Raw genomic sequence first — 63273 nt, forward strand, 5'->3', positions numbered from 1 at the left:
TTTGACCTTGAGATGGCCGGTACCCCACCTCGGGACAGTCTGAAGCAGGATTTGAGTCCCGAATACACAATCTCCTTGGAATCTTTGGAAGCATTATGGTCTAGTGGATAGAGCACGGGCTTGGGAGTCAAAAAGGCCGGGGTTCTAACCACGGTTCCGCCACTTGTCTGCTGTGTGACCTCAGGCGAGTCACTTCTCTGTGCCTCGGTTACCTCATCTGCAAAATGGGGATTAACCATGTAGAACGTGGACTGTGTCCAATTTGATTAGTTTCTATCCACCCCAGCACTCAGTGCACTCCTTGGCACATAGTAAGCACTTAAATAGCATAAAAAAAATTCCAAAGCTGGCCACTTCTCCGGACTTCGGTTGCCCCCTCAGCAGAAAAAGAGGGACTCCCTGCTGTCACTATTTTCAAGGATCTGAGCTAGAGCCTGTAACTTTTCAGAAGGTGTTCTACAAATACCAAGTGATAGTCTTCCCCTCAAGTCACGGCTTCAAGGCTGTCCATCACCTCACCCCCTCCTACCTCACCTCCCTTCTCTCCTTCTCCAGCCCTGCCCGCACCCTCCGCTCCTCTGCCGCTAATCTCCTCCCCGTTAGGCCTCGTTCTCACCTGTCCCGCCGTCAACCCCCGGCCCACGTCCTACCCCTGGCCTGGAATGCCCTCCCTCCCCATATCCGCCAAGCTCGCTCTCTTCCTCTCTTTAAGGCCCTGCTGAGAGCTCACCTCCTCCACGAGGCCTTCCCACACTGAGCCCCCTCCTTCCTCTCCCTCTCCTTCCCCTCTCCGTCCCCTCCGCCTTACCTCCTTCCCTTCCCCACAGCTCCTGTATATATGTATATATTTGTATGTATTTATTACTCTATTTATTTTACTCGTACATATCCTATTTATTTTATTTTGTTAATATGCTTTGTTTTGTTCTCTGTCTCCCCCTTCTAGACTGTAAGCCCACTGTTGGGTAGGGACCGTCTCTATATGTTGCCAACTTGGACTTCCCAAGCGCTTAGTACAGTGCTCTGCACACAGTAAGCGCTCAGTAAATACGATTGATTGATTGATTGATAGAGAACCAGGATGCTCCAAAAGACAGCATTCTGCAGATCCCAGAGGAAATCACTTGGCCTTTGCCAGAACAAGGGCTGCTTCTGTTAGGGAGCTTTCATCAGCATGCAAGATATGTTTGTACATATTTATTACTCTATTTATTTATTTATCTTACTTGTACATATCCTCTCCCCCTCGTCCCCGTCTCCATCCCCCCATCTTACCTCCCTCCCTTCCCCACAGCACCTGTATATATGTATATATGTTTGTACATATTTTTTGACTCTAGTTATTTATTTATTTAATTTATTTGTACATATCTATTCTATTTATTTTATTTTGTTAGTATGTTTGGTCTCTGTCTCCCCCTTTTAGACTGTGAGCCCACTGTTGGGTAGGGACTGTCTCTATATGTTGCCAATTTGTACTTCCCAAGCGCTTAGTACAGTGCTCTGCACATAGTAAGCGCTCAATAAATACGATTGATGATGATGATGATATCTATTCTATTTATTTTATTTTGTTAGTATGTTTGGTTTTGTTCTCTGTCTCCCCCTTCTAGACTGTGAGCCCGCTGTTGGGTAGGGACTGTCTCTATATGTTGCCAACTTGTACTTCCCAAGCACTTAGTACAGTGCTCTGCACACAGTAAGCGCTCAATAACTATGATTGATTGATAACTTGGGATCCTACCCCGCCTCCACTCTCCTCGCTAGGCTTTCAGGGAACCTCCAAATGAGGCTTCCACTGAATGAGGGGGTGGCTTTCCTCTCATGAGCAGAATAGGGGGGGCGTTCCTAAATCAACCCATTCTCCCTTGCCACCAATCCATATCTCTTAGTTTTTCAGAGCCCTCAGTGCAGGTGGACCCCGCTAAAAGGAGAAGCTCAGACAGGTGCAGGGAAGCAAGCTCCCACAGGCCAGACAACTGCAAATGGCCCCTGAACAAAGCTAAAGTCGGCGGTGGCCAGGCCAGGTTTACAGGTCCCAAGACGTGGCCAGATTGGGCAGGGTTCTACCCTCAAGTTCCTCCTTGACTTTGAGTGTCCCAACTCCAAGAGAGAGGTTAGTGCAAGTGTCCGATACCGATCCATCTAGTGGCCTAAATTTCTCCCTGTCTTCTTTAGGCTCCTCTACTGCCCGTGGAGTTCACGCTCTAAGTAGGCGGGAGTAAGATTTAATCCCCATTTTGCAGAAGAGGAAACTGAGGCCCAGAGAAATTAAGTAATTTGCCCAAAGTCACGCAGCGGACACGTGGCAGAGCCGGGATTAGCTCATTTTGGGCAGGGAACGTTGTCTGCTAATCCTGTTTGATTGTGCTCTCCCAAGTGTTTAGTACAGTGCTCTGCACACAGAGCACTCAATAAATACCATTGATTGATTGAATAGGACCCAGATCTTCTACCAGGCCCATGCTGTTTCCACTCGGCCACACGTCTTCCCTGAATTCACATGTCCCAAGAGCTCGCCTTCCTATCTATGAGAAGCAGCCTGGCCCGATGGAAAGAGCACGGTCTTGGGAGTCAGAGGTCATGGGTTCTAATCCCGGCTCCGCCACTTGTCAGCTGTGTGACTTTGGGCAAGTCACTTCACTTCTCTGTGCCTCCATTACCTCATCTGTAAAATGGGGGTGAAGACCGTGAGCCCCACGTGGGACAACCTGATCACCTTGTATCCTCCCCAGCGCTTAGAATAGTGCTTTGAACATAGTAAGCACTTAACAAATGCCATTATTATTATTATGTTAGCGGGTTTTGTAAGGTATGTGGCCCCACTGAAATTTTCCTTCCTCAGGTCAACCCTCAGGAAGAAGAATGAATGGGTGCATTCTCCCTCATACCTCAATATGACAGCCTTTAAATATGTCCTGGCTGAGCAGGCTGGCCAGGGCTCTTGCTCTATTGGACAGGGAGGGGCTGAAACGCCTGTTTTCCACTTCCTGAAAGCTGCGGTTTTGTGTTCACTTCCTATGAAGAAGTGACACCCTCTCCCCGTCCCTTTCAATCTTGCTACCTATGCTTTTCACATTTCAGAGGTTTTTCATATGTCACTCTGCCTCTCTGACCCCTTCAGGGGACCTCTTCTAGTCTGCCAGGAACCCTGGCTGTAGAGAAAAGGCAATTTCTATGACGGCAGAGGCTCCTTTAGGAAACTGAGGGAGTGCTGGGCCTCTGAGGGACCTTGTAAAGTGATGAAGGAAGCAACGGTCTTATTAGAAAGTGGGAGTAGGAGGAGGAAGCAAGAGATTAGATCAGAGCCAGTCTAATCTCAACCCATGCTTATCTGACTTCTCCCTTCTAAAAACTCAGGCTACCCCTGCCAGAAAACTTACTCCTTTTGTATGTAATGGCCCTACTCTGCTATCTGATTTGAAAGCTAAAACTCAGACTGGCTGTGAGAGGTTTCTGACTCCACAAGACTTCCCAGGGGTGGCTGGGACAAGCAGCGTGGCTCAATGGAAAGAGCGCGGGCTTTGGAGTCAGAGGTCATGGGTTCAAATCCTGGCTCTGCCAAATGTCAGCTGCGTGACTTTGGGCAAGTCACCTCACTTCTCCGGGCTCAGTTACCTCATCTGTAAAATGGGGATTAAGACTGTGAGCCTCCCATGGGACAACCTGATCACTTTGTAACCTCCCCAGCGCTTAGAACAGTGCTTTGCACATAGCAAGCGCTTAATAAATGCCATCATTATTATTATTATTACTATAAGTCCAGAGAGATGGTAGGCATGGTGGGAGGGTGTCACCCTGGGACACCTCAATCTGCAATCCGTTCCCTCTGTCCTCCCTTTTAGGCTTTAAAGTCAGGTCAGTAGAGTGGCTGTAAGCACTGAAGAACAGACAGGATTTGGGGAGTTCTAGAGGTTCGCTGCTACTGCTATTTTTTAAGCCACCGAACTGTGTGAATATGAAAATCCGGAGGAATTCACACCACACCTATGCCAGAGATAACCCTGGCATAAAATAATATATAACAATGATAGTATTTGTTAATAATAATAATAATAATGATGGCATTTTTAAGTGCTTACTATGTGCAACGCACTGTTCTAAGCGCTGGGGAGGTTACAAGGTGATCAGGTTGTCCCACGGGGGGCTCACAGTCTTTATCCCCATTTTACAGATGAGGTAACTGAGGCCCAGAGAAGTTAAGTGACCTGCCCAAAGTCACACAGCTGACAATTGGTGGAGCCGGGATTTGAACCCATGACCTCTGACTCCAAAGCCCGGGCTCTCTCCACTGAGCCATGCTGCTTAGTTGTGGTCACAGGCGTCGTACCAATAGCTGTCGTCATCGTAGTGGATGGCGTAGCCAAGTGACACCTAGTAAGTGCATAATTCCCCAAAACAAAACATGATGGTTTGCTTCTTCTTTCCACTCCTTTTTTGCCTTGCCTTTCACAGGAATCTGGGTTTGCAAACTGAGAATGCGCTCAGTTCTACCAGAACACGTTTTCACTATACATTTTGGATAGACGGCAACAGCATAATTCGGGCATTTTTTCCAACAACACCCATCGGCCTGGGCAGAACCTGACACGACGCCGGTAGAAACGGTTGTGTGCATGTATGTGGCATCAGGCCTGAGGTGAGTTGTAAAATTGAGTTTTCCTTAATAGGAGGTTGGGCAAGAAGTTAGCGAGCTGTATTTGCTGCAGCCAGACAGGGATGGATATGGCAAGCCGCAATAGGGCAGAAGGAAGGAAAAGGCAGGGCGAACTCTATATGCCAACCAGATTTCTGTATGCTTACACTTCTACAAACTAACTGCAAGGCTGGATTAGTGTTAGCTGGAAGGAAGAACTTCCGGTCGAAAGGGTTATTACTTATTGAATGGATTACCTACAGAGGCTGCAGAATCCCCATTATTACAAATTTTCAAATCAGGTACCTCCTGGGAACAGGTATAGGCCGAGGGGACCACCCCTCCCTCATCCCTACAGCACTTATATCAATCAATCAATCATATTTATTGAGCGCTTACTATGTGCAGAGCACTGTACTAAGCGCTTGGGAAGTACAAATTGGCAACATATAGAGACAGTCCCTACCCAACATTGGGCTCACAGTCTAACAGATATATACATATCTGTTATTTAATTATATGTCTGTCTCCCCCTCTAGACTGTAACCTTCTTGTGGACAGGGAATGTGTCTACCTACTGTATTATACTGTACTCTCCTGAGTGCTTAGTACAGTGCTCTGCACGCAGTCAGTGCTCAGTAAATACACTGATTGACGGATAGGCTATGATGAGTCTCTAGACCCTTATAATCGAAATTACTTTTTCAATGTAATCCATTTAAAATAAATAGCTAGATAATTTTAAGTCTGTCTCTCTTGCTGGACTATAAACTCCTTGAGTTCGGAGATTGTGTCTATTTATTGTAATAATAATGATGGTATTTGTTAAGCACTTACTATGTGTAAAGCACTCTTCTAAGCGCTGGATACTCTCCCACGTATCTAGTACAGTGTTCTGCATGCAGCAGGCACTTCATACCATTGACTGATACTTTTAAGATTCACTCAGGATTCACTCATGCACTGAGTTACAGATTTGGGATCCACAGGTATTACTCACTTCTCCCTAGTATTTATCCTCCAGACTGTAAGCTCCTTGTGGGAGGGAACATATCCACCAACTTCGTTATATTGTACTCTTCCAAGTGCTTAGTACAGTTCTCTGCACCCAGTTAGTGCTCAGTGTATACCATTGACTGGTTTTACTGATTTCCTTCTGTCACTGGTAGGAAAATCCTGGCAGCAACTTTGAGAAAACTAACAGCGAAAAAGGGTGATAGAGATCTTCATTCCAGATTTTATACAATTCTCCATCTCCTCCTAATAATTCACTAGAACCTGTATCCACCCCAGTGGGTCAAGAGAGGACAACCCATATTGAGAGCAGGTGCATATAATAATAATAATAATGATGATGGCATTTAAGCGCTTACTATGTGCAAAGCAGTGTTCTAAGCGCTGGGGAGGATACGAGGTGATCAGATTGTCCCATTTGGGGCTCTCAGTCTTAATCCCCATTTTACAGGTGAGGTGCCTGAGGCCCAGAGAAGTGAAGTGACTTGCCCAAAGTCACACGGCTGACAGTTGGCGGAGCCGGGATTTTGAACCCATGACCTCTGAGTCCCAAGCCCGTGCCCTTTCCACTGAGCCACGCTGCTTCTCTAGGGAGCTACAGAGGCACCTTCTTCCCAAAAAATGCCAAATGGATAATTTTGTTCTGTCACCACCTACTGATTAACCAAACTCCACAGACGGGCAAATATTAACTTGGAAATGAATAAAGGGAGAGGAAGAGGAGAGGTCCATAAATGGATTCGTACAGAGAACGTTAACAATGTTAGGCGGTTCATCCCTAACCATGAGGGTGGATGGGAGAGCTAACGGTACCTGTTCTCCCTCCTACTTAGACTGTGTCCAAGTTCCTTGTGTCTGACCCGATTAGTAATAATAATAATAATAATAATTGGCATTTGTTAAGCGCTTACTATGTGCAAAGCACTGTTCTAAGCGCTGGGCACTGTTCTAAGCGCTGGGCACTGTTCTAAGTGTATCCACCCAGTGATTAGTACAGCCTGGCACATAATAACTGCTTAAACTTCAACACCATAATTGCTATTAGTGCAGTGTCTGGCATGAGTAGCCGTGCAGGGATTATAATTTATGATACATTATAAATTATATATTGCATTACACATACTCTATATCGTAAATAGTACTTAATAAAACTAAGTGCTAGGTAGATATAAGACAATTATGTTGGACACGGTCCACGTGAGGATTATAGCCTAAGAGAAAGGACGAACAAATATTGAATTCCTATTTTACAGTAGAGAAAACTGAGGCACAGAGAAGTTAAGTGACTTGCCACAAGCAAGTGGTAGAGCTGAGCTGAAAGTGGAACCCAAGTCCTTGGATTCCCAGGCCCATATTCTTTCTATGCTGCCTCCCTCAGCCCCTTGCGGAGCACCCTGACCCAAATGGTCCCTCAGATACTGCTGTTTGATTGAAAGGTGAGGGAAACATCAAAAAATGTACAAATCCCAACCAAATCCCCTGAGCTCCAGGGATGACAGAGGTTAAAGACTAATGATGTGCATCTATCTTTATTTGTTCTGACGATTTGACACCTGTCCGCACGTTTTGTTTTGTTGTCTGTCTCCCTTTTCTAGACTGCGAGCCCGTTGTTGGGCAGGGACCGTCTCTTTATGTTGCCAACTTGTCCTTCCCAAGCGCTCAGTCCAGTGCTCTGCACACAGTAAGCGCTCAATAAAGACGACTGAATGAATGAACCGAGGAGCTTGGCGGCCACTTTTCTTGTTACCTGAGCATGCGATGCAGTTTGTGAGGTGTCATGCCGGCGCCGTTATCCGTAAAGGTCAGACAAAGTTCATTCTTCATCTCCACGACATCGATGCAGAGGAGCTTGGCTGATACGCCTGGATCTGAGGCATTATCTGCACAGGGCAAAAAGCTGTCCTATTAGGTCTCTATTCCTGCCACCTCCTCCAGCTCTCCCACTGCCTTCGGAGAAGAAGCAGTGAAGCCTAGTAGAAGGAGCACAGGCCTGGGAATCAGGGGACTTGAGTTCTAATCCTGCCTTGCTTGCCACTTGCTTGCTATGTGACCTTGAGCTAGTCATTTCACTTCTCAGTGCTTTAGATTCCTCATCTGTAAAGTGAGGATTCACTACCATCATCTCATCATCAATCGTATTTATTGAGCGCTTACTGTGTGCAGATGTCTCCCCCTTTTAGACTGTGAGCCCACTGTTGGGTAGGCACTATCTCTATATGTTGCCAATTTGTACTTCCCAAGCGCTTAGTACAGTGCTCTGCACATAGTAAGCGCTCAATAAATACAATTGATGATGATGATGCAGAGCACTGTACTAAGCTCTTGGGAAGTACAAATTGGCAACATACAGAGACAGTCCCTACCCAACAGTGGGCTCACAGTCTAAAAGGGGGAGACAGAGAACAAAACCAAACATACTAACAAAATAAAATAGAATAGATATGTACAAGTAAAATAAATAAATAAATAAAGAGTAATAAATATGTACAAACAAATGGGGATGAAGACCGCGAGCCCCGCGTGGGACAATCAGTCAATCAATCGTATTTATTGAGCGCTTACTGTGTGCAGAGCACTGTACTAAGCGCGTGGGAAGTACAAATTGGCAACATATAGAGACAGTCCCTACCCAACAGTGGGCTCACAGTCTAAACGGGGGAGACAAAACCAAACATACTACAAAATAGAATAGATATGTACAAGTAAAATAAATAGAGTAATAAATATGTACAAACATATATACTACCAGCACTTATGACAGTGCTTAGTACATAGTAAGCACTTAAATACTATCATTGTTATTATTATCATCACTGGTCATCCCTCCTACTTAGGCTGCGAGCTCCATGCAGGGCAGAGACTGTGTCTGACCTGATTATCTTGTATCTAACCCACGGCTTGACACATAATAAGTGCTTAACAAATACAATTATTTTATTGTTATCTACCTGGTTCTGGCTCCCCCGATTCGGGGATTAACTGGCAGGGATCATTCTCTCTTTCCTCCAAATGCTCAGGTTTGTTTCTTTTCAGGCACTCGGTTATCTCGAGATCTTTGTCCTTGGCTCCCTTCCTCTCCTCTACCCTTTATCCTTGAGTGACCTCATCCATTCGTCAACTGATGATTTCAGGGATCTCTCACCCACGGTTCGTCTCACATCACTTATTCCGTGCCAATCAATTCTAGATCATCCTTGGGATGATTTTCCAGGCCTCCTGCCAGTTGTGAAAGTTCTTCATTTCTCCCCCCACTTGCCTTCTGAACATCTCACTGTTCAAAAAATTCCTCCGGAGTAGGGACGGGGAGGTCAGATGTCTCTCTCTGGCCACTTGTTAAACACTGATGGATTTTATCTGGGAGGAGGTTAAAACTGTGGTAATGGCCACAGTGAAGCTTCTAGATTTTCTACAAATCTCAGAAACTCTGGGGTGGATACAACATAATCAGGTCAGGCACCATTCCAAATACAAGGGAAAACAGGCTGAACCCCACTATTCTTAGGCATTTCATCCCTATTTTACAGCTGAGGAAACTGAGGCACAGCAAAGTTAAGCGATTTGCCTAATGTCACATGGGCGGCAGGTGGCAGAGCAGGATTAGAATTCAGTTCCTTTGGCTTCCAGGCCCAGGTTTTTTCCACTGGACTTTTTCCACCCTCTGATCTCTAGTACAAAAGTCGGAAAAAGGGAGAAAGAGGTGAGTGGGGCCATTCTCTCAAAAACCTCACCTCTTCCTGGACAACTAAGGATAATGGAGTCAAATCAATCAATCAATCAATCAATCGTATTTATTGAGCACTTACTATGTGCAGAGCACTGTACTAAGCGCTTGGGAAGTACAAATTGGCAACACATAGAGACAGTCCCTACCCAACAGTGGGCTCACAGTCTAAAAGGGGGAGACAGAGAACAGAACCAAACATACCAACAAAATAAAATAAATAGGATAGAAATGTACAAGTAAAATAAATAATATCAACATCCTTGCTCTGGTTAAAATGCCCTAACCATGCCATATCCATAATTATGTGGGACATTAAGGTGGCTTCCAAAATGTGCTGGCATTTTGTAAAGGATAACCTCCTGGATCTTCTCCCAAATCAATCCTTGCTCCATCCTTATTCGCTCCCTCCCCAACCACTGATAAATTGTTCTTCCTACCACCTTTCACAAGGCCACCCGGAACCATAAACGCTTAGTACAGTGCTCTGCACACAGTAAGCGCTATATGTATATATGTTTGTACATATTTATTACTCTATTTATTTTACTTGTACATATCTATTCTATTTATTTTATTTTGTTAGTATGTTTGGTTTTGTTCTCTCTCTCCCCCTTTTAGACTGTGAGCCCACTGTTGGGTAGGGACTGTCTCTATATGTTGCCAATTTGCACTTCCCAAGCACTTAGTACAGTGCTCTGCACATAGTAAGCGCTCAATAAATACGATTGATGATGATGATGATGATAAAGCCATGGGCTGCAGCTCCAGACAACCACACTGTCCCCTTCCTAACCATTCCTGCAATAATAACAATAATAATGACATTTGTTAAGTGCTTACTATGTGCAGAGCACTGTTCTAAGCGCTGGAGTAGATACAAGGTAGTCAGGTTGTCCCAAGTGGGGCTCACAGTTTTCATCCCCATTTTACAGATGAGGGAACTGAGGGCCAGAGAATAATTAATAATAATAATAATAATGGTATTTGTTAAGCGCTTACAATGTGCAAAGCAATGTTCTAAGCGCTGGAGGGGATACAACGTGATCAGGTTGTCCTACGTGGGGCTCACAGTCTTCATCCCCATTTTACAGATGAGGTAACTGAGACACAGAGAAGGTAACTGGTTTTCCCGAAGTCACACAGCTGACAAGTGGCAGACAAGTGGGGACCCATGACCTGACTCTCAAGCCCATGATCTTTTCACTGAGCCACGCCGCTTCTCAGAGAAGTGAAGCGGCTTGCCCAAGGTCACACAGCAGATGAGAGAAGCAGCATGGCTCAATGGAACGAGCACGGGCTTGGGAGTCAGAGGTCACGGGTTCAAATCCTGGCTCCGCCAACTGTGTGACACTTCACTTCTCTGGGCCTCAGTGACCTCATCTGTAAAATGGGGATGAAGACTGTGAGCCCCACGTGGGACAATATCTGATCACCTTGTATCCTCCCCAGCGCTTAGAACAGTGCTTGGCACATAGTAAGCGCTTAACAAACGCCATCATTATTAAGTGTGGGTCAAATCCTGGCTCCGCCAACTGTCAGCTGTGCGACACTGGACAAGTCACTTCACTTCTCTGGGCCTCAGTGACCTCATCTGTAAAATGGGGATGGAGACTGTGAGCCCCACGTGGGACAATCTGATCACCTTGTATCCTCCCCAGCGCTTAGAACAGTGCTTGGCACATAGTCAGCGTTTAACAAACGCCATCATTATTAAGTGTGGGTTCGAATCCCGGCTCCGCCACATGTCTGCTGTGTGACCTTGTGCACGTCACTAAACTTCTCGGAGCCTCAGTTACCTCATCTGTGAAATGGGGATGATGACTGTGAGCTCCACGCGGGACAACCTGATCACCCCAGCGCTTAGAACAGTGCTTTGCACATAGTAAGCGCTTAACAAACGCCATTATTATTATTATTGTTATAAGTGGCGGAGTCAGAATTAGTACCCATGACCCCTTTTAGACTGTGAGCCCACTGTTGGGTAGGGACTGTCTCTATATGTTGCCAACTTGTACTTCCCAAGCGCTTAGTACAGTGCTCTGCACACAGTAAGCGCTCAATAAATACAACTGATGATGATGATGACCTTCTGACTCCCAGGCTCGGATTCTAGCCACTACGCCGGGCTGCAATGGCTCTAGCTTCCTTTCGTTGGGTTCAAATTTCTTCTGGACCCTTCGGGCCACTTACCCCACTGTTGGGTAGGGACCGTCTCTAGATGTTGCCAACTTGTGCTTCCCAAGCGCTTAGTACAGTGCTCTGCACACAGTAAGTGCTCAATAAATACGATCGATTGATTGATTGATTGATCAAACGATGCCCTCCCCCTGCCCCCTTATGACAACAACTTCACCCTTCTGCCCAACAGAACCTAGCCAGAGCCGGCTCCTGCGCAGCGCCCCCTCTCGGCAGGCACGGCGCAAAGCCCCTCCACAGCGCCCCCTCTCGGCACAGCCACTCACTTCGGCAAGCAGGCACAGCGCCCCCTCTTGGCACAGCACCACATCCCCGCACAGCGCCCCCTCTTGGCACAGCGCCACATTCCCGCATAGCGCCCCCTCTTGGCACAGCACCACATCCCCGCACAGCGCCCCCTCTTGGCACAGCGCCACATTCCCGCATAGCGCCCCCTCTTGGCACAGCACCACATCCCCGCACAGCGCCCCCTCTTGGCACAGCACCACATCCCCGCATAGCGCCCCCTCTTGGCACAGCACCACATCCCCGCATAGCGCCCCCTCTTGGCACAGCACCACGTCCCCGCACATTGCCCCTCTTGACACAGCACCACATCCCCGCACAGCGCCCCCTCTTGGCACAGCGCCGCATCCCCGCACAGCGCCCCCTCTTGGCACAGCGCCGCATCCCCACACAGCGCCCCCTCTTGGCACAGCGCCGCATCCCCGCACAGCGCCCCCTCTTGGCACAGCACCGCATCCCCGCACAGCGCCCCCTCTTGGCACAGCGCCACATCCCCGCACAGCGCCCCCTCTTGGCACAGCGCCACATCCCCGCACAGCGCCCCCTCTTGGCACAGCGCCACATCCCGGCACAGCGCCCCCTCTTGGCACAGCGCCACATCCCGGCACAGCGCCCCCTCTTGGCACAGCGCCACATCCCGCACAGCGCCCCCTCTTGGCACAGCATCACATCCCGGCACAGCATCACATCCCCACAGAGCGCCCCGCTCCTGCACGGCGCCCCCTCTTGGCACAGCGCCCCACCCCTGCACGGCGTCACTTCCCTACACAGCGCCTCCTTTCGGCACAGCACCACTTCCCTACACAGCACCCCCTCTTGTCACAGCACCATGTCCCCGCACAGCGCCCCCCTTGGCACAGCACCATGTCCCCACACAGCGCCCCCCTTGGCACAGCACCATGTCCCCACACAGCGCCCCCTTTGGCACAGCACCACGTCCCCAGCACAACGCCCCCTCTTGGCACAGCGCCTCCTTCCGGCACAGCACCACTTCCCTGGACAGCGCCCCCTCTTGGCACAGCACCACGTCCCCTGCACAGCGCCCCCTTTGGTAGAACACCACTTCCCTGCACAGCGCCGCCTTTGGTAGAGCACCCCGTCCCTGCACAGCGTACCCTTTGGTAGAGCACCACTTCCCTGCACAGCGCCCCCTCTTGGCACAGCACCACGTCCCCAGCACAGCGCCCCCTCTTGGCACAGCACCACGTCCCCTGCACAGCGCCCCCTCTTGGCACAGCACCACGTCCCCTGCACAGCGCCCCCTCTTGGCACAGCGCCCCCTTTGGTAGAGCACCACGTCCCCTGCACAGCGCCCCCTTTGGTAGAACACCACTTCCCTGCACAGCGCCGCCTTTGGTAGAGCACCCCGTCCCTGCACAGCGTACCCTTTGGTAGAGCACCACTTCCCTGCACAGCGCCCCCTCTTGGCACAGCACCACGTCCCCTGCACAGCGCCCCCTTTAGCACAGAGCCCCCTCTCGGCATGGCGCCCCTTCTCCGAAAAGGCACCGCGCCCCTGCATAGCGCCCCCTCTTGGCACAGCACCACGTCGCCGGCACAGCGCCCCCTTTGGCACAGCGCCCCACCCCTGCACAGCGCCCCCTCTCGGCACGGCGCCCCTGCATGGCGCCCCCTCTGGGCACAGCACCACGCCCCCCGCGCAGCGGCCCCTCTCGGCCCCGCGCCCCCTGCCTGGCGCCCCCTGGCGGCGCGACTCCAAGTCCGCGCACGGCGCCCCCTGGCGGCCCGGCCGCCACGTCGCCGCCGGGCGCCACGTCCGCGCCCGCTGCACCGTGCCGCTGCCCAGATGCCCGCTGCCAGACTTGGCTGCCGCCGCGGCCCTAACGGTCCGGGGGCCCCCCCCGCCACCCTGCGGCCTATCCTCCGGTGCCCTGCCCGCCTACGGCTCCCAGCCCAGCCCAGCCCCTCCCCGTCCTCACCCAGCAGCTCGGCGATGGCGCTGAACGGCCGCGTGTGGCAGCTGTAGTTGCAGTGCAGGGAGCGGGGGATCATCTGCAGGGGGGACAGACGGACGGACACGGAGACAAGACAAGCCCCGGGGGGCGGTGAGGGTCTCTCCCGGCGCCCGCCCGCCCCCCGCCGCCCCCGCTGCCCCCCGGCCCCCGCACGTACCGCGCCGAGGCGCCCCCCCGCGGGGGTCCCGTTGCCCGGCCGGGCCATGGGCCTCTCGCCGCCGGCCCTGCCGCCTCCAGCCCTCGGCGGGGCCGGGGGGAGCCCCTGTCACACACACCTGTCCGAGCAGGGCAGGGCAGAGGCCGGCTCCGCCCCGCCGGCTCCGTACGGAAACATGGCGGCCGCCTGCCTCTCTTGCCGTACGGTAGCATGGCGGCCGCCTGGCTGCCTCGCCCCGCCCTACTACCACCTCTGCCGTACGGAAGCATGGCGGCCGCCGGGCTGCCCCGCTCCTCCGCTACCTACTCTGCCGCATGGAAACATGGCGGCCGCCGGGCTGCCCCGCCCCTCCCTGCTACCTCTCCCGCCGTACGGAAGCATGGCGGCCGCCTGGCTGCCTCGCCCCTCCCTGCTACCGCCTCTGCCGTACGGAAACATGGCGGCCGCCGGGCTGCCTCGCCCCTCCCTGCCACCGCCTCTGCCGTACGGAAACATGGCGGCCGCCGGGCTGCCTCGCCCCTCCCTACCACTTTCTCAGCCGTACGGAAACATGGCGGCCACGGGGCTGCCTCGCCCCTCCCTGCCACCGCCTCTGCCGTACGGAAACATGGCGGCCGCCGGGCTGCCTCGCCCCTCCCTGCTACCAGTTCTGCCGTACGGAAACATGGCGGCCGCCGGGCTGCCTCGCCCCTCCCTGCTACCAGTTCTGCCGTACGGAAACATGGCGGCCGCCGCGCTGCCTCGCCCCTCCCTGCTCCCCGCCTCTGCCGTACGGAAACATGGCGGCCGCAGGGGTGCCTCGCCCCTCCCTGCTACCGCTTCTGCCGTACGGGAACATGGCGGCCGCCTGGCTGACTCGTCCCTCCCTGATACCTCTTCCGCCGTACGGAAACATGGCGGAAATATGAGGCAATCAATCAATCAATCAATCGTATTTATTATTTATTTAGTATTTGGTTTTTTATAGTTTTATAGTTTTATCATTTATTTATTATTTATTATTTAGTACTATTATTACTTATTATTTATTTATTTAGTATTATTTAGTATTATTAGTATTATTATTAGTGTTATTAGTATTATTTAGTATTGTTTAGTATTTAGTATTATTTAGTATTATTTATTTAGTATTATTTATTTATCTACAGTTGCCGTAGACTTGTTGTAACGTTCCCCGTTTCCCCGTCGAGTTTCATTAGAGAAGCAGCGTGGCTCAGTGGAAAGAGCCGGGCTTTGGAGCCAGAGGTCGTGGGTTCAAATCCCTGCTCCGCCACTTGTCAGCTGGGTGACTCTGGGCAAGTCACTTCGCTTCTCTGGGCCTCAGTTCCCTCATCTGGAAAATGGGGATGAAGGCTGGGACAACCCGATCACCTGGTAACCTCCCCAGCGCTTAGAACAGTGCTTTGCACCTAGTAAGCGCTTAATGAACGCCATCATCATTGAGCGCTTACTGTGTGCAGAGCACTGGACTAAGCGCTTGGGAAGTCCAAGTTGGCAACATATGGAGACGGTCCCTACCCAACAGTGGGCTCACAGTCTAGAAGGACTAGAGGCAGTGTGGTGTAGTGGATAGCTTACTATGTGCAGAGCACTGTACTAAGCGCTTGGGAAGTACAAATGGGCAACTGTCTCTCTATGTTGCCCATTTGTACTTCCCAAGCGCTTAGTACAGTGCTCTGCACATAGTAAGCGCTCAATAAATACGATTGATGATGATGGATAGACCACGAGCCTGGGCGTCAGAATGTCTTGGGTTCTAATCTCTACTCCCCCACTTGTCTGCTGTGGGACTTTGGGCAAGTCACTTCACCTCTCAGTTACCTCATCTGAAAAATGGGGATCAAGGCAGTGAGCCCCACCTGGGGCAGTGTCCAACCCGATATCCTTTTTTATTCATTCATTCAATCATATTTATTGAGCAATTACTGTGTGCAGAGCACTGTACTAAGCGCTTGGAAAGTACAATTCGGCAACAAATGGAGACAATCCCTACCCAGCAACAGGCTCACAGTCTAATAATAATAATGGCATTTATTAAACGCTTACTATGTGCAAAGCACTATTGTAAGCGCTGGGGAGGTTACAAGGTGATCAGGTTGTCCCACGTGGGGCTCACAGTCTTAATCCCCATTTTACAAATGAGGTAACTGAGGCCCAGAGAAGTGAAGTGACTTAACCAAAGTCACACAGCTGACAATGGGCAGAGCCAGGATTTGAACCCATGACCTCTGAACTCCAAAGCCACTGAGCCCTGCTGCTTCCCTTCTAGAAGGCGGGGGGACAGACAACAAAACAAGTAGACAGGCATCCTTGCATCCACTGGAGTGCTTAGTACAGTGCCTGACACATAGTAAGCGCTTAATAAATACCATTATTTACTTTTATTTTTTATGGCGGCTGCCTCGCCCCTCCCTGATACCTCCTCTTCCGTACAGTAACATGGTGGCCACCTGGCTGCCCCAACTCTTCTCTGTAAGAATTCATTGTGGTGCTTACTATATGCCAGGCACTGTACAAAGCGCTGGGGTGAATAAAAACAAATCGGTTTAGACGTAAAGTGATTTGCCCTGGATCACACAGCCACTTGGAGAAGAAGTGTGGCTCAAGAGCACGGGCTTGGGAGTCAGAGGTCATGGGTCCTAATCCCCGCTCCGCCACTTGTCAGCTGTGTGACTTTGGGCAAGTCACTTCGCTTCTCTGGGCCTCAGTTCCCTCATCTGGAAAATGGGGATGAAGACTGTGAGCCCCATGTGGGACAACCTGATTACCTTGTTTCCCCCCAGTGCTTAGAACAGTGCTTGGCACATAGTAAGCGCTTAACAAATGCCATCATTATTATTATTATTATTAGAGCCGGGATTAGTACCCAGGTTCTTCTGACTGTACTCTTTACTCTTCCAAGGGCTTAGTACAGGGCTTTGCACATAGTAAGCACTCAATAAATACCACTGATGATGCTAATAGAGCTTTTACCGGCACTTGGCAACACGGAGGCCAAAACAGCTTTCTCAGGCTCTGGACCAGGAGATGGAGGGGAAGACGGGGGAAGGTGGCAAATGGGAAGAAGGGCAGCTTCCTGGATTGTAGACTCAGTTTTGGCCTGCTCGGAACAGGCTTTCTAAACTGTGGGAAGCAGGCTTGGAATGGCTCGCTCGACGGTGGGGGTCTTTGGGGTCCCCCTCAATCAATCAATCGATCGTATTTATTGAGCGCTTACTGTGTGCAGAGCACTGTACTAAGCGCTTGGGAAGTACAAGTTGGCAACATATAGAGACAGTCCCTACCCGACAGTGGGCTCACAGTCTAACAGGGGGAGACAGAGAACAAAACCAAACATACTAACAAAATAAAATAAATAGAATAGATATGTACAGGTAAAATAAATGGAGTAATAAATACGTACAAACATATATACAGGTGCTGTGGGGAAGGGAAGGAGCTAAGATGGGGGGATGGAGAGGGGGACGAGGGGGAGAGGAAGGAAGGGGCTCAGTGTGGGAAGGCCTCCTGGAGGAGGTGAGCTCTCAGTAGGGCCTTGAAGGGAGGAAGAGAGCTAGCTTGGCGGATGGGCAGAGGGAGGGCATTCCAGGCCCGGGGGATGATGTGGGCCGGGGGTCGATGGCGGGACAGGCGAGAATTGCTGAATGAGCCCAACATCTAGATCCTTTCCTCCAAACCCCAGCGATCTGCCCAACTGGCAGTTGGGGAAGGGACTACGCTCCTGTAATACAGCATGGCAGCTCTCACATAAGGTTTCCCCTACACCAGGCATTGGTTCACCCCAAAACAGTTGCTGTGTGTGAACCCCCCACTGGTACAATCTTCCTGTTTTCTCAAGATCTCACCACAAGCACCCCTCTTGTGGGGAGAGAGTGACTTTGAAAATGCCCTTTTCTTTGGCTTGCTTTGCTGCCGGCATCTGCTTCTCTGCTCATTGAGCATACGGAGATTTACTTGTGTCCGACTTTTTTAAATGAAGGCTGGGCATCCTTAGTCCTATAAACCCAGGCGTCATCTCTAGCAACTACTAATGTATTTATACCCAGCTTCAGCACTTTGGGAAATGCATTCAATCAGTTGTGCATTTGAATGCTATTTGTAAACATTTTTTTGTCTGCCTTCCATGTTAGGGTGTAGACTTTCTTTCTGAGCCCTTACTAAAGTGCGTTGCATCAAGTGGTTGTTGAATACTATTCATTCATTCATTCAATCGTATTTATTGAACGCTTAGTGGAAAGAGACCACACCTGTGTGTCAGAAGACCTGGCTTTCAAGCCTATCTTGCCAACTTTCCTTGGGCAAGTCACTTAACAACTTCTGGGCCTCAATTTGCTCATCTGTAAAATGGGGATTCAATACCTGTCCCCCCCACCCCCAACTTAGATTGTGAGTCCCATGTGACAGGGACTGTGTCTGACCTGATTAACTTGTTATCTACCCTAGTGCTTAGAGCAGTGCTTGACACAGGATAACTGTTTAACAAATACCAAATGTGTTGCCAACTTGTACTTCCCAAGCGCTTAGTACAGTGCTCTGCACACAGTAAGCACTCAATAAATACGATTGAATGAATGAATGAATGAACCAAAATCCTCCACCAAGAAATAGCTCTTCAGCAGCAGGAGTCAAGGAAATAATTTGAATCCTAACTAACCAATCCCTTTGGGGGCAAGGGACTCTCATCTTTAGTGCTGTGCACACAGTAAGCGTTCCGTGAATGCGGACTGATTGATTGATTGATTACCTCTAGGCCTTGGGATGCAAGATCCCCAAAGGCATCATCATCTTCAATCGCATTTATTGAGCACCTACTATGTGCAGAGCAGAGTGCTAAGTGCTTGGAATCAATCAATGATATTTACTGAGCACTTAACTGTGTGCAGAAAGTGCTTGGGAAAAGGACAATCCAACAGAGTTGTACTGCTTCCTTTCAGTCATTACTCATACTGTCCCCTTTCAATCCCCATTCATGAAATCGATCTAAAAACCCACAGTCCCATCTATTTTTTTTTTAAGTAAATTCTTGCTTGGTCTGTGATGTCCTTACTTCGGGGTTCTGGGGGGGAGAAACAGAATAAGACATACGTAGCACTTTCGAAGGGCACATTCAATAACATAATTGAGTTTATTTCTCTTGGACTGCCCTCTTTAGAGGTAAGAAATAAAAATGTTTTCCCCTAACACTTCAGTCCTTTTCCACTTCGAACACATTGATCCCCAAGGGATTTTTAATGGAGCTTGAAATACAGTTTGTCTTTTCTGTAGACTTCCTTTGCCATACACCACTAGCCTCTTTGACTCGGGCTGCAGTTTGTTGGTGAGGGGGACTGCAGCTGAAGATCTTTTCCCTGGCTTTAGGCGACTCATTCATTTGTGGACTTTTACAAATGTTGGCCTCTTTTCCCCTCCGCATCCAGTGCCCCTACAGTTCTCTGATCCGTCCCAGTAGGTATTAAAATAGTTTCACAAATCTACCCCAGTGTTGCATCAAGGCAAATGGGGCATGGAAGGAAATGCTCTGAGAAGATATGACTCAGACTGCAGCAACCGTTAGTCAATCAATCAATCATATTTATTGAGTGCTTGCTATGTGCAGAGCACTGTACTAAGCGCTTGGGAAGTACAAATTGGCAACACATAGAGACAGTCCCTACCCAACAGTGGGCTCACAGTCTAAAAGGGGGAGACAGAGAACAAAACCAAACATACTAACAAAATAAAATAAATGGAATAGATATGTACAAGTAAAATAAATAAATAAATAGAGTAATAAATAGTCGAGAGGGGCTGGAAGCTGGGGCTCCCCTTTTCTTAGCTGGTCTCTGATTAATTGATGGACTGATTAATTGGTCCTGCTGCTTCTTCCCTACTTCTCGCTGGGCGCTCCCCCGAATTCACGTCACCAGTCACCATGGCCACTCTTTCCCACCTCTAATTTTCAACTGCAGTGATGGGCAGCAGCAGCAACCTGAAAACTTCCTTCCTTTACCTGTTCTGTGTCTTTCCACGTGAGGACATCGCCTTGGGTGAGCTGTGCGGAAAAGCCCAACCATTACGGGGTTCCCTAAACTCCGAATAGATACAGAATGATCAGATCGGCCACAGACCCTGCCCCGCAAGGGGCTCACAGTTCATCCCGGCCCCATTTAAATTCACTCAATCGTACTTACTGAGCACTTACTGTGTGCAGAGTACTGTACTAAGCACTCGGAAAAGTACAACAATAAACGGACACATTACCTGCCCACAGCGAGCTCCATCTTAGCCCCAGAGAAGCAGCATGGCCTACTGGATAAAACACAGACCTGAGAGTCAGAAGGACCTGGGTTCTCGTCTCAGCTCCGCCACTCGTCTGCCTTGTGACCTTAGGCAAGTCACCTCACTTCTCTGTGCCTCAGTTACCTCATCTGTAAAATGGGGATTGAGATTGTGAGCCCCAAGAAGAACAAGAAGAACAGACTGTGCGCCCGCTGTTGGGTAGGGTCCGTCTCTATATGTTGCCAACTTGTACTTCCCAAGCGCTTACTACAGTGCTCTGCACACAGTAAGCGCTCAATAAACACGATTGAATGAATGAATGAACAAGGACTGTGTCCAACCTGATTAGCTTGCATCTACCCCAGCGCTTAGAACACAGCTTAAACTTAAGTGTTTAAGTTATTTAAGTTACTTAAAAAAGTAAGTGCTTAACAAATACTATTTTTATTCATTTGATCGTATTTATAGAGCGCTTACTACGTGCAAAGCACTGTACTAAGCACCTGGGAGAGTACAGTATAGCAACAGACACATTCCCTGCTCGCAACAAGCTCACAGTTTAGAGGGGGAGACAGACACTAACATAAATAAATAAACTACAGATCTATGCATTTGTGCTGTGGGGATGGGAGGGAGGATGAAGGACAGAGCAAGTTATTTTACAGACAAATCAATCAATCGTATTTATTGAGCGCTTACTGGGTGCAAAGCACTGTACTAAGCGCTTGGGAAGTACAAGTTGACAAAGAAACGGAGGCCCCAAGAGGTTGCGACCTGCCCAAGTTCTCACACAACAGGAGAGGCACAGCCGTGATTAGAACCCAGGGCTCGGGTCCCCCTCCTCATCTTCCTTTTTTGTCTGTCTCCCCACTTCTAGACTATGAGCCCATTGTTGGATAGGGATTGTCTCTATTTGTTGCCGAATTGTACTTTCCAAGCACTTAGTACAGTGCTCTGCACACAGTAAGCGCTCAGTAAATACGACAATGAATGAATGAATGAATGCCTCAGTTCCTCGCTATGTGTCCTCATCCTTGTTTTCCTAAACTGGGAAATTCCACTGGTTCCTAAATAAACCCTTCTCTGTGAACACGGCTAGAGCAACCCTAAGCCATCCGGCCTTGCAGGCGGACACTTGCCTAACATTGGCAACTCCAGGCCCTTACTGAAAAACAGGGGCTTTATTGTGTTATTTTTCTATTTCTTTGCCTGGGACGATTTCAACGTGCAATGTGGAAATAGTTCAGTGTAAATATCACCAAGGAATCTGTTTGTGCCCGGAGCTATTACTGGGAAGCCAGGATGAAGAAAGGTGAGTTTGGGAGGACAAGAAGCAGCAGTCGGAAGGACCCGGGTTCTAATCCCGGTTGCGCCACTTGTCTGCTCTGTGACCTTGGGCAAGTCACTTCACATCTCTGGGCCTCAGTTACTTCACCTGTGTAATGGGGACTAAGACTGTGAGCCCCACGTAGGACTATTTATTTATTTATTTATCTACCTATCTATTTATTTATTTATTTATCTATCTATCTATTTATTTATCTATTTATTTATTTATTTTACTTGTACATTTCTATCCTATTTATTTTATTTTGTTGGTATGTTTGGTTCTGTTCTCTGTCTCCCCCTTTTAGACTGTGAGCCCACTGTTGGGTAGGGACTGTCTCTATGTGTTGCCAATTTGTACTTCCCAAGCGCTTAGTACAGTGCTCTGCACATAGTAAGCGCTCAATAAATACGATTGATTGATTGATTGATTGATTGACTTTATCCAACCTGATGAGCTTGTTATCTATCCCGGCGCCTAGTACAGTGCCTGGCACATAGTAAATGCTTAACAAATACCATAAGATAAAACAGAAAAACAAAACAGCGATGAGCCCTTCCAAGCCGACCCAAGGAGAGCCTCATAATTGGGCAATCCCTTGGCAGAGATCTTTATAAGGAGGTGGTCATTGTGATAACTGAATAACCAGGGGCAGGTCATTCATTCATTTACTTGTATTTATTGAGCACTTATTCTGTGCAGAGCACTGTACTAAACGCTTGGGAGAGTACAACAATATAAAAAGACACATTTCCTGCTCACCATGAGCTTGGCCTCTTTATCCACCCAGCCACACTGGGCTTGCCCCGCAACCCAGGGCTCAGGGAGCCTGAGAGTTATTCCCCAAGGGGCCCTGTGAGACCCAGGTTTTCCGATGTGGAGAATCGATGTCTTTCTCCAGAGAAAACTCGAGCCCCATCCCACCCCAGAAATAGAAGAAACACACCTACCTGTGGGCCGTCACTCATTTTCTACTTTCCCGCAGAGAAGCGAGGCGCTTCGACCCCCACGTGACGTGGTTTAAAATCAAATTCCTGACAGAAAGGGCCCCTGGAATCCCATTCCAGCGTCTGCGGGGACAGAGGAATATTCCATGACGTCACGTGCTCCATGGGAAGGAGGTGCCCGGAGCAGCAGCGGCATCCTCGGCCAGAGCCAGGCTTTTGGCTCAGGGCTTTCAAGTCATCTCTGGGGCTCGGGCCAAAAAAACCTCTCCTCGGGTTGTGGGAAAGCAGTGGAAATCTTTGAGATTCAAAGCCCTGCACCAACTGGGCAGGCCCTAGGGCCCTGAAATCTTTTGGATTCATAATCATTTTGCAATAATGTTGTAAACCCCTTTTAAGTGCCGGTTAACCCCGCCACATGGCGAGCTCTTTGATGGCAGAGATAGTGTCTACTAACTCTAGCGTACTCTCCCGAGCGCTTAGTACAGAAGGCGCTCAACACAAATAATAATGATAATAATAACAATCAATCGTATTTATTGAGTGCTTACTGTGTGCAGAGCACTGGACTAAGCGCTTGGGAAGTACAAGTTGGCAACATATAGAGACAGTCCCTACCCAACAGTGGGCTCACAGTCTAAAAGGGGGAGACAGAGAACAAAACCAAACATACTAACAAATTAAAATAAATAGAATAGATATGTACAAGTAAAATAAATAGAGTAATGAATATGTACAAACAATGATAATAATATAATACCCAACAGTGGGCTCACAGTCTAAAAGGGGGAGACAGAGAACAAAACCAAACATACTAACAAATTAAAATAAATAGAAGAGATATGTACAAGTAAAATAAATAGAGTAATGAATATGTACAAACAATGATAATAATATAATACCCAACAGTGGGCTCACAGTCTAAAAGGGGGAGACAGAGAACAAAACCAAACATACTAACAAATTAAAATAAATAGAATAGATATGTACAAGTAAAATAAATAGAGTAATGAATATGTACAAACAATGATAATAATATAATACCCAACAGTGGGCTCACAGTCTAAAAGGGGGAGACAGAGAACAAAACCAAACATACTAACAAATTAAAGTAAATAGAATAGATATGTACAAGTAAAATAGAGTAATAACTATGTACAAACAATAATAATAATATAAACAATAATAATAATGGTATTTGTTAAGTGCTTACTATGTGCCAAGCACTCTACTACGTACTAGGGTAGATACAGTGCGATCGGGTGAGGCCCAGTCCCTGTCCTTCAGCAGGCTCACAGTCCAAGGAGGAGGGAGAACAGGTATTGAATCCCCTCTTTGCCGATGAAACAGAGGCACAGAGTTCCTTGACCTGCCCCAGGCCACACGGCAGACAGGTGGCAGAGCCAGAATTAGAACCCAGGTCCTCTGAGACCCAGGCCCGTACTTTATCCACTACACCACTCTGCTTCTCACGGGCTAGCGTATTGATAGATAACTGATTGAACGGGAGGTTACCATTTAGGATCCCCTGTAAAAAAACAGCTGCCTTCCACTGGTCCTGGCAGCAGTGGATTGAAGGCAATAATGGAAGACGGCCTGAATTTAGAGGGCCCACTCCAGCAGCGGCTTCTAACCCACCTCCCTGACCATTTCTTTCTCAGCGAATAAAGTGGTCAGCCCCCACCCTCCCGTTCGACTCTGCCCAAGAAGCCAGGAAGGTGTCGAAGAGGCAGCAGGGCCTGATGGAAAGAGCACAGGACTGAGACTAAGGAGACCCTGGTTCAGGTCTCAGCTCTGCCGTTGTCAAACTGGATGTCCTTGGGCAAGTCACTTACCCACTCTGGGCCTGTTTCCTCATCTGTAAAATGGGGATAAAATAAATTGGGACACTGTACAACCTGTCTCTGGCCTGGAACGCTGTCCCTCTTTATATCTGACAATTACCCTCCCCAACTTCAAAGCCTTATTGGTCACCGGCTAAGCCCTCCTTTCCTCTTCTCCTACTCCCCTTCTGCATCGCCCTGACTTGCTCTCTTCATTCTTTTAGACTGTGAGCCCACTGTTGGGTAGGGACTGTCTCTATATGTTGCCAACTTGTACTTCCCAAGCGCTTAGTACAGTGCTCTGCACACAGTAAGCGCTCAATAAATACAATTGATGATGATGATGATGATTCATCCCCCCTTCCAGCCCCACCTCACTTATAATAATAATAATTATTATTATGGTATTTGTGATGTGCTTACTACGTGCCAAGCACTGTTCTAAATGCTGGAGTAGGAATAAGGTCATCAGGTTGTCCCACGTGGGGCTCACGGTCTTAATCCCCATTTTACAGATGAGGTAACTGAGGCCCAGAGAAGTGAAGCGGCTTGCCCAAGGTCACGCAGCAGACAAGTGGCGGAACCCACAGCCTCTTACTCCTAAGCCTGGGCTTTTGACACTAGGCCATGCTGCTTCCCTATGTACTATGTACATATGTGTAATTTGATTAATTTATATTAATGTGTCTCCTCCTCTAGACTGTATGCTCACTGTGGGCAGGGAATGTGTTTATTGTTATAGTGTACTCTCCCAAGCACTTAGTACAGTGCTGTGCACATAGTAAGCTCTCAATAAACACGACTGACTGACTGTGTGAGGCGGTGACTGTATCTGACCTCATAACCTCATCCACCCCAGCGTTTAGCACACAGCAAATGCCATAATTTATTAAGATATTTATGCAGCAAGGCTAGGAAAAGAAAGCCAAAAGTATGAGAGGATAATCGCGGGGGGTCCTGTCCCATAAAATAGAATTTGAATGCTTTGGGACTTCTACCTTATATGAATAAAGCCACAGATTATGTGTGGGGAGGGGGAAATGCTGAGTGGGGAAAGTGGCTGTTAGTCTCTAGCTGTGTTACATTCATTCACTCATTCAATTGTATTTACTGAGCGCTTACTGTGTGCAGAGCACTATACTAAGCGCTTAGGAAGTACAAGTCGGCAACATAGGGCAGCAGCAGCGTGGCTTAGGGGGAAGAGCCCGGGTTTGGGAGTCAGAGGTCATGGGTTCTAATCCTGGCTCCCTGTGTGAATTAGGCAAGTCACTTAATAATAATAATAATGACGGCACTTGTTAAGCGCTTACTATGTGCAAAGCACATAGTCAGCTGTGTGAATTAGGCAAGTCACTTAATAATAATAATAATGACGGCATTTGTTAAGCACTTACTAAGTGCAAAACACTGTTCTAAGCGCTGGGGGGATACAAGGTGATCAGGTTCTCCCACGTGGGGCTCACAGTCTTAATCCCCATTTGACAGATGAGGGAACTGGGGTTCCGAGAAGTTAAGTGACTTGCCCAAGGTCACACAGCGGACATGTGGTGGAGCCGGGATTCGAACCCATTTCCTTTGACTCCAAAGCCCGGGCTCTTTCCATCGAGCCACGCTGCTTCTCTGTGCCTCAGTTCCCTCATCCGTAAAATGGGGATTAAGACTGTGAGCCCCATGTGGGACAACCCGATTACCTTGTATCTATCCCAGCACTTAGAACAGTGCTTGGCACATAGTAAGCGTTTAACAAATGCCAACGTTAATATTATTATTGAGATTAACAATGGATATATGTCTGTTGGAATGACGGAATGGATGTCTTTTTTTTTTTTTAATAGCATTTATTAAGCGCTTACTATGTGCAAAGCACTGTTCTAAGCGTCTTGAAGGAGGGCGGCAGACACTAAATATTTCTGCATTGAGGGTGAGGTCCGTTAACTGTTTCTGGCCTGGGGGTTAGGTCCGTTAGCCCTTTGTGGACAGAAGTGAGGTCATCGGTTGAAACCCGCACATCTGCAATTTGCCCAACCCGCAGGATGGTAGTTAGCATTTCTACACAGGCACGAGGAGTGTGCAAGTAAAGAGCAGGTCGCAATTATTTGTTAAATCCTAGTCATTAAACTCCAATGCTCTTCAACTGAAGCCAAATTAAAAGAAGCAAATTAGAATTCTGAGTCTACCTCCTGGCAAAAAACTTGACAGAGCAAGAGACTGATGTGCCTTCACCCCCTAAAACAAATCAAGCCGTTAACGGTTATAGGGGAGCAACAATACTAGAATAATTGTGGTGTTTGCTAAGTGTTTACTAGGAGCCAAGTCCCACATGGGGCTGCCAGTCTAAGGAGGAAGGAGAACAGGTATTGAATCCCCATTTTGCAGATGAGGGAAGTGAGGCACAGAGAAGTGAAGTGATTTGCCCCAAGTCACACAGCAGACAAGTGGCGGAGCTGGGATGTAGTGGAAACAGCACGGCCTGGGAATCAGAAGGTCGTGGGTTCTAATCCTCGTTCCACCACTCGTCTGCTGTGTGATCTGGGGCAAGTCACTTCACTTTTCTGTGCCTGTTACCTCATCTGTAAAATGGGGATTGAGACTGTGAGCCCCATGTGGGACAAGGACTGTGTCCAACCTGATTTGCTTGTATCCACCCCAGAGCTTAGTAATAATAATAATAATGGCATTTAAGTACTTACTATTTGCAAAGCACTGTTCTAAGCACTGGGGAGGTTACAAGGTGATCAGGTTGTCCCGCTTACAGTCTTAATCCCCATTTTACAGATGAGGTAACTGAGGCCCAGAGAAATTAAGTGACTTGCCCAAAGTCACCCAGCTGACAATTGGCGGTGCCGGGATTTGAACCCATGACCTCTGACTCCAAAGCCCATGCTCTTTCACTAAGCCAGGCTGCTTCTCTAGTTCAGTGCCTGGCACATAGTAAGCGCTTAACAAATGCCACAATTATTATTATTATTATTACTATTACTATTAAAGAGTTAACACCCTTGAATGGAGAGGCAAAAGGGTAGAAAAGGGAGGGGAATTGGGAGAAGCCCCCTCTGCCTCACACCTGGACAGGTGTGCCAGGGCCCACCCACCAGAAGCCGGGAAAAAAGTGTTGACACTGCTCAGGGGAAAGTCAGGGTGGGCTTAAGTTGTGCAAGTTTCATATTTGAATTAAGAATGTTTGCTTTTGTGCTTATTCTTTCTTATGGGCAATTTGGGGCCTGGACCTGATCTCAAACAAAAACCTATCTTTTTACTCTCTTGATTTAGGGCCCGACTGGTCTAAAACTAATCGAATCCATATAAATATAACCAGAATTGTTCAGTATTTATTGAGCAACTATTTATTGAGAGGGGGCCAGGGCCCTGGACTGGGTTGCTAAAGAACAGAAATAGTTCCTGGCCTTAAAGTGGCCCATTTTCTTTAAAGCTGCCCTCACTGCGGGAAGAGTGGGCATTCTTCCCCATCGCCCCCACAACCAAGGCAAGCCTCGTTTGGATTTGGGCCCTCTCAGGAATGAACGTCACTCTTCCCCTCCACAATTCTCAATGATGGTAATCCCTTCAGCCTAGATGTTTAAAGGAGGATAGATGGTCAGATTGGGCTGGAACATGGGTTCCCAACAACTGTTCTCCTTTATGGACAGAGATAAATATTTCCTAAGGAGAGGTAGGTTTGTCACCCTAAGGAAGAGAGAGAAAAATTCTCCAAGACCAGCTATAAATAATTTGGTGATGATAACCCCCCAGTGAACACAATCCTACCCAAGGATGAGATAATCTGTCGCCTGTATGCTTGACAACCCCGTTGCCTCAAACAGTCTCCTTTTTGAAAAATATTTCCTTTGAATTCTCTCCCCAAACCGCCTGCATCTTCACCCTGAGGAGAGCAGTCTTGGTGACCTTCCCTGCTTTTTGACAGGGGGAAAATTTCCCGCCTTCACCTCTGATGGAACTCCCCTTTATCCCTGATTCTTAGAAGCTGAGATAGCAGAGACCTTCTGCGGGTTCCCAATTTTCGATCTTCTAGCTGCCTCCGGGCTTCTCCAGGCTGCTGGTGGCCTCAGCTGGAAGGGTGGCTGAGAGAAGACCAGTCGGTTGCAGTCTGTTCTTTCCAAACTCTATCACCAGGGTCTTCCCCAGAAGATTGAAGCCATTCACCAGCAACAGTGCCTGCCGGGCCAGTTCGGTACCTGGAATGGGAAGGGAAAATGAAATCACCCAGGGAACCAATGAGGTGCTTAAGCTTTTACTGAAGCCTCTCCTTGTGAATGGAGTGTTCCTTCCAACCCCCACCATCCCAGTGAATGGGATATTTTTTCCATTCCGTCATCCTGGTGAATTGGATGTTCCCCCCGCCCCCTGCTATCCCCTCTGTGGAGCCACTCACTGGGGAAGGTGATGAAGGCCTGGCCTCTCATCCGTCCGGTCAGTAAGCGGAACTGAATCTGAGGCCCTTCTTTCTCCTGGAACCGGGCAAACAAGGAGACCAGCTCCTTCCCCGTCACACGGGGGCTGAGGTTCTTCAGATACAGCACCTGGGTAAAAGTCATGAGAAGAGGGTGTGGAGCCTGCTGAAACTGGCCAATAAGCCTTGCCCGACCTCTGGGGCTGGACAGATGCTCACTAGAAAACTGAGTCCAGATCGGAGCTCGGCAGTTTAAGAAAGAATCGAAGACCTTGAGCCTTGAAGGATAGCAACCAAAATGTAGCATAGTGAGTAAAATACACCATATGAGTAAAATAAGGCATATGAGGAAGGACTAAAGGAACTGGCAAAATTTAGGCTGGAGAAGAGGTTGCTGAGCAGTGTTATAAAAGCCATCTTCAAGTGTATTTTTAGACTGTGAGCCCACTGTTGGGTAGGGACTGTCTCTATATGTTGCCAGTTTGTACTTCCCAAGCGCTTAGTACAGCGCTCTGCACATAGTAAGCGCTCAATAAATACGATTGATGATGATGATGATGTATGAAAGGCGATTCTCTTTAGGATCTTCGTGACCAATGGGCTTAAGCTGAAGTGGGAGGAATTTCTGGACGGTGAAAACTACTGGATACGGGAATGGTGAAGGATGTTATAACAGTGACCTTCCAAGTGTATGAGAGGTGATTCTCTTAATAAGAATAGCGACTGGTTGTTTTTCATCTTCATGGGATGAAGTGGGAAGAATTTCTGGACAGTGAAAAAGTTGTCGGTCACTGGAATGAAGAGGGGTGATCTGCCTGACAGCAGGAGGAATCAACTCCCCGAGTCCCTTTCGCCTCTTCAATTCTAAAAAACGACGTCAGGTCATCTAGAGAGGAGTTCTGCGGTTTCAGCAACCCAGGGATTATCATAAAAGCATCCCTGAGCTGTAAAACTGTAAAGCCGGAGTGAACCCTCTAGCAAAAGCCTCTGATGAAATTTATTCCTGGAGCCAGGCTCTTAGAATCTGTACAGAGCAAAGCCCATAAAGTCACTTGGAATTAACAGCAAAAATAAAATACAAATGAAATAAAAATCACTGAGAAAAGACTTACTTCTAATGTCCACTCTGTTATAGTCAGGGATTGTTGGAGGGGCAAGCACTGTCCTTTGGAAAAGTCTGGTACTCTTGTCTGACATTAGGATCCCCAAAAAGAGAAATGCACTTCTTGGGAGGATGGGGTTGGAAGGGGTGGGGGAGGGTTGGTGGTGAAGATACTGACACAGCTTCTTGGAGAACAATTATAATAATAATTGTGGTATTTGTTAAGAACTTACTATGTGCCAGGCACTGTACTAAGTGCTGCCGGGGGAATAGAAGCAAATCGGGCTGGACACAGTCCATGTCCCACATAGGACTCACAGTCTTAATCCCCATTTTACAGATGAGGTAACTAAAACCCAGAGAAGAGAAGTGACTTGCCCAAGGTCACACAGCAGAAAAGTGGCAGAACCAGGATTAGAATCCATGACCTTCTGAGTCCCAGGCCCATGCTCTATCCACTAGGCCAGGCTGCTTCTCTCCTTGCCTGTTATATTCCAGGGTATTCATTCATTCAATCATATTTACTGATCGCTTACTATGTGCAGAGCACTGTACTATTCTAGCAGTCACTCTTCGATTTAGCTATGGGAGCAATAATAGGGATGGCATTTATTAAGCGCTTACTATGTGCAAAGCACTCTTCTAAGCGCTGGGGAGGTTACAAGGTGATCAGGTTGTCCCACGGGGGGCTCACAGTCTTAATCCCCATTTTACAGATGAGGGAACCGAGGCACAGAGAAGTTAAGTGACTTGCCCAAAGTCACACAGATGACAAGTGGCGGGGCCGGGATTTGAACCCCGGACCTCTGACTCCAAAGCCCGGGCTCTTTCCACTGAGCCACGCTGCTTCCCCAATATCATCAGCTATGGGAAGCAGCGTGACAGAGTGGAAACAGCATGAGCTTGGGAGTCAGCGGACCTGGTTTCTAATCAGAGAAGAAGCATGACTTAGTGGCAAGTGCCGGGGCTTGGGAGTCAGCGGTCATGGGTTCTAATCCCGGCTCCCTCACATGTCAGCTGTGTGACTTTGGACAACTCACTTAACTTCTCTGTGCCTCAGTTATCTCATCTGTAAAATGGGGATTAAGACTGTGAGCCCCACATGGGACAACCTGATCACCTTGTATCCTCCCCAGTGCTTACAACAGTGCTTGGCACATTGCAGCGCTTAACAAATACCAAAATTATTATTATCATTATTATTAATCCCAGCTCCACCACGTACCTGCTGAATTTATCTGTCACTTAATTTATCTGCGCCTCAGTTCCCTCATCTGCAAAATGGGGATTCAATACCTTTTCTCCCCTCATACTTTGACTGTGAGCCCCACGAGCGGCCTGATTATCTTGCTTCTACCCCAGTGCTTAGTGCAGTGCTTGGCACATAGTATATGCTTAACAAATATAACAATTTTGCTAATGATGGCAATAATTAATGGCCAGATCTCGAATACAATTTAGCAGGAAAGCTTCTTCAGAACTTGAAGAAACTGCTGAATGGGAAGTAAAAAGAGGATGGCAGGGAACGCGCTGTCAGGCAGCGACAAGTCAGTAGGGTCCAGGATCCGCCCAGGCCCTGACTCCATCATCATCATCATCATCAATCGTATTTATTGAGCGCTTACTGTGTGCAGAGCACTGTACTAAGCGCTTGGGAAGTACAAATTGGCAACATATAGAGACAGTCCCTACCCAACAGTGGGCTCACAGTCTAAAAGGGGGAGACAGGGAACAAAACCAAACATACTAACAAAACAAAATAAATAGGATAGATATGTACAAGTAAAATAAATAAATAAATAGAGTAATAAATATGTACAACGATATATATATACAGGTGACTGTATATATGTATACAGTCTGTATATATGTATACAACCTACTGACTCCAGCAGTAGGTTGGTCCACCCCCGAATTCTCCCTTGGGGAACCACAACCCCAATCCAAAGTCCGGCTCTAGAGAGAATCAAACTGAGACAGTGAAGTCCCATGCATCAGCCTTGCCCCCGGGTCTGTGCCGTACCTTGCTCGGCTCTCCGGGGCTGTACGAAGAAAATCGGGGAATTTTTCGGATTTCTTCCTCTGACAGGCGATTTCTCCGGATCTCATCTTCCGGGACAAAGTCCACCGGCTCTGTTACCTTTCTGGGGGCAGTGCTGGTTTGCTGGGGGTTGTTGGGCCCTGGGAGAATGGGGGCTTCGCCCTGTGCCGCCCAATTGTCCTGACGCTGGGGCTCTGACGCGTCCTCGGCAGCCTCACGACCCCGGCCCGGAGTCCCCGGGGCCCCTGGGGCCGCGGACTGAGAGGCCGAGGCCACTTCTGAGGGACTGTGGGGCTCTTGGGGCGTCCGCGTCAGGATTTCTTGATAAACTGTTTCCAAGTCGCGCATGGGGTCCTTCTGGACTCTCTGCCGAGCTTCGTCTAGATTGAGGCAGAGAATCAATCAATCAATCAATCAATCAATCGTATTTATTGAGCGCTTACTATGTGCAGAGCACTGTACTAAGCGCTTGGGAAGTACAAATTGGCATCACATAGAGACAGTCCCTACCCAACAGTGGGCTCACAGTCTAAAAGGGGGAGACAGAGAACAGAACCAAACATACCAACAAAATAAAATAAGTAGGATAGAAATGTACAAGTAAAATAAATAAATAAATAAATAAACAGAGTAATAAATATGTACAACCATATATACATATATACAGGTGCTGTGGGGAAGGGAAGGAGGTAAGAGAAGCAGGGGGTCCTTCATCAAAGAGACGGGAGAGCCCCCACCCACGGCAAGATTCCAAGGCAGCACCCCATCACCCTCACTGCCCCCCAAAATCTATCACGCTAGTGATACCACCACTACCACTTGGCTGCTGTGTGACCCCGGGCAAACCACTTAACTTCTCTGTGCCTCAGTTACCTCACCTATAGAACTGGGATTAAGAATTTGAGCCCCATGTGGGACATGGACTGATTAAATTAAGAATTTGAGCCCCATGTGGGACATGGACTGATTAGATTGTATCAGCGTGGCTCAGTGGAAAGAGCCCGGGCTTGGGAGTCAGAGGTCGTGGGTTCTAATTGCCCCTCTGCCACTTGTCAGCTGGGTGACTTTGGGCAAGTCACTTGACTTCTCTGTGCCTCAGTTACCTCATCTCTATAATGGGGATTAAGACCGTGAGCCCCACGTGAGACAACCTGATTACCTTGTATCTCCCCCAGCTCTCAGAACAGTGCTTCACATATAGTAAGTGCTTAACAAATACCATCATCATTGTTATTATTATTATTACCCCAGCGCTTGGTACAGTATCAGAAACATAGTAAGCATCATCATCATCATCATCAATCGTATTTATTGAGCACTTACTGTGTGCAGAGCACTGTACTGAGCGCTTGGGAAGTACAAATTGGCAACATATAGAGACAGTCCCTGCCCAACAGTGGGCTCACAGTCTAAAAGGGGGAGACAGAGAACAAAACCAAACGTACTAATAAAATAAAATAAATAGAATAGATATGTACAAGTAAAATAAATAGAGTAATAAATATGTACAAACATATATACATATATACAGGTGCTGTGGGGAAGGGAAGGAGGTAAGATGGCACTTTTAAGCACTTAAAAGACATCATAAAAAATATCAGATCATTACCCGCCCCCTGCCCCTCCCAGCCCGTCCCACCATGCCAGGGCCCCCGATGCTCAACGTTTCATCATCATCATCAATGGTATTTATTGAGCGCTTACTGTGTGCAGAGCACTGTACTAAGCGCTTGGGAAGTACAAGTTTCAATTCCCAGGCCGAGGCCGCCCGGGGAGAGGAAGCGTTAGGCCTCTGGGGTCGGTACCTTGGTAATAGAGAGCCCTCAAGAAGGAGTGACGGTCTGTCCCCTGGAACAAAGCATTTTCAATCTCCATCTCCCTCCGGTTCAGCTGCTTGCTCCCCGCAAACCTCTGAGGCAGGGACAGGATGCGCTGGCGCTCGGAGATCTTTTCCTCGATGTTCCTCAGACGTTCCAGGGTGGCTTCGGGGGCGGCCCCAAGGCCTGCACTCTGAACCCAGGAAAACAGGTGGAAATATGGTCCGGCAGAAGGCACGGGAATAGCAATAATCAATAGAGAAGCAGCTTGGCCTCGTGGACAGAGCATGGGCCTCAGAGTCAAAAGAAGGACCTGGGTTCTAATCCCGGCTTCTGCCACTTGTCTGCTGTGTGACCCTGGACAAGTCACTTCACTTCTCTGTGCCTCAGCTTCCTCATTTGTAAAATGGGGAGTTTGACGGTAAGCCCAATATAATAATAATAATAATAATGGTGGTATATGTTAAGCGCTTACTATGTGCCAAGCACTGTTCTAAGCACTGGGGGGATACAAGGTGATCAAGGTTGTCCCACGCAGGGCTCACAGTCTTAATCCCCATTTTACGGATGAGGGAACTGAGGCCCAGAGAAGTTGTGACTTGCCCCAGGTCACGCAGCTGACAAGTGGCGGAGGCGGGATTTGAACCCATGACCTCTGACTCCCAAGCCCGGGCTCTTTCCACTGAGCCACGCTGCTTCTCATATAGGACATGGACTGTGTCCAACCTGATTAGCTTGTATCTACCCCAGCACATAGTACAGTGCCTGGCACATAGTAAGCGCTTAACATTTACTATTAAAAAAAACCATGGCATTGTTAATGGCTTTCCCTTTGCCAAGCACTGCGCTAATTATTCACTGGGTGAGAGGCATGATAATCAGGTTGAACGCTGTCCATTTCCCACAAGGGGCTCATGGACTAAGTAGGAGGGAGAACAGGTATTGAATCCCCATATTACAGATGAGGAAACCAAGGCAGTAGTAGTGCTACTTATTGAGTGTGTATATATAGCCTCATTAAACCTACATCTCTTCTAGACTGTGAGCCCACTGTTGGGTAGGGACCATCTCTATATGTTGCCAATTTGTACTTCCCAAGCGCTTAGTACAGTGCTCTGCACACAGTAAGTGCTCAATAAATGATTGATTGATTGATTGATCTCTTCCAAGAGGCCTTCCCTGATTCCCCGCTTCTAGACTGTGAGCCCGTTGTTGGGTAGGGATTGTCTCTATTTGTTGCCAAATTGTACTTTCCAAGCACTTAGTACAGTGCTCTGCTCACAGTAAGCGCTCAATAAATACAACTGAATGAATAAATGATTAAGCCCATTTTTTCTTTTCCCCCTCCTTTCTGCATCATCAATCGTATTTATTGAGCGCTTACTATGTGCAGAGCACTGTACTCACTCCGCACTTGGATTTTCACCCTTTCTTCACCCCTCCCTCAGTCACAGAGCACTTATATACATATCTATAATTAACTTATTACATTAATGTCTGTCTCCCCCGTCTAGATTGAAAGCTCATCATGGACAGGGGATGTATCTACCAACTCTGTTATCTTGTAGTCTCCCAAGTGCTTAGTTCTGTGCTTTGCACACAGTAAGTGCTCACTAAACACCACTGATCAAGTGCCTTTTAAGTGCATTGTGCTGTACTGAGCACCGGGGAAAGTATTACAGAAGCCCACAACATATTCTCTTGTCTGCAAGGCAGATATTTACAAATAATGGAATCAGAATAAATAATGTACAATTGACTATATGTTAGAGGAAGTGGGATTTCAGGCAGGGGCGGCAGGACGGAGATCTAATACTTGGACAGAGCTGAACTGAAGATTGGGGTCAGATCACAGAGGAATTAAAGGAATTAAAGGAAGAATTTAGGTTTAATTGGTTTATTAAAGGGGCCGGGAAACCTCATACATGGGCAGGACTCTGTCTCTTGAGGAATAAAGATGCACTGAGTCCACATGAAGAACTTCCCTTTTATTTTATTTTTTTAATGGTTTTTGTTAAATGTTTCCTACGTGCCCAGCACTATATTAAGCAGCGTGGCTCAGTGGAAAGAGCCCGGGCTTTGGAGTCAGAGGTCATGGGTTCAAATCCCGGCTCCGCCACTTGTCAGCTGTGTGACTTTGGGCAAGTCACTTCACTTCTCTGTGCCTCAGTTACCTCATCTGTAAAATGGGGATTAAGACTGTGAGCCTCACGTGGGACAACCTGATCACCTTGTAAACTCCCCAGTGCTTAGAACTGTGCTTTGCACATAGTAAGCGCTTAATAAATGCCATCATTCCAGCGCTTAGAACAGTGCTTTGCACATAGTAAGCGCTTAATAAATGCCATCATTCCAGCGCTTAGAACAGTGCTTCGCACATAGTAAGCGCTTAATAAATGCCATCATTATAAACTAATGATGATGATGATGATAATAATGATGGTATTTGTTAAGTGCTTACTATGTGCGAAGCACTGTTCTAAGCATTGGGGAGGTTACAAGGTGATCAGGTTGTCCCACAGGGGGCTCACAGTCTTAATCCCCATTTTACAGATGAGGTAACTGAGGCATAGAGAAGTGAAGTGACTTGCCCAAAGTCACACAGCTGACAACTGGCGGAGTCGGGATTTGAACCCATGAACTCTGACTCCAAAGCCCGGGCTCTTTCCACTGAGCCACGCTGCTTCCCCTAATTATTATTATTATTATTATTATTATTATTATTATTATTATTAAGCACTGGGGTAGATATGAGCTAATCAGGCTGGACACAGTCCCTGTCACACATGGGGCTCACCGTCTTAATCTCCATTTTACAGGTGAGGTAACTGAGGCACAGAGAAGCAAAGTGACTTGCCCCCGGTTACACATCATACAGGTCTCTTATTATTATTATTAAGCACTGGGGTAGATATGAGCTAATCAGGCTGGACACAGTCCCTGTCACACATGGGGCTCACCGTCTTAATCTCCATTTTACAGGTGAGGTAACTGAGGCACAGAGAAGCAGAGTGACTTGCCCCAGGTTACACAGCATACAGGTCTCTCTGACGCCCAAGCCCGTGCTCTTTTCACTAGGCCACGCTGTCTCTGCTTCCCTCCCTCCGTGATTTCCGCCACACGCCCCCTGACCTTGGCCTCTGAAGCCCGATTCTTCCACAGGGAGATTTCGGCATCCGTCAGCCCCAGCTCCCGGAGCGAGGCTGTTTCCCGGTCACTTTCTTGGAGCGCCTGGAACTGGGATAAAGTCAGAGTTCCGGAGGCCCCCTCCCCAAAGGGCTTGTATAGGGCAGCAGGAGCAAAACACTGCCTCTTGGACAGGCATCTGAAAACACAAACAATAACGACGACTCTGGTATAATAATAATAATAATAATAATAATAATAATGATGGCATTTATTAAGCGCTTACTATGTGCAAAGCACTGTTCTAAGCCCTGGGGAGGTTACAAGGTGATCAGGTTGTCCCATGTGGGGCTCACAGTCTTCACCCCCATTTTACAGATGAGGGAACCGAGGCCCAGAGAAGTGAAGTGACTTGCCCAAAGTCACGCAGCCGGCAAATGGCGGAGCCGGGTTCGAACCCGTGACCTCTGACTCCAAAGCCCGGGCTCTTTCCACCGAGCCACGCTGCTTCTCTTGGTATCTGTCGAACCCTTTAGTATGTGCCTCACACTGTGCCGAGCTCGTGAGTTCGGTCATAGGCCCTGTCTCCTAGGGGCTCACTGTTGAAGGGGGAGGGAGAACAGGCACTGAATTCCCATTTTACAGATGAGGAAATTCAGGTCCGGAGAATCACTCACTCAATCAATCAATCAATCGTATTTATTGAGTGCTTACTGTGTGCACAGCACTGTACTAAGCGCTTGGGAAGTACAAGTTGGCAACATATAGAGACGGTCCCTACCCAACAGTGGGCACACAGTCTAGAAGGGGGAGACAGAGAACAAAACATATTAACGAAATAAAATAAATAGAATAGAATAGATATGTACAAGTAAAATAAATAAATAGAGTAATAAATATGTACAAACATATATACATATATACAGGTGCTGTGGGGAAGGGAAGGAGGTTAGGCGGGGGGGATGGAGACGGGGGCTCAGTGTGGGAAGGCCTCCTGGAGGAGGTGAGCTCTCAGTAGGGCCTTGAAGGGAGGAAGAGAGCCAGCTTGGCGGATGTGGGGAGGGAGGGCGAGAAGTGGCGGAAAATCAATCAATCAATCGTATTTATTGAGCACTTACTGTGTGCAGAGCACTGTACTAAGCGCTTGGGAAGTACAAGTTGGCAACATATAGAGACAGTCCCTACCCAACAGTGGGCTCACAGTCTAGAAGGGGGAGACAGAGAACAAAACCAAACATATTAACAAAATAAAATAAATAGAATAGATATGTACAAGTAAAATAAATAGAGTAATAAATATGTACAAACATATATACATATATACAGGTGCTGTGGGGAAGGGAAGGAGGTAAGGTGGGGGAGATGGAGGGGAGAGGAGGGGGAGAGGAAGGAGGGGGCTCAGTGTGGGAAGGCCTCCTGGAGGAGGTGAGCTCTCGGTAGGGCCTTGAAGGGAGGAAGAGAGCTATCTTGGCGGATGTGGGGAGGGAGGGCGAGAAGTGGCGGAAAATCAATCAATCAATCAATCAATCGTATTTATTGAGCGCTTACTGTGTGCAGAGCACTGTACTAAGCGCTTGGGAAGTCCAAGTTGGCAACATATAGAGACGGTCCCTACCCAACAGTGGGCTCACAGTCTTGAAGGGGGAGACAGAGAACAAAACCAAACATATTAACAAAATAAAATAAATAGAATAGATATGTACAAGTAAAATAAATAGAGTAATAAATACGTACAAACATCTATACATATATACAGGTGCTGTGGGGAAGGGAAGGAGGTAAGACGGTGGGGATGGAGAGGGGGACGAGGGGGAGAGGAAGGAGGGGGCTCAGTGTGGGAAGGCCTCCTGGAGGAGGTGAGCTCTCAGTAGGGATTTGAAGGGAGGAAGAGAGCTAGCTTGGCGGATGGGCAGAGGGAGGGCGAGAAGTGGCAGAGAAGTGATAAGACTTGTCCAAGGACACGCAGCCGGCACAGCTGGGGTTAGAACCCAGGTCCCCTGATTCCCAGTCCTGTGCGCTGTCCATTAGGTCCCGCTGCTTCTCCCTCATGACTGGTTATCCCGCTCACTCGCGGGCCCACAAATGGGGGAGGAGGAGGGTGCGCCCACCGTTGGGTAGGGACCGTCTCTATATGTTGCTGACTTGTACTTCCCAAGCGCTTAGTACAGTGCTCTGCACACAGTAAGCGCTCAATAAACATGATTGATTGATTGATTGACCTCTATCCCATGGGCATAGCAGATAACTTTAGGTGGAAATTGAATGCCAGCACCCCTCCTGGAAAATAATAATAATAATAGTACTTGTTAAGTACTTATTATGTGCCCAGCACTGTTCTAAGCACTGGGGTGGATACGGGTGAATCCGGTTGGACACAGTCCACGTCCCACATGGCCTTCCCAGACTGAGCCCCTTCCTTCCTCTCCCCCTCGTCTCCCTCTCCATCCCCCCCCATCTTACCTCCTTCCCTTCCCCACAGCACCTGCATACATGTATATATGTTTGTACATATTTATTATTTATTTATTTATTTATTTTACTTGTACATACCTATTCTATTTATTTTATTTTGTTAGCATGTTTGGTTTGGTTCTCTGTCTCCCCCCTGTTAGACTGTGAGCCCACTGTTGGGTAGGGACTGTCTCTATATGTTGCCAATTTGTACTTCCCAAGCGCTTAGTACAGTGCTCTGCACATAGTAAGCGCTCAATAAATACGATTGATGATGATGATGATGATGATGACATGGGGCTCACATTTTTAATCCCCATTTTACAGCTGAGGTAACTGAGGCACACAAAAATGAAGTGACTTACCCAAGGCCACACAGCGGACAGGTAGGTGATGCCACGTCCTTCTGACTGCCGGACTCGTGCTCTAACCGCTAAGCCACACTGCTAAGCACGTGCCAGAGTCCCACGTGCCAGCCGTCCACCACACACCAAGAACGTTTTCCAGTGAGGAGGCTGCCCAGACGGGGCCCCCACCCAGCCCGCAATCATCATCAATCGTATTTATTGAGCGCTTACTGTGTGCAGAGCACTGTACTGAGCGCTTAATCCCACAGTGGGAAGCAGCGTGGCTCAGTGGAAAGAGCCCGGGCTTTGGAGTCAGAGCTCATGGGTTCAAATCCCAGCTCAGCCCATTGTCAGCTGTGTGACTTCGGGCAAGTCACTTCACTTCTCTGGGCCTCAGTTCCCTCATCTGTAAAATGGGGATGAAGACTGTGAGCCCCACGTGGGACATGCTGATCACCTTGTAACCTCCCCAGCGCTTAGAACAGTGCTTTACACTAGTAAGCGCTTAATAAATGCCATTATTATTATTATTATTATTATTATTATTATTATTATTATTATTATTATTATTATTATTATCCGAGGGACTTTCCTCCTCACTCCGCAGGACTACTTACTCCTCAATGGACACCGAAGTGTCCAGCTGATGGTGAAGGAGGCTCCTCAGCTGCCTTTCCCCTTCCGTCTCCAAGTCCTCCAGGACTATGTCATCGCTGGACATGCTACTGCTCACCCTGGAGTGGGATGAAGAAAAGGTCAGAAGGACACACTACGGCTAGTCATTCATTCAGTTGTATTTATTGAGCGCTTACTGTATGCAGAGCCCCGTACTAAGCGCTTGGGAACGTACACTATAACAATAAACAGACACATTCCCTGCCCACAGTGAGCTTACAGTCTAGGAGAAGCAGCATGGCTTGGTGGAGATTTGGGAGTCAGGAGAAACTGGGTTCTAATCCTGGCTCTGCCACGTCTCTGTTCTGTGACTTTGGGCAAGTTACTTCACTTCTCTGGGCCTCGGTTACCTCATCTGTAAAATGGGGATAAAAAGCGTGAGCACCGTGTGGGACAGGGACTGTGTCCAACCAGATTAACCTGTATATATGTATATATGTTTGTACATATTTATTACTCTATTTTACTTGTACATATCTATTCTATTTATTTTATTTTGTTAGTATGTTTGGTTTTGTTCTCTGTCTCCCCCTTTTAGACTGTGAGCCCACTAATGGGTAGGGACTGTCTCTATATGTTGCCAACTTATACTTCCCAAGCGCTTAGTACAGTGCTCTGCACACAGTAAGCGCTCAATAAATACGATTGATGATGATGATGATACGTTTGTACATATTTATTACTCTATTTATTTATTTTACTTGTACATATCTAGTTTATTTATTTTATTTTGTTAGTATGTTTGGTTTTGTTCTCTGTCTCCCCCTTTTAGACTGTGAGTCCACTATTGGGTAGGGACTGTCTCTATATGTTGCCAACTTATACTTCCCAAGCGCTTAGTACAGTGCTCTGCACACAGTAAGCGCTCAATAAATACGATTGATGATGATGATGATATGTTCGTACATATTTATTACTCTATTTATTTATTTATTTTACTTGTACATATCTATTCTATTTATTTTATTTTGTTAGTATGTTTGGTTTTGTTCTCTGTCTCCCCCTTTTAGACTGTGAGCCCACTGTTGGCTAGGGACTGTCTCTATATGTTGCCAACTTGGACTTCCCAAGCGCTTAGTACAGTGCTCTGCACACAGTAAGCGCTCAATAAATACGACTGGTGATGATGATGACGATATGGTTGTACATATTTATTACTCTATTTATTTATTTATGTTACTTGTACATATCTATTCTCTTTATTTTATTTTGTTAGTATGTTTGGTTTTGTTCTCTGTCTCCCCCTTTTAGACTGTGAGCCCGCTAGTGGGTAGGGACTGTCTCTATATGTTGCCAACTTATACTTCCCAAGCGCTTAGTACAGTGCTCTGCACACAGTAAGCGCTCAATAAATACGATTGATGATGACGATGATGATTAACTTGTATCTACTCAGCACTTAGAACACTGCTTGGCACATAATAAGCGATCAGCAAGTACCATTATTATTATTATTATTATTAGAAGGGGAGAACAGAGGTCTAGCCGCATCCGGATGAAATTTCGTAAAATAATTTGAATTGGTCTAGTGATTTAATTTTCCCAAAACAATGGGACATTGTGTATCACATCTTCTCCTCACAACATTCTGACAGGAATTCATTCATTCATTCAATCGTATTTATTGAGCGCTTACTGTGTGCAGAGCACTGTACTAAGCGCTTGGGAAGTACAAGTTGGCAACATAGGAATGATTATCCCCATTTTACAGATGAGGTCGCTGAGGATCAGAGGGATTGAAACGACTGCGATCACGCAGCAGGTCAATGGGGGTGGGTACAACTCTACAACTCCGGACTCCGGCCTTGCACCCACCAGGTTCCTCTGCACCAGACCAGCCTGCTTCCTGCTTAATGTCGCTTAAAAACACAACTACTCTACAACAGGCTCACCTTCCTCAGTTATTTCAGAATTTAGAAACCCAGGTCATTCCATTCGGATTTCACACTTGCACAGTTGAGTCAAACCAAGAGAAGCAGCGTGGCTCAGTGGAAAGAGCCCGGGCTTTGGAGTCAGAGGTCATGGGTTCAAATCCCAGCTCTGCCAATTGCCAGCTGTGTGACTTTGGGCAAATCACTTAACTTCTCTGTGCCTCGGTTACCTCATCTGTAAAATGGGGATTAAGACTCTGAGCCCTCCGTGGGACAACCTGATCACCTTGTAACGTCCCCAGCGCTTAGAACAGTGCTTTGCACATAGTAAGTGCTTAATAAATGCTATCATTATTATTATTATTATTATTCTCTGTTCCTCAGTTACCTCATCTGTACAATGGGGATTAAGACTGTAAACTCCCCATGGGACAACCTGATCACCTTGTCACCTCCCCAGCGCTTAGAACAGTGCTTTGCACATAGTAAGCGCTGAATATTTGCTATCACTATTATTATTATTATTATTCTCTGTTCCTCAGTTACCTCATCTGTAAAATGGGGATTAAGACTGTAAACCCCCCATGGGACAACCTGATCACCTTGTAACCTCCCCAGCGCTTAGAACAGTGCTTTGCACATAGTAAGCGCTTAATAAATGCTATGATTATTATTATTATTATTATTATTCTCTGTTCCTCAGTTACCTCATCTGTAAAATGGGGATTAAGACTGTAAACCCCCCGTGGGACAACCTGATCACCTTGTAACCTCCCCAGCGCTTAGAACAGAGCTTTGCACATAGTAAGCGCTTAATAAATGCTATCATTATTATTATTATTATTATTCTCTGTTCCTCAGTTACCTCATCTGTAAAATGGGGATTAAGACTGTGAGCCCCCGTGGGACAACCTGATCACCTTGTAACCTCCCCAGAGCTTAGAACAGTGCTTTGCACCTAGTAAGCGCTTAATAAATGCTATCATTATTATTATTATTCTCTGTGCCTCAGTTACTTCATCTGTAAAATGGGGATTAAGACTGTAAACCCCCCGTGGGACAACCTGATCACCTTGTAACCTCCCCAGCGCTTAGAACAGTGCTTTGCACATAGTAAGTGCTTAATAAATGTTATTATTATTATTATTATTATTATTATTATTATTATTATTATTATTATTAGTCTTGAAGACCAGGCAGCTAAGTGAACCAGATGGAGGGAAAAATGGGGTAGGGGATGGGGAAGAAATCAAACTAAATAACACAAATGACAATGGAATTTAGCCCTAAGTACTCCATAAGGAGGAAGAATATCCAACAGCTTCTGCAGCGTGACTCAGTGGAAAGAGCACGGGCTTGGGATTCCGAGGTCAAGGGTTCTAATCCCGGATCCGCCACGTCTGCTGTGTGACCTTGGGCAAATCACTTAACTTCTCTGAGCTCAGTTACCTCATCTGTAAACGGGGATTAAGACTGTGAGCCCCACATGGGACAACCTGATCACCTTGTATCCCCCCAATCAATTGTATTTATTGAGCGCTTACTGTGTGCAGAGCACTGTACTAAGCACTTAGAACAGTGCTTTGCACATAGTGCTTAACAAATGCCATCGTTATTATTTTGATTATTCTTATCATTATATAAAACGCAGCCCTTGTTGCTGTTGCGGTTGGGTAGGATTTAAGAAAAGCTTTTCGAAACAAAGAGCAAAGTTTCCTAGAGTTGGGAGAGGCCTAGAGCTGGTTTTTAGATTTAAAACACTGATGGGAAAGGTCTTTTGCGTTTTATTCCTATGTGGTACCTTTATTTATCGAATAAATTAAAAAAAATAAATCTCGCGGGGCTTCCAGTGACTTTCAGGAAGGGAAAATAATCCAAGATTAAAAAAAAAAAAAGGTAGGAAAGCCAGTAGGTGGCAAGGTTATAGAACATATTCCTAAATCTTATTTTACATCTACTTTTCAAGGGGAAAATCCTACGCTTGTTCCACTCGTAAAGTATAAAATTCTGTATAGAGATCTTAAAAAAAGACAATCCTACCTGTCAAAGTTCAATAAACTCACCATCCCAGACAATTCCATCATCATCATCATCAATCGTATTTATTGAGCGCTTACTGTGTGCAGAGCACTGTACTAAGCGCTTGGGAAGTACAAGTTGGCAACATATAGAGACAGTCCCTACCCAACAGTGGGCTCACAGTCTAAAAGGGGGAGACAGAGAACAAAACCAAACATACTAACAAAATAAAATAGAATAGATATGTACAAATAAATTGAATAAATAGAGTAAAAAAAAAATTCCAGTAATAGTAATCCCATTTACTGACTGCAATGTACCGTAATAAGCACTTGAGAAACAGCCTGGCTTCATGGAAAGAACACAGGCCTGGGAGCAAGAATAATTACGCTCCTTTAATCCCTGCTCTGCCACTTGCTGGCTGTGTGAACTTGGGCAAGTTAACTTCACCTTCTCTGTGCCTCAGTTTCCCCATCTGCAAAATGGGGATTAAACACCTGCTTTCCCACCTTTTGGCCTGTGAAACCTGAAAGGGACGGAGACTATGTTGTAGCTGCCCCAGCGCTTAGTTCAGTCAGCACTGTACTAGTAAGTACTTCATAAATGTATATATGTATATATGTTTGTACATATTTTTTTTTACTCTGTTTATTTATTTATTTATTTTATTTGTACATATCTATTCTATTTATTTTATTTTGTTAGTATGTTTGGTTTTGTTCTCTGTCTCCCCCTTTTAGACTGTGAGCCCACTGTTGGGTAGGGACCCTCTCTATATGTTGCCAATTTGTACTTCCCAAGCGCTTAGTACAGTGCTCTGCACATAGTAAGCGCTCAATAAATACGATTGATGATGATGATGATAAATACTATTAGTATTACAAAACAAGCAAGTGAAACAGCCCCTGCCCACAGAGAGCTTCTTCTCTAAATCACAGATCCAGCAGGGGAGCTGATCATAGTGTTTGGGGGCATCTCACAAAATACTGAACACAAATATATATATATATATAGGAGGTATAATATTATATATATAATTTTCCTAGGTAAAATGTAAAATATGATTAGGTTTTGAAATCAGAAAAGGCTTTCTTAAAACAGAGAAATGCAAATACAAAAACACACAAACTAGCAAGGCTTGTCTGCTGTGTGACCGTGGGCAAGTCAGTTAATCAATCAATCAATCGTATTTATTGAGCGCTTACTGTGTGCAGAGCACTGTAATAATAATAATAATAATAATAGCATTTGTTAAGCGCTTACTATGTGCAGTGCACTGTTCTAAGTGCTGGACTAAGCGATTGGGAAGTACAAGTTGGCAACATATCAATCAATCGTATTTATTGAGCGCTTACTGTGTGCAGAGCACTGTACCAAGCGCTTGGGAAGTACAAGTTGGCAACATATAGAGACGGTCCCTACTCAACTTCTCCATGCCTCAGTAACCTCATCTGCAAAATGGGGATTTAGATTGAGCCCCATGTGGGACATGGAATGTGTCCAGACTGATTAGCTTGTAACTCAGTACTTAGCACAGTGTACGATTAAAAAAAGGGACCCTTGGAGAAGAGTCAGGGCAGTCAGATGCCCAGATAATTAAAGCCAAAACAAACATTCTGGCCCCACTTGGCCAAATATTTCAGGTCAAACAACTTCCCAAACCTGATATATCAGAATAACTGCAGACACCACGTATCCCTGGATAATTTCCTTATTTGCTTATTTCTCCCTGAGAATTTGTCCCTTTAATCATAATCGTGAGTGGGATTTTTCGAGCGCTTACTATATGTCAAGTAATAATAATAATAATAATGATGATGATGGTATTTGTTAAGCGCTTACTATGTGCAAAGCACTGTTCTAAGCGCTGGGGGGGTACAAGGTGACCAGGTTGTCCCATGGGGGGGCTCACAGTCTTAATCCCCATTTTACAGATGAGGGAACTGAGGCCCAGAGAATAATAATAATAATGATGGCATTTATGAAGCGCTTACTATGTGCAGAGCACTGTTCTACGCGCTGGGGAATTTACAAGGTGATCAGGTTGTCCCATGTGGGACTCACAGTCTTAATCCCCATTTTACAGATGAGGGAACTGAGGCCCAGAGAATAATAATAATAATAATGATGATGGCATTTATTAAGCGCTTACTATGTGCAGAGCACTGTTCTACGCGCTGGGGAATTTACAAGGTGATCAGGTTGTCCCATGTGGGACTCACAGTCTTAATCCCCATTTTACAGATGAGGGAACTGAGGCCCAGAGAATAATAATAATAATAATGATGATGGCATTTATTAAGCGCTTACTATATGCACAGCACTGTTCTAAGCATTGGGGAATTTACAAGGTGACCAGGTTGTCCCATGGGGGGCTCACAGTCTTAATCCCCATTTTACAGATGAGGGAACTGAGGCCCAGAGAATAATAATAATAATAATAATAATAATAATAATAATAGCATTTATTAAGCGCTTACTATGTGCACAGCACTGTTCTAAGCGCTGGGGGATTTACAAGGTGATCAGGTTGCCCCATGTGGGGCTCACAGTCTTAATCCCCATTTTACAGATGAGGGAACTGAGGCCCAGAGAATAATAATAATAATAATAATAATGGCATTTATTAAGCGCTTACTGTGTGCAGAGCACTGTTCTAAGCGCTGGGGAATTTACAAGGTGATCAGGTTGTCCCATGGGGGGCTCACAGTCTTAATCCCCATTTTACAGATGAGGGAACTGAGGCCCAGAGAATAATAATAATAATAATAATAATAATAATAATAATAATAATAATAATGGCATTTATTAAGCGCTTTCTATGTGCAGAGCACTGTTCTACGCGCTGGGGCATTTACAAGGTGATCAGGTTGTCCCATGGGGGGCTCACAGTCTTCATCTCCATTTTACAGATGAGGGAACTGAGGCCCAGAGAATAATAATAATAATAATAATAATAATGGCATTTATTAAGCGCTTACTATGTGCAGAGCACTGTTCTACGTGCTGGGGAATTTACAAGGTGATCAGGTTGTCCCATGTGGGGCTCACAGCCTTCATCCCCATTTTACAGATGAGGGAACTGAGGCCCAGAGAAGTGAAGTGACTTGCCCAAAGTCACACAGCTGACAAGTGGTGGAGCCGGGATTTGAACCCATGACCTCGGACTCCAAAGCCCGGGCTCTTTCCACTGAGCCACGCTGCTTCTGTATATTCCATTTATTTATATGGTTCGTCTCCGCCTCTAGACTGTAAGCTCTCTGTGAGCAGGGAATGCATCTGGTGCAGTGGACTCTCCCAAGCGCTCAGTTTTTAGACTGTGAGCCCACTGTTGGGTAGGGACCGTCTCTATATGTCGCCAACTTGGACTTCCCAAGCGCTTAGTACAGTGCTCTGCACACAGTAAGCGCTCAATAAATACGATTGATTGGTTGATTGATATGTTGCCAACTTGTACTTCCCAAGCGCTTAGTCCAGCGCTTAGAACACTGCTCTGCACATAGTAAGCGCTTAACAAATGCTATTATTTGTTATATTATTATTATTTATTATTATTATTATTTGTTACGTTATTATTATTATAGAGAAGCAGCGTGGCTCAGTGGAAAGAGCCCGGGCTTTGGAGTCAGAGGCCAGGGGTTCGAATCCCGGCCCCACCACAAGTCTGCTGTGTGACCTTGGGCAACTCACATAACTTCTCTGAGCCTCTGTTACCTCATCTGTAAAAATGGGGATTAAGACTGTGAGCCCCACGTGGGACATGATCACATTGTATCCCCCCGGCGCTTAGAACAGTGCTTTGCACATAGTAAGCGCTTAACAAATGCCATCATCATTATTATTATTATTATTATTACAGTGCTCTGCACACCGTAAGCGCTCAATAAATACGATTGATTGATTGATTGAGTGCTCCGCACCCAGGAAGCACACAACAAATACGACTGACTTGTGTACTAAGTAGTGTACTAAGCACTGAGACAGATGCAACTCCATCAGGGCAGACACAGTTCTGGGTACCAAGTGGGGTTCACCGAGAGAAGAGGGATTTAATCCCCATTTTACAGAGGAGGAAACTGAAGCCCAGAGAAGTGAAATGACTTGCTCAGTGTCGCAAAACAGACCAGAGGCAGAGCTGGGATTCGAACCCAGGTCTCTTGACTCTCAGGCCTGGGTTCTTTCCACTAGGCCACAGTCCTTCTCAATCAATCAATCAATCAATCAATCAATCGTATTTATTGAGCGCTTACTGGGTGTAGACAACTGTACTAAGCGCTTGGGAAGTGCAAGTTGGCAACATATAGAGACGGTCCCTACCCAACAGCGGGCTCACAGTCTAGAAGGGGGAGACAGAGAACAAAACCAAACATATTAACGAAATAAAATAAATAGAATAGATAGGTAGAAGTAAAATAAATAAATAGAGTAATAAATACGTACAAACATATATACATATATACAGGTGCTGTGGGGAAGGGAAGGAGGTGAGGCGGGGGGATGGAGAGGAGGAGGAAGGAGGGGGCTCAGTGTGGGAAGGCCTCCTGGAGGAGGTGAGCTCTCAGTAGGGCCTTGAAGGGAGGAAGAGAGCTAGCTTGGCGGATGTGGGGAGGGAGGGCGAGAAGTGGCGGAGAATCAATCAATCAATCGTATTTATTGAGCGCTTACTGTGTGCAGAGCACTGTAGTAAGCGCTTGGGAAGTCCAAGTTGGCAACATATAGAGACGGTCCCTACCCAACAGAGGGCTCACAGTCTAGAAGGGGGAGACAGAGAACAAAACCAAACATACTAACAAAATAAAATAAATAGAATAGATATGTACAAGTAAAATACATAAATAAATAGAGTAATAAATCTGTACAAACATATATACATATATACAGGTGCTGTGGGGAAGGGAAGGGTCCAGGCAGGGCCGTGGGGTGGAGAACAGGGAGCTCCCTAGGAGCTTGTTTCTACCCCAGCCCTTAGTAGAGTGCCTGACACTTAAATAAGAACTTGCAGCGTGGCTCAGTGGAAAGAGCCCGGGCTTTGGAGTCAGAGGTCATGGGTTCAAATCCCGACTCCACCAACATGTCTGCTGTGTGGTCGTGGGCAAGTCACTTCACTTCTCTGGGCCTCAGTTCCCTCATCTGTCAAATGGGGATGAAGACTGTGAGCCCCACGTGGGACAACCTGATCACCCTGTATCCTCCCCGGCGCTTAGAGCAGTGCTTTGCACATAGTAAGCGCTTAACAATTGCCAATTATTATTATTACTATTACACCCTGTATCCTCCCCAGCGCTTAGAACAGTGCTTTGCACATAGTAAGCGCTTAACAAATGCCAATTATTATTATTATTATTATTATAAGGAAAGACAAAAAAAAAAGCCACTTGCAATGCAACTTCCTTGCTGACCTCCCTGCCTCCTGTCACCTCCTACTCCAGTCCATACTCCACTCTGCTGCACAGATCGTTTTTTTCTACAAAAACGTCCAGGCCATGTTTCCCCCACACCTCAGGAACCTCCAGTGATTGCCCGCTCATCTCCACAACAAACGGAAACTCCTCACCATTTGGCTTTAAAACACTCAGTCACCTCACCCCCTCCTACTCAGTCGGATTTACTGAGTGCTTACTGTATGCAGAGCTCTGTACTAAGCGCTTGGGAGAGTACAATATAATAGACACATTCCCTGCCCATAACGAGTTTACACACCTGGCTACTCTTCTTCTAAAAACCAGCCCACACTTAGCTACTCTAATGCCAACCTTCTCACTGTACCTCATTCTTGTCTATCTCATTCATTCATTCAATCGTATTTATTGAGCGCTTACTGTGTGCAGAGCACTGTACTAAGCGCTTGGGAGAGTACAATATAACAATAAACATTCCCTGCCCATAACGAGCTTACACACCTCGCTGTTCTCCTTCTAAAAACCAGCCCACACTTAGCTCCCCTAATGCCAACCTTCTCACTGTACTTCATTCTTGTCTATCTCATTCATTCATTCAATCGTATTTATTGAGCGCTTACTGTGTGCAGAGCACTGTACTAAGCGCTTGTGAGAGTACAATATAACAATAAACAGATACATTCCCTGCCCATAACGAGCTTACACACCTGGCTACTCTCCTAAAAACCAGCCCACACTTGGCTCCTCTAATGCCAACCATCACACTGTACCTCATTCTTGTCTATCTCATTCATTCATTCAATCGTATTTATTGAGCGCTGTGTGCAGAGCACTGTACTAAGCGCTTGGGAGAGTACAATATAATAAACAGATACATTCCCTGCCCATAACGAGCTTACACACCTGGCTACTCTCCTTCTAAAAACCAGCCCACACTTAGCTCCTCTAATGCCAACCTTCTCACTGTACCTCATTCTTGTCTATCATTCATTCATTCAATCGTATTTATTGAGCGCTGTGTGCAGAGCACTGTACTAAGCGCTTGGGAGAGTACAATATAACAATAAACAGACACATTCCCTGCCAATAACGAACTTACACACCTGGCTACTCTCCTAAAAACCAGCCCACACTTAGCTCCTCTAATGCCAACCTTCTCACTGTACCTCCTTCTTGTCTATCTCATTCATTCATTCAATCGTATTTATTGAGCGCTGACTGTGTGCAGAGCACTGTACTAAGCGCTTGGGAGAGTACAATATAACAATAAACAGACACATTCCCTGCCCATAATGAGCTTACACACCTGGCTACTCTCCTTCTAAAAACCAGCCCACACTTAGCTCCTCTAATGCCAACCTTCTCATTGTACCTCATTCTTGTCTATCTCATTCATTCATTCAATTGTATTTATTGAGCACTTACTGTGTGCAGAGCACTGTACTAAGCGCTTGGGAGAGGACAATATAATAAACAGACACATTCCCTGCCCACAACGAGCTTACACACCTGGCTACTCTCCTTCTAAAACTAGCCCACACTTAGCTCCTCTAATGCCAACCTTCTCGCTGTACCTCATTCTTGTCTATCTCATTCATTCATTCAATCATATTTATTGAGCACTTACTGTGTGCAGAGCACTGTACTAAGCGCTTGGGAGAGTACAATAGAATAAACAGACACATTCCCTGCCCACAACGAGCTTACACACCTGGCTACTCTCCTAAAAACCAGCCCACACTTAGCTCCTCTACTGCCAACCTTCTCACTGTACCTCATTCTTGTCTATCTCATTCATTCATTCAATCGTATTTATTGAGCGCTTACTGTGGGCAGAGCACTGTACTAAGCGCTTGTTCTCTGTCTCCCCCTTTTCGACTGTGAGCCCACTGTTGGGTAGGGACTGTCTCTATATGTTGCCAACTTGTACTTCCCAAGTGCTTAGTACAGTGCTCTGCACATAGTAAGCGCTCAATAAATACGACTGATGATGATGATGATGATGATTTGCAACATATAGAGACGGTCCCTACCCAACAGCGGGCTCACAGTCTATCTCACTGCCACCGACTTCTTGCCCACGTCCTATCTCTGGCCTGGAACGCCCTCCCTCCTCAAATAATAACGGTGGCATTTAGAAAGCGCTTACTACGTGCACAGCGCTGTTCTAAGCGCTCAAATCCAACAGACAATTACTCTCCTCGACTTCAAAGCCTTATTGGAGGCCCATCCCTCTAGACTGTGACTCATTGTAGGCAGGGAATGTGTCTGTTATTGTACCCTCCAAAGCGCTCAGTATGGTGCTTCGCACACAGGAAGAGCTCAATAAATATGACCGAAAGAATGAATGAATCTCCTCCAAGAGGCCTTTCCCGACTAATCCCTCCTTTTCCTCTTCTCCCACTCCCTTGACTTGTTCCCTTTATTCATCCCCCTTCCCGGCCCCACAGCACTCGATCAATATGATGATGATGGTATTTGTTAAGCGCTTCCCATGGACCACGCGCTGTTCTAAGCATTGCCGCAAATGCGATGTTAGTATGTTTGGTTTTGTTCTCCGTCTCCCCCTTTTAGACTGTGAGCCCACTGTTGGGTAGGGACCGTCTCTATATGTTGCCAATTTGTACTTCCCAAGCGCTTAGTACAGTGCTCTGCACACACTAAGCGCTCAATAAATACGATTGATGATGATGAAATGCAAGGTAATCGAATTGTCCCACGTGAGGCTCATAAAAGATTGTGATCTTTCATCCTCATTTGACAGATGAGGGAACTGAGGCCCAGAGAATAATAATAACAGTACTAATGATGGCATTTATTAAGCGCTTACTATGTGCAAAGCACTGTTCTAAGCGCTGGGGAGGTTACAAGGTGATCAGGTTGTCCCACGCGGGGGCTCACAGTCTTCATCCCCATTTTACAGATGAGGGAACTGAGGCCCAGAGAAGAAGCGACCTGCCCAAAATCACACAGCTGGCAATTGGCGGAGCCGGGATTTGAACCCACGACCTCGGACTCCAAAGCCCGGGCTCTTTCCACTGAGCCATGCTGCTTCTGTAAGCATGGGTCCCACGTGGGGCTTACAGTATTAATCCCCACTTTACAGATGAGATAACCGAGGCACAGAGAAGTTAAGTGACTTGCCCAAAGTCACACAGCTGACAAATGGTGGAGCCAGAATTAGAACCCACGACCTGTGACTCTCAAGCCCGGGCTCTTTCCACTAAGCCAAGCTGCTTTGTTAATGTCTGTCCCCCCACTCTAGATTGTAAACTCGTTGTGGGCAGGGGGTGTGTCAGTTTACTGTTATATTGCAAGCTTCCAAGCGCTTAATACAGTGCTCTGCACACAATAAGCGCCCAATAAATAGGATCGATTGACTGACTGACTTCGCTTAGTGGAAAGAGCCCGGGCTTGGGAGTCAGAGGTCGTGGGTTCTAATCCCGGCTCTGCCTCTTGTCAGCTGTGTGACTTTGGACAAGTCATTTAACGTCTCTGTGCCTCAGTTACCTCACCTGTAAAATGGGGATTAAGACTGTGTGCCCCACGTAGGGCAACCTGATTATCATGTATCTCCCCCAGCATATAGAACAGTGCTTGGTACATAATAATAATATAATAATGATGGCATTTCTTAAGTGCTTACTATGTGCAAAGCACTGTTCTAAGAGCTGGGGGGGAGGAATACAAGGTGATCATGTTGTCCTACGTGGGGCTCACAGTCTTAGTCCCCATTTTACAGATGAGTTAACTGAGGTTCAGAGAAGTTAAGTGAGCTGCCCAAGGTCACACAGCAGACATGTGGCAGGGCCGGAATTGGAACCCATGACCTCTGACTCCAAAGCCCATGCTCTTTTCACTGAGCCACACTGCTTGCTTAACAAATACCATTATTATTATTATTATTAATGAATATCTTCCTCCCTTCAAAGCCCTATGGAGAAGCAGCGTGGCTCAGTGGAAAGAGCGTGGGCTTTGGAGTCAGAGGTCGTGGGTTCAAATCCCGGCTCCGCCAGTTGTCAGCTGTGTGGCTTTGGGCAAGTCACCTCACTTCTCTGGGCCTCAGTTCCCTCATCTGTAAAATGGGGATTAAGACATGGGACAACCTGATCACTCTGTAACCTCCCCAACGCTTAGAACAGTGCTTTGCACATAGTAAGCGCTTAATAAATGCCATTATTATTTATTATTACTGAGAGCTCACCTCCTCCAGGAGGCCTTCCCAGACTGAGCCCCCTCCTTCCTCTCCCCCTCCCCCCATCCCCCCGCCTTACCTCCTTCCCCTCCCCACAGCACCTGTATATCTGTACATATGTTTGTTTGTATGTATTTATTACTCTTTTATTTGTACATATTTACTATTCTATTTATTTTAATATGTTTTGTTTTGTTGTCTCTTTCCCCCTTCTAGACTGCGAGCCCGCTGTTGGGTAGGGACCGTCTCTCTACGTTGCCGACTTGTCCTTCCCAAGCGCTTAGTCCAGTGCTCTGCACACAGTAAGCGCTCAATAAATACGATTGAATGAATGAATGACTGACTGAAGGAGGCCCCGCTTCGGTGCCCGTCACCGCCAGGGGGCAGCACGTCCCCTGGTCCGCGGCCCCGCAGTCCCGCCCGCTGCCGGTAGGGGCCGCTCCCCCTGGTCCGCGGCCCCGCAGTCCCGCCCGCTGCCGGTAGGGGCCGCTCTCGCGTCCCGTCGCGCGCCCTGGGCCGCGGCCTGGTTCAGCGTAGCCGAGCCGGGTCTCCCCCATCCCGTCCGAATGGACGCCCAAAAGACGTCCAAAAGACAGCCAAAAGACGTCCAAAAGACAGCCAAAAGACGCGTCAGGCCTCGAGCCTCGGAGGGGCGTCCCTTCCCGGCCCGGATGGCAGCCTGCCCTCCCTTCCCAGCCCGGATCCTCCGGCCCGCCCGGTCCTCACCGCTTCATGGTTTCCCAGGCCTCGGTGGGGTGGGCCAAGCCAAGGACTACAACTCCCACAATGCTGCGCGGCAAAGCCCGAGCGGGAGGGGGGCCGCCGCGGGGCACGTCGGGAGTTGTAGTCATTCGTTCCATCGTATTTCAATCAATCAATCAATCAATCAATCGTATTTATTGAGCGCTTACTATGTGCAGAGCACTGTACTAAGCGCTTGGGAAGTACAGATTGGCATCACATAGAGACAGTCCCTACCCAACAGTGGGCTCACAGTCTAAAAGGGGGAGACAGAGAACAGAACCAAACATACCAACAAAATAAAATAAGTAGGATAGAAATGTACAAGTAAAATAAATAAATAAATAAATAAATAAATAGAGTAATAAATATGTACAACCATATATACATATATACAGGTGCTGTGGGGAAGGGAAGGAGGTAAGACGGGGGGATGGAGAGGGGGACGAGGGGGAGAGGAAAGAAGGGGCTCAGTCTGGGAAGGCCTCCTGGAGGAGGTGAGCAGGGCCTTGAAGGGAGGAAGAGAGCTAGCTTGGCGGATGGGCAGAGGGAGGGCACTCCAGGCCATGGGGAGGACGTGGGCCGGGGGTCGATGGCGGGACAGGCGAGAGCGAGGTACAGTGAGGAGATTGGTGGTGGAGGAGCGGAGGGTGCGGGCTGGGCAGTAGAAGGAGAGAAGGGAGGTGAGGTAGGAGGGGGCGAGGTGATGGAGAGCCCTGAAGCCCAGGGTGAGGAGTTTCTGCTTGATGCGCAGATTGATCGGTAGCCATTGGAGGTTTTTGAGGAGGGGAGTAATATGTCCAGAGCGTTTCTGGACAAAGATAATCCGGGCAGCAGCATGAAGTATGGATGGAAGTGGAGAGAGACACGAGGATGGGAGATCAGAGAGAAGGCTGGTGCAGTAGTCCAGACGGGATAGGATGAGAGCTTGAATTAGCAGGGTAGCGGTTTGGATGGAGAGGAAAGGGCGGATCTTGGCAATGTTGCGGAGCTGAGACCGGCAGGTTTTGGTGACGGCTTGGATGTGAGGGGTGAATGAGAGAGCGGAGTCGAGGATGACACCAAGGTTGCGGGCTTGTGAGACGGGAAGGATGGTAGTGCCGTCAACAGAGATGGGAAAGTCAGGGAGAGGACAAGGTTTGGGAGGGAAGACAAGGAGCTCAGTCTTCGACATGTTGAGCTTTAGGTGGCGGGCGGACATCCAGATGGAGATGTCCTGAAGGCAGGAGGAGATGCGAGCCTGGAGGGAGGGGGAGAGAGCAGGGGCAGAGATGGAGATCTGGGTGTCATCAGCGTAGAGATGATAGTTGAAGCCGTGGGAGCGAATGAGGTCACCAAGGGAGTGAGTGTAGATTGAGAACAGAAGGGGACCATTCATTCAATCGTATTTATTGAGCACTTACTGTGTGCAGAGCACTGGACTCAGCGCTTGGGAAGAACAAGTCGGCAACATATAGAGACCCACCAATGGGCTCACAGTCTAGAAGGGGGAGACAGGCAACAAAACAAAACATGTGGACAGGTGTCATTCATTCATTCGTTCGTATTTATTGAGCACTTACTGTGTGCAGAGCACTGGACTCAGCGCTTGTGGACAGGTGTCATTCATTCATTCATTCAATCATTCATTCAATCGTCTTCATTGAGCACTTACTGTGTGCAGAGCACTGGACTCAGCGCTTGGGAAGTACAAGTCGGCAACATAGAGAGACCCACCAACGGGCTCACAGTCTAGAAGGGGGAGACAGGCAACAAAACAAAACATGTGGACAGGTGTCATTCATTCATTCATTCAATCGTATTTATTGAGCGCTTACTGTGTGCAGAGCACTGGACTCGGCGCTTGGGAAGTACAAGTCGGCAACATATAGAGACCCAACAACAGGCTCACAGTCTAGAAGGGGGAGACAGGCAACAAAACAAAACATCATCATCATCATCATCAATCCTATTTATTGAGCGCTTACTGTGTGCAGAGCACTGTACTAAGCGCTTGAGAAGTACAAATTGGCAACATATAGAGACAGTCCCTACCCAACAGTGGGCTCACAGTCTAAAAGGGGGAGAGGTAGCTTTTTAGCAGTCTTTGCTGCCACCATAATCAGTACCATAACTGATTATGACCCCAGAGCCAGAAGTCTGTTGGAGTACTGATAGCTAGTTATTCTGTAGGTGAGGGGGATCAATAAGAATAATAATAATAATAAGCGCATTTATTAAGCGCTTACTATGTGCAAAGCACGGTTCAAAGTGCGCTTCCTAAGTCTCAAGCACTGCACTAAGCACTGGGGTAAATACAAGGTGATCAGTTCAGGCACAGTGCCCGTCCCACGTGGGGTGCACAGTCTTGGCTTAGTGGAAAAAGCACTGGCTTGGGAGTCAGAGGACGTGGGTTCTAATCCTGGATCTGCTACTTGTCTGCTGTGTGAGCTTGGGACAGTCACTTAACTCCTCTGTGCCTCAGGCAGCTCATCTGTTAAACGGGGATTAAGACTGTGAGCCCCATGTGGGACAACCTGATTACCTTGCATTCATTCATTCATTCAATCCTATTTATTGAGCGCTTACTGTGTGCGGAGCACTGTACTAAGCGCTTGGGAAGTACAAATCGGCAACATATAGAGATGGTCCCTACCCAACAATCGGCTCACAGTCTCTAACCCAACACCTAGAACGGTGCCTGGCACATAATAAGCACTTAACAAATACCATAATTATTATTATTCATTCAATCCTATTTATTGAGTGCTTACTGTGTGCGGAGCACTGGACTAAGCGCTTGGGAAGTACAAATCGGCAACATATAGAGATGGTCCCTACCCAACAATGGGCTCACAGTCTCTAACCCAACACCTAGAACGGTGCCTGGCACATAATAAGCACTTAACAAATACCATAATTATTATTATTATTCATTCAATCCTATTTATTGAGCGCTTACTGTGTGCGGAGCACTGTACTAAGCGCTTGGGAAGTACAAATTGGCAACATATACAGATGGTCCCTACCCAACAATGGGCTCACAGTCTCTAACCCAACACCTAGAACAGTGCCTGGAACATAATAAGCACTTAACAAATACTATCATCATCAATCGTATTTATTGAGCGCTTACTTTGTGCAGAGCACTGTACTACGCGCTTGGGAAGTACAAATTGGCAACATATAGAGACAGTCCCTACCCAACAGTGGGTTCACAGTCTAAAATTATTATTATTCATTCAATCATATTTATTTAGCGCTTACCTTGTGCAGAGCACCGCACTAAGCGCTTGGGAAGTATTATTATTATTAACGAAAGGGAGGGAGAACAGGTTTTGAGATCCCATTTTACAGATGCAGAAATGAAGCCGCAGAGAAGTGTCTTTTCCCAGTTCCCCTAGTAGGCAAGCAAAGCCGGGATTAGAAACCAGGTCCCGTGATTCCCAGTTCCAGGCTGTTTCCATTAGGCCACACTGCTTTTTTTTTTTTCTTTAAATGATATTGGTTAAGCACTTACTAGGCGCCAGGCACTGTACTAAGGGCTGGGGTAGCTACGAGCTAATCAGTGGACACAGTCCGTGTCCCGCACGAAGCTCACAGTGTTAATCCCCATTTTACAGATGAGGCAACTGAGGCACAGAGCAGTTAAATGACTTGCCCAAGGTCATATAGTAGGAAAATGGCAGAGCTGGGATTAGAATCCAGGCCTTCTGACTCACAGGGCCGGGCTCTTTCCACTGGGCCACGCCGCTTCTCAGAAATGAATAATGCTGAACTCCTGGCCACCTTAATGTAGACAGAATCCTCCTTATGTCGCCTTGTTCCATTTTCCTAGAAAGCTGTACCAGAAGGTATGTGCGGGGTAAGGGGGAGGAGAGGGAGCAAATTGTTTCATATTCATCTGTTGGAGAGAAGAGTGGGTGAAAAACCAGACTGCAGTCAACTTCCAGTATCCTCAAAACCCCAATCTGGCAAGATTCGAGGAGAAATTACTCATTAGGAGAAGGCAGTTCTTGTAAATAAACAGTACCCATGGGGGACAGGGATTGTGTCTGATCTACTCGTATCGTATCGACCCCAATGTTTAGTACAGTGCTTGGCACATTGTAAGCTCTTAACAAATATCACTGTAATTAATAACAGGTGGCAAGTTAAGGCAATCAAACTTCCAGTATCCTCAAAACCCCAATCTGGCAAGATTCGAGGAGAAATTACTCATTAGGAGAAGGCAGTTCTTGTAAATAAACAGTACCCATGTGGGACAGGGATCGTGTCTGATCTACTCATATCGTATCGACCCCAATGTTTAGTACAGTGCTTGGCACATTGTAAGCTCTTAACAAATATCACTGTAATTGATAACAGGTGGCAAGTTAAGGCAATCAAACTTCCAGTATCCTCAAAACCCCAATCTGGCAAGATTCGAGGAGAAATTACTCATTAGGAGAAGGCAGTTCTTGTAAATAAACAGTACCCATGGGGGACAGGGATCGTGTCTGATCTACTCGTATCGTATCGACCCCAATGTTTAGTACAGTGCTTAGCACATTGTAAGCTCTTAACAAATATCACTGTAATTAATAACAGGTGGCAAGTTAAGGCGATCAAACTTCCAGTATCCTCAAAACCCCAATCTGGCAAGATTCGAGGAGAAATTACTCATTAGGAGAAGGTAGTTCTTGTAAATAAACAGTACCCATGGGAGACAGGGATTGTGTCTGATCTACTTATATCGTATCGACCCCAATGTTTAGTACAGTGCTTGGCACACTGTAAGCTCTTAACAAATATCACTGTAATTGATAACAGGTGGCAAGTTAAGGCAATCAAACTTCCAGTAGCCTCAAAACCCCAATCTGGCCAGATTCGAGGAGAAATTACTCAGTAGGAGAAGGTAGTTCTTGTAAATAAACAGTACACATGTGGGACAGGGATTGTGTCTGATCTACTTATATCGTATCGACCCCAATGTTTAGTACAGTGCTTGGCACATTGTAAGCTCTTAACAAATATCACTGTAATTGATAACAGGTGGCAAGTTAAGGCAATCAAACATGAATTTCTGAAGTGTTTGGGAAGAGCAGCAAGGCAATACATATCTATTCTATTTATTTTATTTTGTTAATATGTTTTGTTCTCCGTCTCCCCCTTCTAGACTGTGAGACCACTGTTGGGCAGGGACCATCTCTATATGTTGCCAACTTGTACTTCCCAAGCGCTTAGTACAGTGCTCTGTGCACAGTAAGCGCTCAATAAATACGACTGATTGATTCATTCATTCATTCAATCGTATTTATTGAGCGATCACAGGCGTGGGAGTCAGAGGACCCAAGTCCTAATCCTGGCTCTGCCACTTGTCTGCTCTTTGATCTTGGGCAAGTCACTAAACTTCCCTAGGCCTCAGTTCTCTTATCTGTAAAATGAGGATTCAATACCTCTTCTCCCTCCTACTTAGAGTGCCAGGCCCAGGTGGGACCTGATGATCATATATTTATCCCAGCTCTCAGTTCCATGTTTGTCCTACAAGTAAGCACTTAAATACCGCAATTATATTATTATTATTATTATCAAGTCCAAAAAAGAGGCAGAAAGAAGGATAAGAACAACACCAACGCTACAAACCTGGAAGACGAGGCCACAGAGAAACTAAAATGTTTTTCTATCCTATTCTGCAAGTCAGTATCCTCTTCCACCGTTTGAAATATAGGGGTGTGGAGTGGAGGAGGATTGAGAGGAGAAGGTTCAGAGAATGGCAATCAATCGATGGTATTTATTGGGTGCTTATTCTGCGCAGAGCACAAGGAGAAGAATCAGCTAATGTAAAGAATGCCACTCGCTCTCCTAGAGTGAAGACATGCTAGCAAAATTCACACCTTCCTAAGCGCTTAGTACAGTGCTCTGCACACAGTAAGCGCTCAATAAATACTATTGATGATGATGATCCACTGCTTCTCTCTCTCCTCTTCCCCAGTCAACTCATTCCTCCAGGGGCTCGGTTGAGCTTCAAGAACCAGGACGGCTTAGAGACCTGTACCCTTCTCATCGACGTGATTTTTAATATCAGTTTTTCTTGAGCCACTCGTCCCCTTAAGCCTACTTTCTCTTCTCCTTTACCTCTCAATCCGCAAAAGTTATTAACTGTATTCAACATCCATTTTCTATTATGGTTAATAGTTAAGCTTCCAATCCACAAGCAAACGCTACGGCATTGAGTGCTCAGCCAGTATTGAAATAACAGAACACTCCATACCTGAAAATATCAGAAGTGGCCTCAGCTTTCCTCTGAAAAGTCAACCGAAGCCAACAAAGGAATTAGGAATTCCCTGAAGTGCCTCCATTTGATATCTTTTGATGTCTGCTTGAAATCCTCTTGCCTGATAAAACACTGCGTCTCTGAGCAGTTTAAGAAGAAAAATGACAGCACGCGAGTGTGACTTCGACATCTAGTCTGCTCACCATGTGAACAAAATCACTTTAATTCCCTATTTCAAAAAAAATGGTAATTTCCTCTTCTGACTCGACAGCATCCATGTGGAGAAGTCAGGTTCAACAAGCCCCACCACGGGAACTCCCAGGGATTAGACTGCAGTGCCCAGATTCTGTCTATGGATTTATTTTTATGTCACTTATCCCTTTTGAGTTCTATCTCATTTCCAATTCTGTGGGCATAATCACAGACTATATTGATCACAGATTCCCTTTAAATCCTTTCTTCTCCAGAACCATTTCACCTGACCAGTCAATCAATGGTATTTATAGAGTGTAGGGCACCATACTTAGCACTTGGGAGAGTACATTTCGGTGAATCATTTTTAATGCCAACCCTGCCACCGCTAGAACCAGAGGGAACAGCTGATGAACAATTCATTTTTAACACATTTCCTTCACTCGCCTGTCCCGCCATCGACCCCCAGCCCACGTCCTTCCCCTGGCCTGCAATGACCTCCTTCCACACATCCGCCAAGCTAGCTCTCTTCCTCCTTTTAAAGCCCTACGGAGAGCTCACCTCCTCCAGGAGGCCTTCCCAGACTGAGCCCCCTTTATCCTCTTCTCCTCCCCACCCCCCTTGCCCTACCTCCTTCCCCTCCCCACAGCACTTGTATATATTTGTACAGATTTATTACTCTATTTTCCATATTTACTCTTCTATTTATTTTGTTAATGATGTGCATACAGCTTTAATTCTACTTGTTCTGACAATTTTGACACTTGTCTACATGTTTTGTTTTGTTGTCTGTCTTCCCTTTCTAGACTGCAAGCCCGTTGTTGGGTGGGGACCGTCTCTATATGTTGCCGACTTGTACTTCCCAAGCACACGGTAAGCGCTCGATAAATACGATGGAACGAATGAATAATTGTTTCCTCAGTTCACCACCTTCTTTCCTAACAGTCTCAATTCCTCCACACACAATTAAATAATCGATCACTCAATGGCATTTACTAAGCACTTACTGTGCAGTTAGCACTGCACTAGGTGCTTGGGAGAGAATGGATATGTTCCTTGCCCGCAAGAAGCTCACAGTTTACAGAAAGATATTTAAAAAATTACTGATAGGGGAATGGGAAAGGGTAAAGATGTATATATAAGCACCGTGGGCCAAGGGGTGGGGTGCTGTAAGGTGACACCAAAAGGGGGGCAAATAGAGGAAATGAGGGCCTAGTTAGGGAAGATCTGTTGGAGGAGATATGATTATAGCAGGGCTTTACGAAGGTGGGGAGGATGTGAACAAGAGGTTAGTGGTGGGTAGAGAGTAGGTTGGCTCTACTCCCATACAGAGCTTATCATCCCCCTCGCTTATTTGCTCTCCCCAGTCCAGTCATTCTATCTGGAGTAATCCTTCAGCATGGCTCAGTGGAAAGAGCACAGGCTCTGGAGTCACAGGTCATGGGTTCAAATCCCAGCTCCGCCAATTGTCAGCTGTGTGACTTTGGGCAAGTCACTTAACTTCTCTGTGCCTCAGTGACCTCATCTGGAAAATGGGGATTAAGACTGTGAGCCCCCCGTGGGACAACCTGATCACCTTGTAACCTCCTCAGCGCTTAGAATAGTGCTTTGCACATAGTAAGCCTAAATAAATGCCATCATTTTTTTCCCCTCTCCCACCTCCTTTCTCTTAAACCATCGCCTACCCTCCCTCCAACCTCTAAGGCTCACCTCCTCCCCCTTGCCTTCCTCCGCAAGTCCCACAAAATCCCAGGTATTTCCGTCGCTCCAGAAACACCCCCACGCCCACAATCACAGGCATCCTCAAACGGCTGCACTTACGTGCTTGGATTCACTCTCGCTTTATCATCATCATCATCATCAATCGTATTTATTGAGCGCTTACTGTGTGCAGAGCCCTGTACTAAGCGCTTGGGAAGTACAAGTTGGCAACATATAGAGACAGTCCCTACCCAACAGTGGGCTCACAACCTAGCTCTGCCCCAGGTGGGGCAAGAAATCTGGATTCAATCAATCAATCGTATTTATTGAGCGCTTCCTGTGTGCAGAGCACTGTGCTAAGCGCTTGGGAAGTACAAGTTGGCAACATATAGAGACAGTCCCTACCCAGCAGTGGGCTCACAGTCTAAAAGGGGGAGACAGAGAACAAAACCAAACATACTAACAAAGTAAAATAAATAGAATAAGTAAAATAAATAGAATAAGTAAAATTAATAGATTAAGTAAAATAAATACTTCTGGGTCCCAAATTCCCAATTGAGCAGAAAGCTCCTTGAGGGCAGGAATTGTGTCCTCCTTTCTTTAATCGGTCACA

The 63273-nt window shown here is 46.8% G+C and overlaps 2 protein-coding genes across 2 annotated transcripts in view; both read right to left on the bottom strand.

Moving 5' to 3' along the window:
- The window catches only part of MORC4 (MORC family CW-type zinc finger 4), a 55811-nt gene extending 41749 nt beyond the window's left edge, over positions 1-14062 (bottom strand). The window contains 3 exon segments of the mRNA XM_038748071.1: positions 7398-7530; positions 13796-13868; positions 13989-14062. Coding sequence (XP_038603999.1) covers positions 7398-7530; positions 13796-13868; positions 13989-14036 — 254 coding nt within the window. The 5' untranslated portion in view covers positions 14037-14062.
- A 13234-nt stretch (positions 14063-27296) lies between these two features.
- On the bottom strand, positions 27297-54348 carry RBM41 (RNA binding motif protein 41). Its single transcript, XM_038747783.1, has 8 exons — positions 54136-54348; positions 44707-44714; positions 40250-40366; positions 36841-37033; positions 33697-33901; positions 31874-32271; positions 28731-28878; positions 27297-28533 (listed from the first exon to the last, which is right to left on the bottom strand). The coding sequence occupies exons 1-8, from the start codon at positions 54346-54348 to the stop codon at positions 28367-28369; spliced, it is 1449 nt and encodes a 482-aa protein (XP_038603711.1). The 3' UTR covers positions 27297-28366.
- Positions 54349-63273: the final 8925 nt, after the last annotated feature.

Source organism: Tachyglossus aculeatus, chromosome 6, assembly GCF_015852505.1.
Source record: "Tachyglossus aculeatus isolate mTacAcu1 chromosome 6, mTacAcu1.pri, whole genome shotgun sequence".
Classification (NCBI taxonomy): Eukaryota; Metazoa; Chordata; class Mammalia; order Monotremata; family Tachyglossidae; genus Tachyglossus; species Tachyglossus aculeatus.

Coding starts and splice junctions, on each gene's coding strand:
- RBM41 (XM_038747783.1), bottom strand. CDS start 54,348: ATGGGGGAGACCCGGCTCGGCTACGCTGAACCAGGCCGCGGCCCAGGG. Junction 37,034..40,249: donor ACTTCGGTGTCCATTGAGGA/GTAAGTAGTCCT, acceptor TTGTGTTTTCAG/ATGCCTGTCCAAGAGGCAGT. Junction 28,879..31,873: donor GCCCCGGAGAGCCGAGCAAG/GTACGGCACAGA, acceptor ACTTTTACCCAG/GTGCTGTATCTGAAGAACCT.